Raw genomic sequence first — 72,089 nt, forward strand, 5'->3', positions numbered from 1 at the left:
ATGTTTTGTTAGTTTTTGAGGTGATTACTGACACCTTTGTGCTTTATAAAGAATATTTCCATAAAAAAGTGGATGTGAGATACCTGAACGTATAAGAAGTATGTTATGTATGATAAAATACAAGTATTGACACTACTTGTAGCTTATCTATGTATTATAAAGTCCAATGCACAGTGCGAATGACTTACTGAACATATAGAACGGTGTTTTATATATTCATATCACATCAGGATGAGGAGCATACTGTATACAGTAATTTCTATTATCTTCTACTGTAATGCTTCCGTTTAGGCATTAGATTGTGATATCAAATATAATTTTAAACAGAAGGAGGACGTAAATAGCAGATTGTAAAAACAAAGAACTGACTTTTATACCTCAAGATTTACCGGGAGATATTAAAGTTTTAGACATGCGTTCTAATCGGTGGAAAATGATTGGTGACAGTTACTTTATTAATTATTAATACCTACACAAAAATTTTCTGAGACAAAACAAACTTCATTATCTATCTAACAAATCATTTCAAGGATTACACTAACTAACAATACAGGACATGTCTGGAAATATCCTTAATTTATTTAATGTATATTCAGCAGAATTAATTCATCCAATTACAAACTTAACAACATTGGATATCAGGAGATATATGCCTCAACCGATAGACTTTGTTGCTGATAATGATTATCCCGATAATGCATTCGGTATTTTGATTGAGTTGTCGTTCTTGGGAATCGATATGATGCCTTTGCCACACTTTGGAAGTGGATTCGGTCAAATGACCACTCGTAAAGAATTACACCTTGAATCATGTTATTTAGTTCGCTTGTCGAATGAAACTTTTCAGAGATTTTCATCCTCTGTAGAACAGCTGTCTATCAGAAATTGTCGGTAACACTTTGTTGTCACAGAATATAACGCATCGTTACAAAAACTCCATTTGATAGATTTTTCCGGAACGTTCATGCACTTGAAGCATGCATTGCAGCTGTTACAACCATACCGTAATAAAAATATTACGACACTAAACTTTGGTCATGTGAGTGACTTAAGTATAGATAGCAAAGAAATACCGTATGTTCTGCTAATAACAGAAGACATAGTGGAGTATTTGAAAACAATTTGCGTAGAAAATCTGGATTTATCAGAGAATGGAATAGTAGATTACGAGCCTGGATCCTTATTATCATTTGATCACCCGGAATGTTTGCGACATATTTCTTTTAAAGGAAACAGGTTTTTACTTCTAACTGAGAAAAATCTGAATGATCTTAATCTTTTTTTCAATGGAGCCATTAGATTGAAATCATTGGACTCTTCATATAATACTGTCAACTATGTTATAAAAAATTATGTAACCGCCTATTCTGATTATAATTGCTCATTTCACAGTTGCGTGGTTTTACCGAAGTCACTCGAGAAAATAGATATCAGTTACACAATAGCAAATAGTGGCCCCGTAATATTTTTAGTAGTTCCTAGAAACAACAGCTTTATATACCTAGATGCATCTTATACAAAGGTAACGACGTTCCTACTTTTTCTTGAATTTCGACTGGAAACGTTTAGCTGTACTGGTGGCGGTTCTGAAAATAGTTTTAATCTATTGAAATATTTTCCTCATAACACCCTGAAAACGATTGTATGGAAAAACGGCAACATAGGTGGCGGAAACCGACTACACGGAAATCGCTTATTTATATATTTATCATCTATCGAATCAATGGATATATCTGAAAATGATATTTGGTATTTTCCGGAAGGCATATTTAAGCCAATGCCCAACTTGACATATCTTTCTTTGAGACGAAATTTACTTCAGTCTATTCCGCTACAACTCACCAATCAAACCAAGATAAAGATGCTTGATATTAGTAAGAATCTTCTAACAAGTGTTAGTTCAACCATCAGAGTTTGGGCAGATAAAATGCAATACTTGCATGGAATGACATTAATTCTCACTGATAATGCATTTGAATGCACTTGTGACAATATAGACTTTATAAGATGGATTCAGACTACAAAGGTAAATCTGGACAGCCGATCGTATAAATGTAAATTGTCCAACGGAACAGTTATCGATACACTCATTGCTTACAACTCTCTTTATGAATTGTTTGCGGACTGTAAGAATAAAATGTGGTTAACGTTTGCATCAACATTGTTATCTACCTGTGTCACATTCTTATTACTTCTTATAGCCTATAGTAAAAGATGGAAAATCATATTCTCTATTTATGGAGTAATTCGCCGTGTTGTTGAACGTAAAGTCCGGAAGTACTACCAATACGACGTGTATATATCATATGAAGGGGATATTGTCATTTGGATAAAAGATGTATTAATACCAAAACTTGAGACGGAGTGGGGACTGACGATGTGTATAAAAGATCGAGATTTTTTAGTTGGAACGAGTCTTGCGGATACCGAAGTAGAGAGCATACAAAACAGCAGGTCCATTATATTTCTGATCACGCCCGAATTCTTATCGTCACGTGACTGCTTGTTTGAACTCGATAGAGCAAAATATGAGAAAAGAAATCTAGAGCGTATCATTGTAATTACGAAAGATATTACAATAACGGATATTCCAATCGAGTTTTCCTACATTTGGAATTATGCTTATCTCGTACAATGGCCAGAGGATCAAGATGATTTAAATGATATTTGGAAAAAGCTGAAGATGCTACTCACGGATGGCTTCGTTGTTAAAAAATGAACAGCTGATAGAGATTATTAAAACCGTTCGAACTGTGTTTAACTTTTGAATAAACTCATTTTGGATACAATTATCCGTTATTAACGGGACTTGCGCATTAAACCCACTATATCCTTGAACAGAGAATTTGGAACCGGTTCTTTCTTAAGGACGACGAAAGGTTTACGAAAATGTTTTGAGTACAATTAAACCGGATGAAGGATAAAGGTGAACCCAATAAATTGACACTTTAAAAACTTCATGAAACCCAACAAACCGTGGACAATCTAAATGACGATAGTGACTGACTCATTCATTTCCAAAAAGCTAACAAATCTCAGCCTCAAAATTGTGTAAATTGAGTATTAAATCACTTATCGTGTAATTTAATTTTCCTATTTTATAAACTCTGCGATTATGACACAGAAATGTAAACGGGGCATAACGGTCCTATGGTCCGAGTGTACATATTAAATAGTTTTGTACATATTTGTATAATTATGTAATGGTACACATATCACTGTTGTATATAATTAATTACTTACCATTAAGGCATTGCACCTTGAAAAGTTCATTGAGATACAATGGTATTATGACACGACATAACTAATTAAACAACCATATTACAAATTTGAGAGATATTGGTCAACATCTTACATTTCTTCATCACGTTAGTTATACAGTTATACAGTAGTACCTAATCCTGAAGCCTATTTCTCTTCAGATTGTTAATTATTGTTTCTGCTCGATCCTGTTTCATTACCTAAAGTAACCAATTATTTAATGTCGTAACTACAATCCCTTACACTTTTCCCGAGTGTGACCTATCGAATTTAAATAACATGATAAATTCTATGTGTGCCACATGTTGAGCAGGATCTACTAATCTTTGTACTTGTTTGGCTTTATAACTATTTTCATTTGAGCGTCACGGATGAGTCTGGTATAGATGAAACGCGCGTCTGGCGTAAAAATTGCAATGTTGGTACCATTGATAACTGTTTAACTAACTGCATCGGGCCGATTCCACTGTTAATGGACGTTTTGTTCCCGAGGTTATCACCAGCTCAGCAGTTAGCACTTCGGTGTCGACATGCATATAAATGAAATTGTCTTTTTTATAAATTTCCCAGTCATATTTTACCGTAGCCGTATTTGAGTCCTCGTAATGCTCTTTAGTTTTGTACTTTATGGGCTTTATAACTATTTTGATCTGCGCGTCACTAATGAATCTTATAGAGACGCAACGTACGTCTGGCATATATAAATTAAAATCCTGTTACCTTTGATAACTGTTTATCATTATGCGTTATTGAAAACGTAAACTTGCTGCATTATTTCAACACTTATACGTAGTGCGTAGATGTATAATGTTTAAAAAGTTATCAAAGGTACCAGGATTATAATTTTGTACGCCAAGATTTTAAGATATGATATGTTTAAATTTTCAAGTTTATGCGACAGATTTATGAAGCAGGTACAATTGCACATCCTGATCTTGTCATACAATATGATATATTAGCGCTTTAAAACCAGGTTTAATGCACCATTTTCTACATTTTACAATGCCTGTACCAAGTCAGAAATATAGCAGTTCTTGTCCATTCGTTTTTGATGTGTATTGTCATTTGGTATTGCCATGGGATTATGAACTTTCCGTTAGATTTTCCTCTGAGTTCAGTATTTTTGTGATTTTACTTTTTACTACTTGCATGATAAGGACAAATATTATAGTTTTGATGCGTGTCCGATTTTTTCCTTTAATTATTATCATTTTGTGGTACCAGATTCTTACAACTATATCTTGATAAGTTATATTGATATTGCTAGTTTCCATTGTGAACTTTGAAAGGTCTTCTTTATCAACTGCTTGAATATAAAACAAACAAAAAACCATGAAGATAGAGTTCCTGTTATCATATTTTTGTGTTTCTCTATCTTATGTTTTTTTGTGTGCTAGTGGTAATAGTACCACAGGGAATGGATATGCGTCTAGTGTATTGTAGTCTTAGCCTACCTGTAGGTGAAACAGAAAGCCGAGCGCGTCAATCTGTTTTGCCAACACAAAGCCTCTACCAGTCTAAAACCTCTACAGTGCCTCCCAGCGACAGCTCACGGTAACTAGGGTCTTGTATCCTAGGCTAAACTGTAGAGGATCTTGGAGTAGCAAGGACCCCAGAGATGCAGTATGCCCTAGTACTCATCAACCTTGTCCCAGCTATTGGTAAATAGTCAGCAGGTTGGAGTTGTAAGCCAGGTTATGCAACCTATCTAGGAGAGGGTACTCTAAACAAACTGAGTAGATTACCACTCTTCAGCCCAGCAAGGCAACGGATCTAGATGACGGGAACCTCAATGACAAAACCCCTGGTCCTCCAAGTTGGGGGTTAAGCCTGAGGCTAATAACTTCATTTTATAAAACAAAAACGTATTATAGAAATCAACAAACAGAAAGGTTCCGATGACATGACGGGCTGCACAGGCAGCAATATGATTGTACAAGGAGAAAGCCTACATCGGGAGGACTGGGACAGGAACTGAAAACTCATGGATCCAAAAAAATACAATTAAGATCGGCGCATAGAATGTGAGAACTATGTTCCAGGTCTCAAAAACTGCGCAAGTCATAAGAGAGATGGAAAGGTATCAACTAGGAAAGTTAGCCATCAGTGAATGCAGATGGACAGAGTCAGGAAAGATTACTACTCAGGGTCATACAAAAATGACAACCAACATACAGAAGGAGTAGCAATCATTATGGATAAGGAATGTACAAAGAGCTTGATAGAATGGGAACCTATAAATAAGCGATTGATCAGAGCTCGCTTTAATTCCAGCTATGCCAAGACAACAATTATACAGTGCTACTCGCCTACAAATGATGCGGCGTATTATGAAGCTCTGCATGCTAAGATTAGCAAAACACCACAGCATGATCTTCTTCTCATTATAGCACGCCAAAATGCTAAGGTTGGAAATGTAAATACAGAACATGAAAGAGCTACGGGAAAAGTAGGTCATGGCGTCATGAATGAGAACGGAGAGAGACTGGCACATATGTGTTCAACAAATGGACTAGTTATTGGAGGAACCCTATTTAAACATAAAGACATATACACAAAATTACGAGGACTTTTCCAAACAATAGGGACAAAAATCAGATTGACCATATCATCATAAATGGCAAATATAGACGATCATTACTTGATACACTAACATTTAGAGGAGCAAATGTGAACAGCGAACATCATTAAGTTATAGCTAAACTCCAACTAAATTTGAAAAGGGTACCAGACAATAACAAACCTGGGAGAAAGATCCTTAATGTCAACCGTCTGAAAGAACATGAAAAAGTTTGTCATTAAACACATAAACAGATTTCGAGTACTAGAGGAAATTCATCCAACTGAAGAAAATTCCATAGAAAAGAAACACAATTTAAAAAACCACTGGTTTTCGTAAGAGCAGTAATAAACAGTGGTTAACATCAGACACACGGAAAGCAATCGATGAAAGAGCAAAACTCAAAGACAAGGTCTCAACACTAAGTCATCAAGGTTGAAAGAACAAACGCAGAAAGAATATGCAGAGAACGATAAGGAGGTAAAGAAAAGAGCTAGAAAAGATAAAAAGGAGTTGGGTAGAACACTTCCAGGCTGTTTTGAATAGACCAGAGCCAATAAATGAATTTCAGGGAGCACCATAATTTGAAGATTTAGATATGAGCACTGATCTACATAAGAAGAAATAACAACGGCAATTAAATCCATGAAATCAGGAAAGGCAGCAGGCATAGATGGAATTCAAGCTGAACTACTGAAAGCTGACACCAACACAGCAACAGTCATACTTCATTATATCTTTAAAGACATATGGGAAGAAAATAAAATACCTGATGACTGGACAAAAGGTCTTATTTTTAAGTTAACAAAGAAAGGTGATATTGGGAATTGTGACAACTGGACAGGTATAACATTACTCTCGATCTCAAGTAAAGTGTTTTGTAGAGTACTGTTAAACAGGATATACTTTGAACTGGATGACAGGTTAAGACAGGAACAAGCTGGGTTAAGAAAAGGGAAAGGATGCATTGATCAGATCTTTGCTGTTAGAAACATCATTGAGCAGTGTATATAATGGAAGCCACCTCTATATATCAACTTTATTTACTTCACGAAAGCATTCGACAGTCTACACAGAGAGACTCTTTAGACAATTGTTTAATCATATGGAGTACCACACAATGTTGTAACACTGATATGATGCTTTTATGCCAATTTTGAATGTGCTGTGATACTCAACAACAAGGAAACTGACTAGTTTGAAGTAAAGTCTGTAGTAAAGACAGATCGACTCAGCAATTTTTCAAGCCAAATTGGACTAGAATTGAACGCAAAAAAGATCAAAGAAATGCGACTTCACACAACATCCAACTTAAGACTAAAAGCTGAGGGCACATACATCCAACAGGTAGATAGATTTACTTATCTAGGAACTGTGGTTAGCACAGAACATCCGAAACAAAAAGATATTAAAAGTAGGCTACCCAAGGCAAGATCTGCATTTCAAAGACTACGACCCATTTGGAAGTCCAAACAATACAACAGGAAAACAAAGATCAGGCTATATAACAGTAATGTTAAATCTGTCCATCTGTATGGAAGTGAATAATGGAGAGTAACTAAAACAGACATGAGATTGCTCTGAAGTTTTCACCACAATTGTCTGAGGTGAACCTGCAAAATCTTCTGGCCAAACCGGATTTCAAATGAACAGCTCCTTGAAATGACCAAATCCATGTGTATTCTGATAGAAATTCCCAATGATCAATTTCCCATTTCTCAGCAGTATACTACTGTTGCCTTTATTTATAAATAATATTATGAATTACATGATTAAAGGAGCAATAGCTACTAATGAGCAAAACTATGATTTTTTTAACGATGATAACAGTGGAGTATCATAGAAATAATACATTGAAACGAGCCCAGAAATTGATCATAGATTCTTTTGGACTTTTTAACTATTTGGATAAACGTTTTTAAATATTAGGTTTTATATCAAATCTGTGAATTTAGGTCAACTCAATGTGCATGAATTTGATAGCTAATGCCACTTAAAGGTTTACATATGCAGTAAGCAATTCAAAAGTAATTGTTTGACTGAATATGAACCAGATACAGATGAATTTCCTTTTAAACTGTTAAGGAGTTCAATTTGTAAGTTTAACTTTTCTATTTCTATGTCTTGTTTTATAAGTTCTTTCATGTACACTTTATGCTGTATTTTATAGATTTCATCAACAGTTTTCTTTCTTTTCACTGGTTTGCTGTTTATTTTACTACTACAACAAGACAAGAAATAAAATGATGATTAATCTCTTCTGTCACTATAATTATATTTTTCTTTATTTTTTTTCTATATGCTCTAATATCGAGTTGCATGTCCATTTTCTCATTCTTAATATTTGTTGACTTTATTATATACACCTGGAAAAAAGTATTGCAACACCAAATTGAAATTGAAATTAAAAAGACATTTTTAATTTTTTTGTGGTATAATTTGGTAAAATAGAACTATTTAAACATTATTCAAGTATCACCTGAGTTTAATTAATAAATAAGTTTTTATTCGCACATGCAGCTACTGTACCCGTAAACAGCAATACAGATGTTTTCATCCTAATTGTTTTCAACACTTTAAATAACCAAGTTGTTAAAGTTATGTGATTGACACCTTTTAATGGGTCCTCGGCAACTCTAAACTGCAGCAAGATGACAGATTATCAGCATGAGAGAAGCAAGGATGTATCTGTAACAAATGCACGCATTGTTGGTCTTCGCCATTCCACTATAAGTCGTTGTAAGAATAAAAAATGGCACTAAACGATGTTAAAGACCCTCCGAGATAAAGAAGACCCCCTATACCATTTGCTATGGAAAATCAAGCATAATAAAGGTTGGTCAGAAGGAAACCCATTGAGTACAATACAATCCCAAAAAGAGAGTGGTATCAGGAGCCTTTTAACAAGAACTGTTCGAGATAAACTCATCGCTACTGGTTATCGAGCGATGAGACCATTTCGGAGACCTTTGCTAACGAACCGGCACACAGTTCCCCGTATCCAATATAGTGCAGAGCTCGCTAAAGTTGAAAATTAGCATCGTGGAGGACGATCCATTGTTCCAATGGAATTCGGGTCATCTTCCTCGGACGGATCGTAGCCCAGATTTGAACCATATCGAGCATATATGGGACACTACCGGGCGGAAAGTGCGCGAAATGACATCCCAGTTCAAACAAATCATGAAATAAACAATGCCCTTCATCAGAAATTGTTGCTGTTACCTTAGCAATAAATTAGTCGAATTTTGACAGGAATCAAAAGACGTTAAGATGCACTTATCGGTTTGAATGGAGGATGCGCACAAAGTACTAATTCTTTGGCGTATAACGACCAACCATGATGTGAACAGTCATCTGAAGATTAATTTTGAAATGTCTGACATTGAAAAATTCGACTACAGCCATAGTTGTAAAATGCATTTTTTGTACAAAAAACACTTCATTTTGTTATTAAAATTGTGGTTATATAAATCATTTTTTTTCAAACATTTTTTGTTCGTTTCAATGCCAATGTTATCATAAACTATGTTTCAATAATATTATACAAATATCTTATTACTAGTATATATCATCCAAAATAAGAGGCTGATTTTTCAAGTTTTGAAAAATCAAGGTGTTGCAATACTTTTTTCCATGTGTATAGTTGAAAAACTTGATAATGTTACATGTATGTGTGTTGCTGACAGGGACTGCTGTAATATGAAATTATAACGATTCGACTATGAATTAAAGGTAAATAGTCGTACAATTGTGCTTAATCCTTTAAACGTGTTGATTTGTTTCATAGTTAATGTAAACACGATTTCTACGTTATAGTGAAATGTTTGCAGCGCGTTGCAATTGAAGAGTAAAAATGTTAAATTGTACAGAAAGAACAATGATAGCATGATAAAGTGTACATGTCGGGTGTGTATTAGTTACAATGAAAACAATGTCACCTACATGACGGGTACCACGTTCTGAGCATGATGTTTTGACGCTTCATGAACACCGGAGCTGAACTACAGTAATGTTTAGGGTATGTTTTCTATATAGTGTTTCGTTGAAATTATTTGTTTTTACCTTTTGTTATTTTCATTTTTTGCCATTATCTTGTCTGGTGTTATTGAACTTTTGATTGCCTCTTTAGTTTCTCTTCTCTCTTGATTATATAACAGTCTATTTTATATTAAACAATATGCTTGTGTTTGTGTGTGAACTGATCTTTTGTAAAGGATTGTTGCTGTAATTTCTGTCATCCCAGTGAATGTAACCTTTCATATTATAAGTAATTATTTCATATATGTTTATAAATAATAATGTTTATGTTTAAATTATTAATAAACCGTCCCGTACCTTGAGTTGTTTATACTAGATGGTACCGGTGTTACAGGTGTCTTGAATAAAGAGTCTTCAGCTGTAAAGAAAAAGCATTGACTGTTATCATTTCAACTGCTTTCTGTTTTGTTCCTTATTTTGTTATTACATTTTAAAATTAGAAGATGTGGTATGAATGCCAATGTGACAACCATCTTTTTCTCGTTTGAATTGTTTTGAATATGTCATATTATGGCATTTTACAGCTTTCTATGTGGTATCGTTGTTGCTCAAAGTTGAAAACCGTGAAATGACCAATAAAATCCAATTCTCTCATTCTATAGAAAACATTGTGGTAGAGTCAAAAGTAAAAAGCGTTCAAATTATAATATGAAAAAACAACATGAGATATGATTGACATTGAGACAACTCTCTAAAAGAGACCATAATGACAAAAACATTAACAGCTAAAGTCACCGTACGGCCTTTAATAATACAAAAATATAAAAAAGAGGATGTGGTATGATCGACAATGAGACAACTCTCTACAAGAGACCAACATAAACAGAAATTAACAACTATAGGTCACCGTAGTGCTATCAACACTTACAAAGCCCATACCGCATAGATAGTTATAAACGACCACAAAATATAAGCCTGATAAAAATAATGCATCACATATATGGAATTTCAAATACTAAAAAAAATGATTTTATGACAAAATGCAGATATCGGACTTTCAGTTATATCGTTCCTCATCTGAGATATCTATAGTTGTGTTGATATAAACATTTCAAATGAGACAAGCATGTCAACATGCTCTGGACTTAGGACGGTTGCATACATGCATGTCAATGCGATAACTGCATGTTGTATATTAGAACTGCATGCGCTATAATACAAAAACAGGTTTTATTTACGACAGTTTATACTTTTTTGGAAATTAAAATTCTTTAAATATATTTTAAAAATATTAAAGTTCTTAAAAAGTCAGAAGATTGAAAAGAACGTCAATTTAAAAGACAAATAATGTTGACTTTAAACTTGCTGTCTACAATTCTGTTTATTTGACATACTATATCTGAAACAGAGGCCAATCTAACAATGTATACCTCCAGACTTGGTCATCACTTGTTCAAGGTCAGATATTGGTCCTTCTCCTAACTTGGAGTAGGCCAGTACACAGAGGTTTTTAATTCCGTGATTGTAGCCTGACGTTCATTGGCTTGAGGTATAGGTATATCTAGAGTGGTCCATAGAACTACTGGTATGTCTGGTTCTATAGTATAAAATATTTTGTAACCCTGCAAATAAATTGTTCAAAATATGTTTCTGTTGACTTTAGTGGTGTTGCTGGCAGACCCTTAACAGCTGTGTCTGTTTAATATATTCACGGCTCTATCTGACCTAGGTCAAATTTGGAGCTTTAATACACATTTCTGTCGTTAAATAACATTGAGAATGGAAATGAAGAATGTGTCAAAGAGACAACATCCCTACCAAAGAGCAAAACATAAGAGATTGCCACCAATGAGCCTAAATACAGCAAAAACATCCCGCACTCGAATGCGTGCTTCAGCTGGTCTTTCAACAAACTTGTCGCCACCTTAGTCTATGTGCATATAAAACAAAGGAAACAGATGGATTCATGACAAAATTGTGTTTTGGTGATAGTGATGTGTTTGTAGGTCATACTTTATGGATCATTCTTGCTACTTATAATTTTCTCTATCTGTAATGAACTTGGCCCTTTAATTATAGAGAAAAATATTTTGTAAAAACTTACCAAAATTTACCAAATAAATGAATACTGTTAAAAAGTTACAATAAAGGGTAAAAACTCCTTAAGGAGGCTCACGGGTATAAGATTTTCAGAAAAAATTAAACATTATGTTTTCATGACAAATTTTATTTATTACCTTTAGTAGTTATTATTTTATCATATGTTACGAAAATCATTCAAAAAAATAGTTCGTGTTGGCCCCAGCGGACTTTTAAAATGTAGATATCATTGAAAAGCTTCACATTATCTCCCTTTGGTGCAAAAATGCCATTTCTTGCTTTAAAATTGAAATATTCTTTTTAACTCATCTCTGACCTATATTTTTTATTGTTGATTTCGAATATGCTGTACATGAACTAAATAATTGTAACATTTAAGCGATTTCTTAATTCTTTTTTTTTATTTCGATATTATCGCTATTTCTCCTATTAGTTCAACAGAGAAAAAAGGAAATTAACAAAAATGTATGCGTCTTTCGAAGGCAGATTGTGAGCGTAAATGAACGGTGACCCCTTTTTTTATTTCATTTTTCTATTTAGTATAAGATAAACTTAATTTATAGAAAAATAAAGAGAAATTCTATATTAAATAAAAAAAATAAAATGATTTAGACCCGCGAGCCCCCTTAAGGGATCAACTTACCATTTTGGTCATGTTGACGTATTTGTAGATCTTAATTTACTGACCATTATTGCTGTTTACAGTTTATCTCTATATATAATAGTATTCAAGATAATAATCAAAAACTGCTAAATTTCTTAGAAAATCATCACTTTTGAAAAAATCTGCGTCATATCATACACAGGTAAATGAAAATAATTTTGTTGTTAAGTATACTTCTTCGTCTGTGCGTATAAAATCTCCCGTTTAGGAATACCAAGAAATTCTCTTTATTTTTTTATCAATAAAACTAATTTAATACTTGATACATATAGGGTAAATATCAACAATAAGAATATACTATTAGAGCTAGCTAATAGAGGGACGATAGATACCAAAGGGACAGTCAAACTCATAAATCTAAAACAAACTAAAACTGTAATAATAATAATGAAAATTAAAATACTTATTAAAATAAAATTAAAATAATTGTATTATCAAGCCATGTCGGTATATCCTCAAAATCAAACTGTAAACCATAAAAAACGTATACATTTAGTTGACCCAAACTAAAGTCTTATAAATGAAATGGGTAATTTATAGAACAGAAAAAAACATAAGATATACAACCACAAACTATAAGATATTAAGCAAATCCGATGAGAATAACAAATATAACATTAAAACTAAATACATATATTTTTGATAGAAAACTATCGTGACACGTCTTATAGCAATGCGAATTCACACTCAACAAAACAGTCACAAAGGGAAATAAATCACGTTCGGTACTTAAATATCTAACGACGTAATGGCAAACCACAATCGAATACGTGGTAAAAATGTCCTTACTTAGTTTGGACAAAGACTCATCGTATGGATCAACCAATTCGTGATGGTGTCCATAACATTTACGGAGTGTCATTTTTAATCTGCCCTCCTCCTCATATTTTAAATTAAAGAATATATCTCCCTCATGCAAAGCTCTGATTATTTGGCCAACTTTGGCGATACTTGTTTGATATTTTTTTTATAACTCTTCATTGTTTTTCTTATAATTCCAATTATTTTGGCCTCAAACATCACTAAAGAGACAAAGATTGTAGAAATACTCATCTAGTGCTGAAAAAATATACCGTTAATGTGATTATTTGGATTTTGTTTTGTTTTATACTGCTGTCTTTATGTAAAGTTTCAATATGTCCCTTTCGTGTTTACTACAGATTTATCTATGGAAGTAATCGTAACGCTTGATGACGACTATATCAAACCTTGATGATGCCATTTGGTCTAGCTGGTTCATCCCACTTGACCAGTGCTGTACTGGGACTTAGGGATATAGCCCTCCCATTCTTTGGTGGTGTTCCAGGTGCTAAAATGATACATTATTTAGATTTAAAAGACCAGACGTTACAAATTAAAACCAAAATCTTAGTCATTAGACACCTTGATTGATCTGATGTCTGCTTGCCCTTTTTCTGACTTGCTAGGGGTTTTTGAACTTATTCTGAATTATACTCTATGCCAACAACACTTCTAGCTACAACCTAATACCCTAAAAAGTCTGTTTCACATCACACAGTTCAAATTCAAATTAACAATATTCCAGAAAGTGAATTAGAGGCTCATTTCTTGAAGATTCAATTCAACACAACAGTTACGTTTTTGCTGGATTATTAAATTAAGGGTTTTTTTGTGTTCGCCCCAAAAAATTGATACATCATATTTTGTTTGCAATGGCCAGTTTGATTGTATGATGGCCATCTTTTAAAAAGCAAAAAAATCGTTGGTTAGCCTTCAAGAATGCTATGCATAATCACAAATGATAGGTTTGTTTATCTTAAAGTTGATTGAACAGGCACGATTTAACAAGTGTATTTAATTAGAAATTACCAGATATATATTTATACATGAAGACATAAATCGTACTTTGTAAACCCGTAATTGTTTTCTCTCAATCGATTTATGACTTTCGAACAGCGATATACTACTGTTGCCTTTCTTTATTTTCATTTACAAATAATCGTTTTCAACTCAATTTTCATATTAGAAATAACAATTGCCTTTTTCAGTATCATCATGCATTATTTTTTTTTCTAAATATGATGCAAATAAAAAAGTGTGTAGAACAACATATCTGCATGGAAATGTAAAGTATTTAAGATTTTTACATTTTGTTTATTTAATAAAGATAAAGAAACTTAGAAGCAATTATTTACTTCAAACAAAATTAGGAAAATAAATTGCAATTAAATAAACTAGTGCTAGAAACAAGTAGTCAATCATCAAATTCTTAGATATATCAGTAGTGAGCAAAGAATTTTATAAATTTAGGAGTTTTTGATTTATTTCTGGCATCCCAATAATTAATATCGCATTTCTGTCCAGTCTCCCATAGTCGCACTAATAAATGCACGCAATAATTTCTGGATTTACAGTACTACATTTCTTGAATTGTAGATGCTATTTTTACATTTAAAAAAACGTTCATTACATCATTTCGTACAATAAATAAAACACAAAACTTACTGAACAGAAACACATATCACGAACGTAATAAAACAATATCTACTTATTCTGAATTTTCGATTAGGCAATTGTTATCATAGTAATGTATTGTAAATCATTAACAGCAACACAATTCATGGACAAATAAAATAATATTTTTTCAACGACAAGTTAGTCCTGAAATCAATGATAATTATCCCAAAAAATTGGAACATTCAAAAATTAATTCTGTGTATATATATGTTCCTCAGATATTGTTCTATTTTATACTCAACTGGAAATTCAATGTCGAAAAGTGAAGATATTATGAAGTGGATGCCTTTAATTGGCAAGTAATGGATTTAGGCTCTCGGACAATATAATTTAAACTTTAGTTGCTGGCTTTGATTGAATTAGAACATTGATGTTATCTTTTTTAAACAAATTAATACATTCTACCTATTCGCATAATGGAGTTAGTATTCAAATATACATCAGCAGTTCTACTAAAGTAAAGTAATTATATGACCCTTCAAAAGAGATAGGAAACCAAAGAAAGGGCTAAAAAGGTTGATAGTTTACACTTATAAGTATTTACACTCATGATGTCATTAAATGTAAATGGATATCTTAAATTTTATAATTCCTAAAAGAACCCATCTTTTTCAATGGTCGAAAGCTAGCATTTTACCATACATTATGGCATAATATAATGGTGTTCTATTTTTTTATTACCTGACTTACAACCTTAGAAGTGTTTTAATCAGTATCATCAAAGAAAAAAGTAGTGAACTTTGAACAGTATTCGTACTTTATGAAACCGTAAGAAGAGTGACACAATAGGAAGAGTTATCCTTTATATCTTTATTAGATACAGGATGTTTAAATGTTGTAAATAAACTCATCATAGATACCAGGACTAAATTTAGTATATGCCAGACGCGCGTTTTGTGTACAAAAGACTCATCAGTGACGCTCGAATCCAAAAATGTTTAAAAGACCAAATAAAGTACGAAGTTGAAGAGCATTGAGGACCAAAAAATCCTAAAAGTGTTGCATAATACAGATAAGGTAATCTATGCCTGAGGTAGAAGAGCCTTAGTATTTCAAAAAAATCAAAACTTTTGTAAACAGTAAATTTATAAATATAACAATATTAATGACAATTCATGTCAGCACAAAAAGTGCTGACTACTGGACTTGTGATACCCTCGGGAAAATAAATCTCCACCAGCAGTGGTATCGGCCCAGTGGTTGTAAATAAAATCATCATAGATACCAGGCAGTATAATTACGTGGGCATCTAATGGTTTTTAACATTGACTGTAAATCTATATAATAGCCTTTGTTTTCATAAAACACATAGTTACATATTACATATGATACATATTAGAGTACAACCTACTTGATATATACATATAATTAAGAGTACAACCAACTTGATGTATATATATATACATATCTACTTCTATACTGACTCACAAGATATAATATATTGTTAATAATAATGTTTCTCGATTCGATTAAAATTTTTTGAATACAAAGAAATGCCATTCAACTCATAAATGCACATATCTTTAGTAAACATGAGAAAGTAACAGTCAGTAATACACAGGTAATAATAAACATGAGAAAGTAACGGGTAGTGCATAAAATAAAATATATATATATGCATATCAAAATAATAACTATGATAAAATTTGATGCAGATGAATTTTAAAACAATGCAGTTGTGATAAATCTTCTACGTAGTGCTTAAAATATGACAATAAGCATTTAGTTATTATTGTTTATTTCAACATGTTCAAGATATGGTGTATGAAGTTACAGATCCTTATTTAAGCGTATCTTATATTCCAATTTCGTGTAATCAAATAACTTAATGCCACATGTTGAGCAGGATCTGCTTACCCATTCGGTGCACCTGTGATAACCTCTAGATTTTGGTGCGGTTTTGGTGTTGTTTATTCTTTAGTTTTCTATGTTGTGTCATGTGTACTATTGTTTGTCTGTTTATCTTTTTCATTTTTAGCCATGGCGTTGTCAGTTTATTTTAGATTTATGAGTTTGACTGTCCCTTTGGTATATTTCGTCCCTCTTTTAAATGAGTACGTAATGATTGAATATGATGCAGATGAATATTAAAACAATGCAGTTGTGTACGTAGGGCTCACAATATGACAATAAGCATTTAATTATTATTCTTTATTTCAACATGTCCAAGATCTGGTGTGTGTGTGTATATCTTTATCAACTTTAAGTTAAAGACCCTGATTTAAGTGTATCTTAAATTTCAAATGCATGGTATGAAATAACTTAAAGAATAAAACTTACCTGATGCCTTTGAAAAATTATCGTAATTTTTGAATGCACTACTTTCACCTTTCCATTTTCCAATAAATTTCGCCATGTTGATGTTTAAAAAACCCGATGTCAATACAAAATACAATAATATGACCTTAACCTGTCTACGTGGTGCTTGTTTTGTTTATGATTACAAGTTATACACATACTTGAGATTCATGTTAAACTATAAATTGTGTGCAAATTTATGAATTGACACACTAATTGTAAAAATAGATATGATCGCGGATTAAAACTACATGTCGTGTAAAATATAAAACTAAAAATATAAAATGTTCTGTAACATGTGTAATGTAAGCAGGTAAGGTCGGAGATATTGTAACGCGTTTTTTGAGTTGTTTATTATGATTTTAGTTTCATTTTGTATACCCTTGTATTTTTATTTTTTAATTAATGTGTACCTTATTTGGAAAGTATTTGAATGTATCATGTTACTTTACTGTACTATCATCTATTGTTTTGTTGGCGTCTTTGATAGATTTAATTGACGTATAATTGTTTTGGTCTGTTGTGTTGTACATCAGTGACATATGTTAATAAATACATTTTTAGCGTCTAAATTAATTTTGCTAACATAACTTGAATATCAACAACCATCATACTAGTGGCAGGTTTTGCTAGCTAGAAAAGCAGGTTTCAACTGCATGTTTCATTTTTGTCGTATTGAGTCAGGGATATGACAGTTATTTCTTAGACGTTTCGTTGGGTAAGGAAACGTCAATAGTTTGATGTTTTCATGTGTATGGACTTTTTATACGCTAAATGTAATTGATGCTGGATTGATATACAATTTTCAAATATCGTAAATAGAAGCAAAAATACAAATCAAGGAGATTGAAACAAAACTGTTGTAACAGCATGGTCTTTGAAAGAATGGAAACCGGGAGACCACAGGTAAATGAACTCATTATAGGTACCAGGATTGCATTTAGCTCGAATAGAAAAAAGTATAAAGTCCAAATAAAGTAAGAAGGTGAAGACCATATATGCGTATTCTGCTAGGAAATGTATTACATATTCATATTTACAATACACCTTGCAATTTTTTTTAATGTTATGTCCTATCACTAAATAACCCGTATTTCAGTCGGAATCTCATTTGACTTAATGAATGTGTAACTAAGGATACTACTGATACTAAAGACGAACTAGAAGAGAGCCGTGATATAGTGGTTAGTGCATCGGACTACTAACACAAAGGTTCCTGGTTCGATTCCCGTCTTGAGATGAGAATTTCAGCAACTCAATTTTCGGCTCTCCCTTGACACCATTTGCGAGTAAGGTCTTGAGGAAACGATGATAGTCCGTCGGAAGGGGACTATAAATGGCTGACCTGTGTTACCTTCGTAAATTTTACGGACGCCATCACGAGTTGGTTGACCGTTATGGAATAACCGTTTCACAAATGATATCGGATATGTTCCTTACGTCGTAACTACAATCCCCTCCCTTTCATGAATATGACCTACCGAATTAGACAATTTACCGGATTTGTAATCACATAAGCAACACGACGGGTGCCACATGTGGAGCAGGATCTGCTTACCCTTCCGGAGCACCTGAGATCACCCCTAGTTTTTGGTGGGGTTCGTGTTGTTTATTCTTTAGTTTTCTATGTTGTGTCGTGTGTACTATTGTTTTTCTGTTTGTCTTTTTCATTTTTAGCCATGGCGTTGTCAGTTTGTTTTGGATTTATGAGTTTGACTGTCCCTTTGGTATCTTTCGTCCCTCTTTTAAGAGAGAGCCATATCTCTTGCACGTTAAAGTCACCCTTGTAGATTTCGAAAAAGAGAAGGCTGATGCCGCTACAAGGCAGCACTCGCACCCGCAAAGTGGAAAGGGATTAATATAAGTTGTTAAACTTGTTTCCCAATCCACTATAAATAAATATGTTTAAACTAAAGATCTTTTCATCAATATTAACACAGAAAGACGACTTCACACTATGTATGTTGGCGTTTGTTGAAATTCAGATTTCGATTGTGCCGTTTGTTTCCTCATATAGTTCATGTGTTTCCTTCGGTTTTAGTTTGGTGCCCAGCAATATTTTCTCTCAATCGATTTTTCGACTTTTGAATAGCGGTATACTACTGTTACTTTAAGCTATCAGGAAAATAACACGATCACTTAAATATACAAATCAGACAACTACTTACTCAAAAGAAATACTACGATAACGTGTCGCCAGAGATTTGAGACCACTGACACATCGTACAGATTAACCTTCACCAGTTATTTATGTCCTATCCTCTGATCGTTTATGGAATGAAGTCATTTAAATACGTCAAGTGTCATCGGAAGTTATATTTCCAGTAAAGATGAGCACGATATAAACTTAAAAGGAATACATATACCAAAGAATCAATAAAATTTGTGTTACCATATCAGCATTAAAAATTAAGAATGAAAAAAAAAAATTGACAGAAACGTTTGATATGATAGCTTGCAGTTTGAAAAATACTAGTATAGCAATTGATTTCTTCTTTGTCCGTCAATCAATCTGTGTATCAACATAAACTTCCTCCCTAAAACTTTACAACAATCAAGTCTCTGAATCTTAGGTTTGTTCTTTGTATATAAATGCTAGCATCGTGTGAATTCTTGTGACATCTTTACTCCGTTTTCCAGTTCTACATCCTGCAATTAAAAAAGGCACCTTTGTGATATATTTCTCATTCAATTTAATGCATTTATTCTTCTGAATTTTAATTTACTGGTCAAGGTAAATGCTAGAATTATAATGTGTATGTCATGTTCTGCAAAGATTAAGCCTGTTAGCAGAATAACATCAATGATACCATTAGAAAAAATGTACAAGTATTAATAAAATAACCCTCCATTCCAAATCCAAACAACCCATTACAAAATTAAAATAGCACTTTATAGATTATATGTGTCCGAATCAGTTTGTAATTCGACTATTATTGACGAACCATCAGCATCACATCCTCTTTTATCTCCCTGGTTACTGTAATGTTCTGCCAGTCCATCATCTCAGCCTGTTCTTGCAAGGTCATTTTACTGTCTGAGTCAAACACAGCAATGAACTAGAAAATGTAAAGATTACAAACTAATCATTTAATCGAACATGTGGCTGATATACTAAATACATGAAAACTTACAATATACATGTACATGATCAGCTTCACGAAGAGTTTTACTGGCAATAGATCGACATAAAAATTTGGACTGACACTTAAATTTATATACCACAGATTTTTGATACAATTTATCTCAAATGAGTAAAAAATAATATACATATATGCATTCGAAATTTATCACAATAGAGGCGATTTAAAAGGGGCATTTAAATTCATAAGTCGAAAATAAACTAACAACTCAATAGCAAAATAGAAAACGATCCAAAATACAAAATACAAACAACCATACACAAAACAGAAAATAAAGACGTACATATGAGCTGCACGAACCCTACACATGTTCTTATGTTGTACTGTTATACCATTGTTCCAGGTTAGGGGAGGGTTGGGTCCCCGCTAACATGTTTAACTCCGCCACATTATTTATGTATCTATAAATAAGGCCGTTAGTATTCTCGTTTGAATTGTTTTACATTGTCTTATCGGGGCCTTTTATAGCTGACTATATGTCGTATGGGCGTTGCTCATTGTTGAAGGCCGTACGGTGACCTATAATTGTTAATGTTTGTGTCATTTTGGTTTTTTGTGGATAGTTGTCTCATTGGCAATCATACCAGTTCTTCTTCTTTATATAAAACCAAATAAGATACTTCGAAATGGTATTCAGATCCATCTCCAAGTGTGGAACCCGTCATATCATATAGCATGTTTCACGTTATTTATTTCCGAAATACGTTTTCTTAGTTATATTCATTAACATTACCAGGTCAATTCTTCTTACAGAAAGAAGTATAAAACTTAATTAGTTTGCTGCCAAATATGTTCCCCCTCCCCCTTTTCTATATTATTGGAAAATATGCTGTGTAGGGTGATTATGTCATCTCTCGGCAAATTAATTTATGAACTTATATGTTTAGCCCAGCCATACAGGGTGGCGGTCAGGTTCATAGTGGAGTTCATATTTTTATTAAATTATATATATATATATATATATATATATATACAACTCGTCTAAACATCAACCCAACAATGTTAGATCTGTAAATTTGCTTTCGCAAATTTTTGGTTCTTCCCTCGCCGGGATTCGAACCCATGCTACTGTGATATCGTGACACCAAATCGCCTGCACTGCAGCCGTCCCGCTAGACCACACGACCACCTGGGCTCTCAAAAAAAGAGCTTTCGGTGGGCATGTGTTACCTTTCCACGTCAGTTTTAATCTAGCGGCGTACTACAGTACATGATATATAAGGCATGAAGATGTTATTGTTACAGATCAGCTAAATTATCTATACTAAAGGATCCTACAAATTAATGTAAGATACAGTCACAGAAAATAATTATATTCATAAGTATATTTAACTGGATGTTAAACACCAATATACCTCATCATTAAAACCATTATCGTCAAAGTTACCAAAAGACTCACCAGTGACGCTCGAATCCAAAAAAAATAAAAGGCCAAATAAAGTACGAAGTTGAAGAGCTTTGAGGACCAAAATTCCTAAAAGTGTTGCCAAATACAGCTAAGGTAATCTATGCCTGAGGTAGAAAGAGTTAGCATTTAAAATAATTCAAAATTTTGTAAACAGTAAATTTATAAACATAACCATATCAATGACAATTCATGTTAGCACACAAAGTAGTCTTTTTTGATTTGTTAAAGGACACATATTGAAGTTTTTCGATTTTGTTGGAAGACGTATATTTTAACTGACCTTTGAGGCTTTTCCAAACAGATCTGTAGTGTAAACTTCTATTCCAGGCTGAAACGTGTATGTCTTTGTTGGTAAAATAGATGATACAACTTCATACGACCAGGTATCACCATTCCTACTAAATTCTAAAGAATACGTGCCTTGTTTTAGTTTTTCGTATACTTCGTCAGGTAGACCTGTAAATGGAAAAAGAACTGATGACAAAAATAAAAGTAAATAGTTGATGACGGTATTCTATTATTGAAGATCTTTTATTTATTTTGAAGATCTTGTAAACATTGCAGAAAAGATAAGTCATTGTTACATTTTCAACATACAATGCACTTTCACGTTTTTTTTCTCTTCGATACAAATGTAAAACAAATCAAACAAATTTTTCTTTACAAAATTTCAGTATACTTTTCACCTTTTTTGGTTTTGAATATTTCGTGCAGCATGGGGTATAATTTTCCTAATAAATCCCTTCATCTACAATACTTCTTCATTCATATTATTCGTCATATCTATTCCTAAGATTATGCAACACACCATTAACTTACATATTTATTTTTCCCCGATATCTCCGATTTCGGTTTAAAGGTATGGTTCAAGGCAGATCTCTTTTAAGTAAGAAATTACAATGTTACTTTTCTTATTACTTTTTCGACAAATTGATTTGTTTCGCATATTATTCAGCAAAGTCCATAAAGTAGTCTGACATTCCCTTCTAGTATTCCTATATCATAATGATTTAAATCTTACAGCGTATTTTTAAGTATGTATTCGTTCTAAAATTAAAGCTTACCCTCGTCTATTCATGTGCATGATTTCAATGAAATATCGTGTTATTTATCTATAATTATGCAAAAAGCTGCCGACCTCCTCTCAGGTATTTGTAACTGTTCTTGGTTTTAAGAGGAACTTGAATGATTTCATGACGTGCTCTACTATCTACTAGTGATATCAAATTAACTCAAGGCATCATGAACATAAAACGCTCCCCGACAACAGCTTGATCAGACCGCTGAGATCAAACCATGTCATATTTGCCCCAATCATTCATAACCCAAAATCAATCAAAAATAAATCTTAATTTTTATTTGATTTGATTAGTTTTTACGCCACTTTTAAACAACCCTTTTTTGACTATTTCGCGGCGGCCAGTTTCTATTTTTGGTGGTTGAAGCCGAAATGACGGGAGGATACAACCTTCGATATATATAGGGAAACCGACAATCCTAATCTATTAAGATTGGAATCAAGTGTACCAGCACGAGCAGGGTTCGAACTCACAACCTCAGAGTTGACTGGCTAGTAATAACAGTAGTTACATCAAAACATGTCAAACCCAATTGGTCGACCTTTCTGTAATCACCTTTTTGTTGGTTACAGTCAATCAGTGTATTCGACGGTGAAGGGGGATAACAGAATATCAGTGCATACTGCATTATTTGAACGTAAAATATGACGTATTTACTTAAACTTTCAAACTGTAAACATTTTTAAGACACTGAAGAAAGGAAAGAAATTCATTTTCATACATTTCTTTAACAAAAATTGCATAATATTTAAAAATAAGAATTTAAAATAATAATCTAGCACGTGTTACGAACGTTTCTAAAGTCTGTTAATATATGAACAATACTTTTTAAATTACATACTATATAACAGCCTAGCAGAAAATGCAATAGTTTTAAGTAATCAGAAATAACATTTATCACAAAAAGTGATTTCGCTATGGCGGTTAGTTTTATAAGTTTACACATGTTATAATATACATCTTTATTTGAATAGTAATCAATGCATAAATGTGTGCTTACTTAAAATCGTTAAATAGTCAAGTGGTAGTTAAAATAAAATTTACCTGACGCCTTGGCGAATGCTTCAAAATTTACGAACGAACTTCCATCTCCTTTCCATTTTCCCAGAAAATTAGACATATTTGTTATTTCTTGAGAATATCTGCAGCAGATTTATGTGTAGTCAGTTTACCCTACATGATTTCATGGTAATTATTGATATATTTGCACATGTATGAATACATGAGTTCGGACACATATAATTATACATGATATACACGTATCTGAGTCACAATACTTGATGATTTTTAAGTATCCAACACATGATATTTTAAAAACTTGATTAATCGTTTGTGTATATTTTTTATCCATCTTTTTTGTATATGTCAGAACTTTTTTTTAGAACTGCTTGATTGCATGATCGTTCCATAGCCGACTGTTTGGTGTTTAGTCTTAAAGGCATGATATTTTTATTAGTTGTTAGTGGCTTTGAATTAGCTGTCAGATAACTGCGAGTACTCTCAGATCTGTTCATTGTGTCTTTTTGTGTCGGGATGAATAAATACCCGGCCACGTCCACTTGTTTTTTTTTTCTTTCAATCTGATGAGTTAAGCCTTTTTCAACTGATTGTTATAGTTCGTTCTTATGTTGTACTGTTATACCACTGTCCAAGGTTAGGGGAGGGTTGGGATCCCGCTAACATGTTTAACCCCGCCACATTATTTATGTATGTGCCTGTCCCAAGTCAGGAGCCTGTAATTCAGTAGTTGTCGTTTGTTTATGTGTTACACATTTGTTTTTCGTTCATTTTTAGTTCACCTGGCCCGAAGGGCCAAGTGAGCTTTTCTCACCACTTGGCGTCCGTCGTCCGTCGTCGTCGTCGTCCGTCGTCGTCGTCGTCGTTAACATTTTACATTTTGAACTTCTACTAGAGAACCACTGAATAGAAAGAAACCAAACTTGGTATGAATGTTCCTTATGAGGTGTTGACCAAGTGTTGTTACTTTGGAGCCGATCCATCATCCAAAAAAAGAGCTTTCGGTGGGCATGTGTTACCTTTCCACGTCAGTTTTAATCTAGCGGCGTACTACAGTACATGATATATAAGGCATGAAGATGTTATTGTTACAGATCAGCTAAATTATCTATAGTAAAGGATCCTACAAATTAATGTAAGATACAGTCACAGAAAATAATTATATTCATAAGTATATTTAACTGGATGTTAAACACCAATATACCTCATCATTAAAACCATTATCGTCAAAGTTACCAAAAGACTCACCAGTGACGCTCGAATCCAAAAAAAATAAAAGGCCAAATAAAGTACGAAGTTGAAGAGCTTTGAGGACCAAAATTCCTAAAAGTGTTGCCAAATACAGCTAAGGTAATCTATGCCTGAGGTAGAAAGAGTTAGCATTTAAAATAATTCAAAATTTTGTAAACAGTAAATTTATAAACATAACCATATCAATGACAATTCATGTTAGCACACAAAGTAGTCTTTTTTGATTTGTTAAAGGACACATATTGAAGTTTTTCGATTTTGTTGGAAGACGTATATTTTAACTGACCTTTGAGGCTTTTCCAAACAGATCTGTAGTGGAAACTTCTATTCCAGGCTGAAACGTGTATGTCTTTGTTGGTAAAATAGATGATACAACTTCATACGACCAGGTATCACCATTCCTACTAAATTCTAAAGAATACGTGCCTTGTTTTAGTTTTTCGTATACTTCGTCAGGTAGACCTGTAAATGGAAAAAGAACTGATGACAAAAATAAAAGTAAATAGTTGATGACGGTATTCTATTATTGAAGATCTTTTATTTATTTTGAAGATCTTGTAAACATTGCAGAAAAGATAAGTCATTGTTACATTTTCAACATACAATGCTCTTTCACGTTTTTTTTCTCTTCGATACAAATGTAAAACAAATCAAACAAATTTTTCTTTACAAAATTTCAGTATACTTTTCACCTTTTTTGCTTTTGAATATTTCGTGCAGCATGGGGTATAATTTTCCTAATAAATCCCTTCATCTACAATACTTCTTCATTCATATTATTCGTCATATCTATTCCTAAGATTATGCAACACACCATTAACTTACATATTTATTTTTCCCCGATATCTCCGATTTCGGTTTAAAGGTATGGTTCAAGGCAGATCTCTTTTAAGTAAGAAATTACAATGTTACTTTTCTTATTACTTTTTCGACAAATTGATTTGTTTCGCATATTATTCAGCAAAGTCCATAAAGTAGTCTGACATTCCCTTCTAGTATTCCTATATCATAATGATTTAAATCTTACAGCGTATTTTTAAGTATGTATTCGTTCTAAAATTAAAGCTTACCCTCGTCTATTCATGTGCATGATTTCAATGAAATATCGTGTTATTTATCTATAATTATGCAAAAAGCTGCCGACCTCCTCTCAGGTATTTGTAACTGTTCTTGGTTTTAAGAGGAACTTGAATGATTTCATGATGTGCTCTACTATCTACTAGTGATATCAAATTAACTCAAGGCATCATGAACATAAAACGCTCCCCGACAACAGCTTGATCAGACCGCTGAGATCAAACCATGTCATATTTGCCCCAATCATTCATAACCCAAAATCAATCAAAAATAAATCTTAATTTTTATTTGATTTGATTAGTTTTTACGCCACTTTTAAACAACCCTTTTTTGACTATTTCGCGGCGGCCAGTTTCTATTTTTGGTGGTTGAAGCCGAAATGACGGGAGGATACAACCTTCGATATATATAGGGAAACCGACAATCCTAATCTATTAAGATTGGAATCAAGTGTACCAGCACGAGCAGGGTTCGAACTCACAACCTCAGAGTTGACTGGCTAGTAATAACAGTAGTTACATCAAAACATGTCAAACCCAATTGGTCGACCTTTCTGTAATCACCTTTTTGTTGGTTACAGTCAATCAGTGTATTCGACGGTGAAGGGGGATAACAGAATATCAGTGCATACTGCATTATTTGAACGTAAAATATGACGTATTTACTTAAACTTTCAAACTGTAAACATTTTTAAGACACTGAAGAAAGGAAAGAAATTCATTTTCATACATTTCTTTAACAAAAATTGCATAATATTTAAAAATAAGAATTTAAAATAATAATCTAGCACGTGTTACGAACGTTTCTAAAGTCTGTTAATATATGAACAATACTTTTTAAATTACATACTATATAACAGCCTAGCAGAAAATGCAATAGTTTTAAGTAATCAGAAATAACATTTATCACAAAAAGTGATTTCGCTATGGCGGTTAGTTTTATAAGTTTACACATGTTATAATATACATCTTTATTTGAATAGTAATCAATGCATAAATGTGTGCTTACTTAAAATCGTTAAATAGTCAAGTGGTAGTTAAAATAAAATTTACCTGACGCCTTGGCGAATGCTTCAAAATTTACGAACGAACTTCCATCTCCTTTCCATTTTCCCAGAAAATTAGACATATTTGTTATTTCTTGAGAATATCTGCAGCAGATTTATGTGTAGTCAGTTTACCCTACATGATTTCATGGTAATTATTGATATATTTGCACATGTATGAATACATGAGTTCGGACACATATAATTATACATGATATACACGTATCTGAGTCACAATACTTGATGATTTTTAAGTATCCAACACATGATATTTTAAAAACTTGATTAATCGTTTGTGTATATTTTTTATCCATCTTTTTTGTATATGTCAGAACTTTTTTTTAGAACTGCTTGATTGCATGATCGTTCCATAGCCGACTGTTTGGTGTTTAGTCTTAAAGGCATGATATTTTTATTAGTTGTTAGTGGCTTTGAATTAGCTGTCAGATAACTGCGAGTACTCTCAGATCTGTTCATTGTGTCTTTTTGTGTCGGGATGAATAAATACCCGGCCACGTCCACTTGTTTTTTTTTCTTTCAATCTGATGAGTTAAGCCTTTTTCAACTGATTGTTATAGTTCGTTCTTATGTTGTACTGTTATACCACTGTCCAAGGTTAGGGGAGGGTTGGGATCCCGCTAACATGTTTAACCCCGCCACATTATTTATGTATGTGCCTGTCCCAAGTCAGGAGCCTGTAATTCAGTAGTTGTCGTTTGTTTATGTGTTACACATTTGTTTTTCGTTCATTTTTAGTTCACCTGGCCCGAAGGGCCAAGTGAGCTTTTCTCACCACTTGGCGTCCGTCGTCCGTCGTCGTCGTCGTCCGTCGTCGTCGTCGTCGTTAACATTTTACATTTTGAACTTCTACTAGAGAACCACTGAATAGAAAGAAACCAAACTTGGTATGAATGTTCCTTATGAGGTGTTGACCAAGTGTTGTTACTTTGGAGCCGATCCATCATCCAAGATGGCCGCAAGCGGGGGACTTAGTTTAACATAGGACCCTATGGGAAATGCATACAAAAGACTTCTTTAAGGGAACCACTGAATGGAAAGAAACCAAACATAGCATGAATGTTCCTTATGAGGTGCTGACCAAGTGTTGTTACTTTGTTGCCGATCCATTATCCAAGATGGCCGCCAGTGGGGGGCTTAGTTTAACATAGGACCCTATAGGAAATGCATACAAATGACTTCTTTTAGAGAACCACTGAATGGAATGAAACCGAACATGGCATGAATGTTCCTTATGAGGTGCTGACCAAGTGTTGTTACTTTGTAGCCGATCCATTATCCAAGATGGCCCCCAGCATTGGACTAAGTTTGAAATAGGACCCTTAGGGAAATGCATACAAATGACTTCTTTTAGAGAACCACTGAATGGAATGACACTAAACATGGCATGAATGTTTTTTATGAGGTGCTGACCAAGTGTTGTTACTTTGTAGCCGATCCATCATCCAAGATGGCCGCCAGCAGGTGACTTAGTTTAACATAGGACCCTATGGGAAATGCATACAAATGACTTCTTTTAGAGAACCACTGAATGAAATGAAACCAAACATGGCATGAATGTTCCTTATGAGGTGCTGACCAAGTGTTGTTACTTTGTAGCCAATCCATCATCCATGATGGCCGCCAGCGGGGTACTTCGTTTAACTTAGAACCCTATGGGAAATAAATATGAATGTCTTCTTTAAGAGAACCATATGGAATGGAATGAAACCAAACATTGCATGAATGTTCCTTATGAGGTGCTGATCATGACCAAGTGTTGTTACTGTGTAGCCAATCCATCATACAAGATGTCCGCCAGTGGGGGCCTTTTGAATGAAATCCAACATAGCCTGAATTTCCCTCTGTATGAGGTTGTATTATTACTTTTAGCCAAGTCTTATATGTTATTATATGATTTCAAAAACCCGAGTAGAATCAGGTGAGCGATACAGGCTCTTAAGAGCCTCTAGTTTTTTTTAACATAAATAAGACGTTAGTTTTCTCGTTTGAATTGTTTTACATTGTCTAATCGGGGCCTTTTATAGCTGACTATGCGGTATGGGCTTTGCTCATTGTTGAATGCCGTACGGTGACCTATAGTTGTTAATGTTTGTGTTATTTTGGCCTTTTGTGGATAGTTGTCTCATTGGCAATCATACCACATCTTCTTTTTTATATGTTGATGTTTAGCGTACATGTACTATTTATTCAATAACGATTCTAATCTTAAAGTAAAATTGCTCTCCTGATATCACTGGCACTCCGACGACATAATCCGCACAATAATAAGTTATTTGCTTGCATAACGTAAAACTCGATCATAGAAGGGGTATGCAAACACATATATAGGGTGAAAAGGGGAATATTCAGAATTTATTTCAAAGATTTTAAAGAAATTAACTCAAATATGAAGTTTTATAAATATTTAATAAAGATTGATAGAATCCTGGGCCTTAAATATGATGACTCAGCATAAATTCACACTTTACAGTATGCATAGTTTAATTAAAGTCCTGGATACAAAATTAATTCATAATATTTGCATATTTGTCAGTTAAATTGTTAAGAAGTGCTTATATGTACTCTTCACAGTCAATACAACTCATTGATTCTTCCTGAATATTATCTATAGGTATATTTGTGTCCTTTCGATAACCCAAAAGTAAGCCCCAACACATAAATCTGTTTTTTTGTCACCACGGCATAATAAATACAAGCTAGAAAAACCAAAATATCTCAAGAAAAGTTACAATAGTGTGTTGTATCCTGAATATGTACTAAATATTCCAAATTGCTAGAAACAGCAGAATGATTTAGGAAATGTGAGGCCCCAGGGGCAAAAACCATAGAAAATTGCCTACCCCCTGGGTCATAAAACAAATAATTTAACTTATTAATGCTATGATTTTATGATTTTAAAGTTCTTGATATAGAAAACAATAACTTTGCTTGGAAGTTATGCAAAAATCAGATGTTAGCAGTCATCTCTACAACATTTTAAGTGAATTTATATCTCAGACTGGTATCTGCATGCATACAACTATAATTGCAAATATGGCTTTGTTTTAACACTTCTAGTATATATAGTACATGTAGCTAAATTGTGTCAGATAAATGGTTACAGATGATACTGTTGTGACAAGAATTCTAAATTGACCATTTGAGGCAGAACATGTTTTCTTTAATTGACAAATATGCATACAGTAAGATGTGGTCTGGAAACAGAGGCTGGATTTGATACTATATATAATCTTGAATGTTGTAATGATTGACTGCTTAACATTACATTTATAGTATTCTGATATGCTTTCAATATGTTAACAAATCAAAACAGTTTTTAACAGGTTCTAGGCATTTTTTATCAGAAAATATGCAATTAGGGTAAGCTGGCAATAGTTAAAGTCTTGTTTTCAAATTCTTTAAAAAAATGAAACAGGGGAGGGGGTTTAAAATGTATAGTAAAGAAAAACTTAGAGTATAGGCAGTGATTTTTTTAAGACTATAATTCTGATAAATGGGTATTAATGTGTGAAAAACTGATTTTAGAGAGTTTTTCTATTTGAATAAATGTCTGTATCGGTTGCACTTTGTAAATATAGCTGTTTCTCAAAACACGCCTCTTTTGGGGAGATCTTGAATATTCATAGAAAATTAATTTTGTTTACATACTGGTTCCCAGTTATGCTCTCTGTGTTCCATATCACAGAGACAGAACTTGGGAATGTTACCAGTAAATAAACACGTGCATATTGTTTACATTGATATCTGCAGTATTGAAGCCCTATATATAATTGTTACAATAGAGATCACGTATCCTGTTGATAGTAAAGAAGTATATAAGATTGGTGACCATGAAAGCTGACTAGCGAACCCTGGGAGCCGTTTAAACAAAAGTATATGTTTTACATTCTTTTTGCACGATCTTATATTGGTTACATATTGATATGTTGTATCGCTTTAACGTTATACTACCGTCTCATATTTTGTGAGGAATATGTTATAATAAATATTAGTATAATTTTGTATTATAGAGTCTAAAAAAGAGGACAAATGATATTCCTTATTGTTTTACTGATCAAAAATGATTCAGTTCTTACAAAAAGTGGAATCTACTACAATGGTTCATTTGTTTTTACCATTAAAAAAAATACAAGAACATAGTTAGTATGCTTTATATACAATTACACCATTGTCCCAGATCACGAGAAAAAGGATCGTTCACAAACTTGTTTAACTCCGATATACTCTTTATATGCATGTCCCAAGTCGATAGCCTGTAATTCAGTGCACATTGTCCTAGAGATATCTAGGCAACGATACATTTAATCAAAGATCTCCTGCATTGTTTATTGGCATTTATTAAATTAAAATCAAGGATTATGACTTCAAAAAGATATACATGGATTAATGTGTACTAGTACATGTATACTGTACCTTAGCAATGATAGATATGAAATATATGTAATATGTAGCTACACGACACTCTTCCAAAGCCCTTGAATAAAAAAGCAGAAAATGGCTTTCAACATTACCAAATAGTCTTAATCAATAGATACTTTTTGGCCCCGTACGGATAAAATCACACCCAGAGGCAACATTTAATTATCAATTGCAAATAATCGGCGTTTTGCATTTGCGCCGGTTATTTCTTTCACTTGCGCCGATTTTTTTTTCATCTGCGCCGATTTATTTACAGGTAAATAACAGGTGAAATGGTATAAGATGCGACCTCTTCCGTTAGCCAGTTATACATATGTTATAAATTGTCAATTATAGCATGTGTATAACTGTTGTCTCCTGCTTAAAATCAAGACGTAAAGCCTAAGATAAAAGCACTTTGTTTATACTAAAATGACGAATAAAAAAAATATGTACAGCATTCAAATCCATAAAAAAGGAATACTTTCAATTCATAAATCTGTTTTTGCCGAGTATGTTTAGGCAACACATCTAATATATTCCTTTCTTATGATTTCGTCTCTTCTATATTTGGCGTAATTGGCGATAACGAAGGCCATATTTTCTTTGTCTGGCATACGTACTGGTGGGGGCATTTCTAGAGTTCGAATTTTCTCACAAGGAAGCTTTTAAACCAAGAGTTCCAAATGGTGAAGTTGAATTCATCCCTTCGTTAGTTTTATGGACGCCATCACGAATTGGTTGACCGTTATGGAATGTGTACTTGTACGTTGTCTAAGAATGTATGACATTTGTCATCAGAAGGAGCGGAGCGTCAGACAATGTCAAACGTGAAGCAGTCATTGATCTCATTAAGGGAAAGGAATGGTAACCCGAAACATTGGGATAGCCATTTACCAATTGCAATGTCACTTGATTTGCCTTATACTCTGTGCACAGCCAATATAAAAGTATGAACTTACCTAAAACTTACCAGTAAATCCAATTAGGAAAAAATATAAAATCGGCGCAAATGAAAAAATGAAATCGGCGCAAATGAAAGAATGAACAATTTCAAAATCGGCGCAAATGTCATACGCCCCAAATAATGTTGCTGATTATTGTCATTTTGCGTCTTTACATGTTCATATTTTATCGGGCAAAAACACGAAGACGAAAATGCAAAAAAAAACGAAATGGTTTCACTTCATGCTATCACATTTTATACTTTCCATTTTTGTGTTTTTGCCCGATAGAATATATATAGGAAAGGCTCAAATGAGGGAAATGGCCTTTTTTTGCCCTTATATTTTTACAGTTTTTTAAAACTAACTGTCAGTAACTGCAGCTAGAGTTTTTGGCTCGTGTTGTGTGGATGCAATAATGTATCGCCTTGACTGTAGTGTATGCTCTTATATTTTTACAGTTAGGATTTTTTTAACTAACTGTCAGCAACCTCGAGTAATCTCAGATCTATATTAACCGGCCACCATATTTGTGGGATTAATTTTTTTTTATATGCATTGCATTTCGTTTCGTCAGCATGTCGCGTATTGGTTATTTTTTTCTAACACTTTCGAAAGTTGTTTTTTAATGAACATTTCTGAAACTTCTTCCTCACTTTGTTCATTGTTTAAAATATCATGTTCATGTCAATTTTACATTGAAGTCGTCATGCCTTTTTTTTAATCTCTCTGTTAAGTCATGCGTCCATTAAGTTGGAATCTTCCCTTCGTAAATTTTACAGACGCCATCACGAATAGATTGACCGTTATGGAATATACGTTTTACAGGTGATATCGGATATGTTACTTATGTAGCAACTTCAATCCCGTTCATTTTTCTTTTTTGACCTGCATAATTAGACTTATTATCGGGTTGGTACAGACATGAGATACTCAACGGGTGCCGCATGTGGAGCAGTATTTACTTACACTTCCGGAGCACCTGAGATCTACTCAAGTTTTTGGTGGGGTTCGTGTTGCTTAGTTTCGTGTGAACTAATGTTTGTCTGTTTTTTTATCCATGGCGTTGTCAGTTTATTTTTGATTTATGCGTTTAAATGTCCCACTGGTATCTTTCGCTCCTCTTTTAGATATTGCATGGACATTACCTATAAATGCGGAGATTTTTAATTTCAAAATGTTGAGTTTCGTGGCTTTTAAAACTTTTTTTGCATTGAAATTACTAAGTTAAACTCGTATTATTAAATTTTGGATGTAACGCGTCTTTTGATTGACTGACGTATTTTGTTTATCAGCTCATAGACATAATTTAGTCATGCGACCATGACGTCATCAACGTTTTTTCATGAATTACTATGGTTTAAAATGGAATTTAGAATTCAATTATATAAGAAATAACTGTACACGGGTTGGTGGTATTTCTTTATGCATGTATTTAGACAGACAAAATACAGTCATTCGATAAAATAACCTTTTAGCTGACTTTGATATGTCACTTAATCTGGAAAAAAATATATTAGTTGCATTTCACATGTTTAAATTTACGAAAAACTTAGCGAATACACACAATATAACTTCAAAGTTTTCTGTTAAGTTGTAATCTTTCTATTTAGTGAAAAATGTACGTGTTTTCTTCAACACTAAATCGACCAAAATCGCTTTGTTTGAAGTATTTAATATACAATCGATGACATGGCATATTATAAAATTGGATTACCGACAATTTATTAAGCATTGTTTTATTTAGCAGACAGTATCGTACTTATTGACTGTCTGGGTCAATAGTTACTATACTGTAAATGTTATATATCCTGGTAACGTTAACTATTTATAGAATGGTGTGGAGTACAGCATTGACTATTCGAAAACAGTAGCCAAGTTTGATTGATAGATTGATTAAATAATTGTGTTTAATTAACGGTGTGTCAGCCAAAAGGAAAGCTAAATAGTAGTGGTCCAATGTCAAAGACATGGTGCTAGACCTTGAAGGTACTACATGTATGTCTCCAAACATATTAACATTTCTCCTAATGCAATATTGAATGTCGTGTTTAAACAAGCCAGTACAAAAATAATTCAATATATCCACTATTTTAACGATATAATAAATATGGAAGAATTTGTTGTAAATGTGTAAAATTAGACAAAACATATTAACCAATCCACTTCAGTACATGTAATGATGTGTGACACTTTTTTTAATGACGTTGAGTTATCAGATTTTAACACGAGTAGTAAATCACGTTTTATAAATCTCTGACGTACCAAAATGCAACCGTTACATTTCTTTCTTTACTGTTAAACAAATGACCCTTCATGCACGTATTTAAACACTTAACTGGTGAAGTCAATAGGTTTTATACAATTTTAGTTTCAGTAATGCAGTTGTTTTTCTTCTGATTAATAAACTATCGCTTTCGTCAATCTTTGCAATATAATAAGATATTATATTAAATTAATGTAAACATTCTTCATGGTGGTTCATGAGTCATTATGCATGTAGAGCCTTTATGATGATCAATAAATCAATTCACCATTGAAACGAATTTCATTATGACAGAGCAACGTATACCATTAAAAAAAAGTTCCAAAGTTGTGACGGAATGAATATTTCGCAGTTGATTTGAGAAAGCCCGTGTTTGAAGCGAGACCGATTTCAATGCGCATGATATTTTCATTACTTCAAAAATAAACTGCTGCGCCATGAGCGCATGATACGCCCGACGTCTTATGTGGAAGTTATATGCAATAATCATAAATAGTTTCTGAGAAAGTTTTAAGCAATAACCATATATAGTTTTTGAGACACGGCGGGAAACCCCCCACCCTGTTTTTTTTTTTTTTTACAAAAAACTAAATATCACAAAAATAAACTTTTGAATCAGAACCAAAAAGTATACAGAACTTTAGATTAATATAACAAAGAAGTGTGTAAAGTTTTAAGCAAAAATCATAAATTATTTTTGAGATACGGCGCGACATGCAAAAAAACCTCCCCTGTTTAACAAAATACTCAATAACTCAAAAATAAAATTTTGAATCATCACCAAAAAGTATACAGATCTTAAGATTAATATAACAAAGACATGTGTAAAGTTTGTAGCAATAATCATAAATCGATTTTGAGATATGGCGCGACATGTAAAAAAGACCTCCCCCTTTTTTTACAAAATACTCAATAACTCAAAAATGAAATTTTGAATCATCACCAAAAAGTATACAGATATTAAGATTAATATAACTAAGAAGTGTTTAAAGTTTTAAGCCATAATCAAGAATCGTTTTTGAGATACAGTGCGACATGTGAAAAAAACACGACCCTGTTTTAGTTACAAAGTGCCGTAAATCAAAAAGTTTAAATATAATTTTCACCAAAAAGTATACAGATCATTTGACCATCATAAGAAACAACTATATCAAGTTTCATGAAATTTGGATAAGTCGTTCTCAAGTTACGGTGCGACATGTTTAAGCCGGACAGACGGGCAGACAGACGGACGGACAGACGGACACCGGACATGTGTATACCATAATACTTAACATTACGTCAACATTACGGGCGTATAAAAAATTATAGTAGGAATATAAATAAACTAAAGTAACATATTTTTTTAGCGTATTTGTTTTTTGTTTTTACATAAATTATGCCGTTAGTTTCTCGTTTGAATTGTTTTACATTTGCTCTTTGTTGAAAGCCGTACGTTGACCTACGTTAATTTCTGTGTCATTTGGTGTCTTGTGGATAGTTGTCTCATTTGCAATCATACAACACCGTCTTATTTGTACAATTATAGGTATGGTTCCATGTGTATACAGTGAACATAGGGTTGGCAGAATAGACTTATTGATGAAGGTTATAACCATACATATATTGTTCAGTCACTGTGACTGGCATTTGGGGGGATACAAATCATTCGTTCATGGATAGTATAAAGCAATATTAAAGTGATTCTTTTCTGTATAATGTATTCTGGTGTTGCGTGAAGGTCTTGCCTTCCTCTACTGTTATGCTCAAGAGTGACTAGGGACTAGAAATATGGTCAACACTGGTCTCACTCCAACCAGCTTGAAAACCCTCGAAAAAGTAGGTTATCCGTTTGACTGTGAGGGATGTATAAGTATGCAGCCACGTGCGGAGAGAATAGGGACGTAAAATCCGAGTGTAAAAAGAGTGCCACAATATTTGAACTTTGCACGTTAAGAACCCTTACAACAACTCTCTGAAGGGTTCGTAAGTGGCCTGCTGTAATTCTTAACGTTCCTATTCTGAAAACAACATTTAAAATCCAGAGATGTATAAATACGAAGAAAAGTGAAAAGCTTTAATGACAAAAAATACATATCTAATTTTGTTTACATAAATAGAATAGTTTAATTCATAATATAGTAACCGTAGACCAAATTTGTAAGCCGTTCTTTTATTCTATCTATCCAACAACAGCTTATTAACGGCGGTCTTATAACATTTCCTGGTCTATCATACTTTAGGATACTTTTATTAATGTCATTGTCATTGATGTACCATCTTCCAGTTTGATTGTCTGGAAAGCAATAATAAACATATTTATTGATTGTGTAAAAAATGATAATTGTTTGCTTAAAAAAACAATCAAATGAAAACGATGACGAGTTTAGAATTATATATTTCTACGAAAAACCAGTAGGGACATTCTGTTGTTAAAATTTCTAATTTCAAAATTGACATTTCTCAGTTCCAACTTGCAATTTCTCTGTTTAAAAATAAAATATGTCCGTTCCATGTTTACATTCATCTCAACTTAGAATTGAGAAATATCAAATGGAAACGAGGAATTAAGATTTAAGTTTGTCCCTACCAGTCTTGATAATTGTAATTATGATAATTCTGTTTTATCATTCGCAAATCACTAGGTTATGGAATAAAATTGATCAGGTACGACCGAGAACAAAACCGATGGAGAGCATATAAACCAAAAAGAACCTAAAGAGTAGACAATACATCTATGGAAAAAAATGCCTTATAAATTTGCGACATTAATTTAGGCAAAATGATATGATCATTTTATGAACTAGTAATTTACAGGTAAAATACATGTATATATGAATTATTCATTATGACATATAAAATGATTGTTATCCCTCAGGTCTGATACACTCCAAACAATGGTACCGAAACAGTGTTAGAAACAAATTAGGAAAATATACACTCCAAACAACGGTACCGAAACAGTGTTAGAAACAAATTAGGAAAATATACACTCCAAACAACGGTACCGAAACAGTGTTAGAAACAAATTAGGAAAATATACACTCCAAACATCGGTACCGAAACAGTGTTAGTAACAAATTAGGAAAATATACACTCCAAACAACGGCACCGAAACAGTGTTAGAAACAAATTAGGAAAATATACACTCCAAACAACGGTACCGAAACAGTGGTAGAAACAAATTAGGAAAAAATACACTCCAAACAACGGTACCGAAACAGTGGTAGAAACAAATTAGGAAAATATACACTCCAAACAACGGTACCGAAACAGTGTTAGAAACAAATTAGGAAAATATACACTCCAAACAACGGTACCGAAACAGTGTTAGAAACAAATTAGGAAAATATACACTCCAAACAACGGTACCGAAACAGTGTTAGAAACAAATTAGGAAAATATACACTCCAAACATCGGTACCGAAACAGTGTTAGTAACAAATTAGGAAAATATACACTCCAAACAACGGCACCGAAACAGTGTTAGAAACAAATTAGGAAAATATACACTCCAAACAACGGTACCGAAACAGTGGTAGAAACAAATTAGGAAAAAATACACTCCAAACAACGGTACCGAAACAGTGGTAGAAACAAATTAGGAAAATATACACTCCAAACAACGGTACCGAAACAGTGTTAGAAACAAATTAGGAAAATATACACTCCAAACAACGGTACCGAAACAGTGTAAGAAACAAATTAGGAAAATATAACCTCCAAACAACGGTACCGAAACAGTGTTAGAAACAAATTAGGAAAATATACACTCCAAACATCGGTACCGAAACAGTGTTAGTAACAAATTAGGAAAATATACACTCCAAACAACGGCACCGAAACAGTGTTAGAAACAAATTAGGAAAATATACACTCCAAACAACGGTACCGAAACAGTGGTAGAAACAAATTAGGAAAAAATACACTCCAAACAACGGTACCGAAACAGTGGTAGAAACAAATTAGGAAAATATACACTCCAAACAACGGTACCGAAACAGTGTTAGAAACAAATTAGGAAAATATACACTCTAAACAACGGTACCGAAACAGTGGTAGAAACAAATTAGGAAAATCAATAAAATCTCCTTGTATTATTATTTAATCCTTCCTTTACTAATTTATTTTTGTTTTAGCGATATTTGTGACTAATCATATGTAATGAAACCAAAATACTATACCTCTAGCATTTTCTTGCCGGTAACAACCCGTGTTATTGTCAATGTCTCCCAACCAGTGGCTTCACCCGATTCCACTTCTGTCATTTTGGTATCAGAATCGAAGGTGATAGTATACTTATAATCAATAAAAAGACAAAAACAGTTTTTGTTTACTCCTAAAACCGAACAAAACTTATTTTAAGAGCATTTTAAGATACGATAAATTTAAATTTTGAAGACCGTACGGTGACCTATAGTTGTTAATGTTTGTGTCATTTTGGTCTTTTGTGGATAGTTGTCTCATTGGTAATCATTCTACATCTTCTTTTTTATATATGTACTCCGTTTTAAGTCTATATGATAAACTATCTAAATTCAAAAGTTTAAAAAAAGACAAACAGACCGGAAATAAAATTCCGTCCAATCATGCTATGGTAGACTAGAAATGAAATGACTGCAACATGTATATAAGAACTGGTCTTTTACCACGACATTCATGTGTTTGCATTAAATTGGTTTCATGAATAATCATAGGGGAAATCAATATGGTGCCAAATACAGCAAAAATGAAAATAATATGTAAGTTTTAAAGAAAAAGTTATTCTCATTGCAAAACATACAGATGGGTGCGGTCCTAACCTTGACAAAAGTTAACTTAGAGTTAACTTGTTGACTGCTTTCTAAGTTAACTTGAGAATTTTTAAGCAGTCAAGCAAGTTAACTTCGTCGTTGGTGGACCAGACCTACGGTCTGCTTTTTTAGGACTGCTGCAGACCTATCGACAAGTCTATTCCAGACCAGACCTGTGGACAAGTCTGCTTTTGACCAGTCCTGAGGACAGGTCTGTCCCAGACCAGACCTGTGGACAAGTCTGCTTTTGACCAGTCCTGAGAACAGGTCTGCCTCAGACCAGACCTGTGGACAGGTCTGCTCCTGACCAGACCTGAGGACAGGTCTGCTTTTGACCAGACCTGTGGACAAGTCTGCTATTGACCAGACCTGAGGACAGGTCTGCTTATGACAGATTATCGTTATAAGAGTTTTCATATCAGCCTTGAGCTTTCCGCATGATTAAAATATGTAAACAACATTCGCATTGTTTTTCCACAGATATCATTTATTATTTACTCGCTAGACTCTACTAGATATTATACAAATGCTCTCTTTTATTTGATATACATGTATTCTTATATAAATAAAAAATGGCTATACGATCACACAGAGTTTTTTGTATTAGAAGGCGGATAGAAAGGTTATCCAACGCATCGGAACAATATTCTTATATCACGGGATATCGGCAACATTGTCTACGTTACTTCGTTCCCCGTTGTTTACCTGTCCCTTCCTAAATTTTACTTTATGCATAAATTAATACTTGCATGGATATTTCATTGATATTCAACTTGTTTGCATTGGATTTACTATTCTATTTCCCGCAGAATATTCTAACAGAAATTGTACAGTGTCCGTAAGCATACGGTGTGGTAAAACTATCAACAATCTCGTCAAATTCGTCAGATTTATCGAGAGATTTGTCATTGCCGATATTTATATGGGACGTCCTATAATTATACTCAATGCGCACTCTAATGAAATAATTGCCACTTGACGTTTAACTATTAACAAAATCAATCAACCGACATAATATATTCCAAGAAGAGAACCTCGTATACTTTTTTTATTAAATCATTGTAAATAGTACCAGAGACATATAATACAATTATATATTATATGTCTCTGATAGTACAAATGAATTCAGATATGTCAGTGTTGGTACTTTGATGATGTGGCATAATAGTTTTGTTTTACACGTACACTATCATGAACTCCTATATGATCTGACTGTTATTATGAATAAAGAAATGAAATTCTGACATTCTCAATTTAATCAAAATATTTTTTGGATTAATAGTTTTCCAATATTATTGATTACGTGTACATTTACGGTCCTACTAAAATGTGAACAGGAGCGCCAGGAGAAGACATTAAGGCGCTCGGTACAATGGTATGCAGGTATATAGATTTGCAAATAAAAGTGCACATATGATCAGTTTTGGTCAACTAATTTTGTTTTCCAAGTCAGCATGAGGTATTAAAACTACTGAAATTTTGTAACGTATCAATATTTTGAATAAAAGGAGGACACGCTGGTATCCCAAATTTATGCGAACAAAAATTTGTTGTTATTAAATTGCAATATTGCTGTCCATTGTCATGATTATATTATACATTGATTCCTGACATAAAAAATATGGCTGATTAATACTATGCGGGTACGTCATGGTGTATATAGATTTACAAATTAAAGTGCACATATGGTCAGTTTTGGTAATGCGCTCAAATAATTTTGTTGTACATGTCAGCTGGAGGTATCAAAACTACTGAAATTTTGTTACGTATCAATATTTTGAATGAAATGAGGACATGCTGGTATCCTAAATTTATGCGAACAAAAATTTGTTGTTATTTTATTGCAATATTGCTGTCCATTGTCATGATTGTATTATACATTGAATCCTGACATTAAAAATAAGGCTGATTTACTATGCGGGTATATAGATTTACAATTTAAAGTTCACATATGGTCAGTTTTGGTAATGCGGTCAAATTATGTTGTACAAATCAGCTGGAGGTATCAAAACTACTGAAATTTTGTTACGTATCAATATTTTGAATAAAATGAGGACATGCTAGTATCCTAAATTTATGCGAACCAAAATTTGTTGTTATTATATTGCAATATTGCTGTCCATTGTCATGATTGTATTATACATTGAATCCTGACATTAAAAATATAAGGCTGATTTACTGTGCTGGTATATAGATTTATAATTTAAAGTTCACGTATGGCATTGTATGGTCAGTTTTGGTAATACGGTCAAATAATTTTGTTGTACAAGTCAGCTGGAGGTATCAAAACTACTGAAATTTTGTTACGTATCAATATTTTGAATAAAATGAGGACATGCTGGTATCCTAAATTTATGCGAACCAAAATTCGTTGTTATTATATTGCAATATTGCTGTCCATTGTCATGATTGTATTATACATTGAATCCTGACATAAAAAATATTGCTGATTTACTATGCGGGTATATAGATTTACAAATTAAAGTGCATATATGGTCAGTTTTGGTGGATGCGGTCAAATAATTTTGTTGTACAAGTCCACTGGAGGCATCAAAACTACTGAAATTTTGTTACGTATCAGTATTTTAAGTAAAAAGAGGACATGCTGGCACCCTTAATTTAGGCAAACAAAAATTTGTTGTTATTATATTGCAATATTGCTGTCCATTGTCATGATTGTATTATACATTGAATCCTGACATTAAAAATAAGGCTGATTTACTATGCTGGTATATAGATTTACAATTTAAAGTTCACATATGGTCAGTTTTGGTAATGTGGTCAAATAATTTTGTTGTACAAGTCAGCTGGAGGTATCAAAACAGCTGAAATTTTGTTACGTATCAATATTTTGAATAAAATGAGGACATGCTGGTATCCTAAATTTATGCGAACCAAATTTTTTTGTTATTATATTGCAATTTTGATGTCCATTGTCATGATTGTAATATACATTGAATCCTGACATAAAAAATATGGCTGATTTACTATGCGGGTATATAGATTTACAAATTAAAGTGCACATATGGTCAGTTTTGGTGAATTCAGTCAAATAATTTAGTTGTACAAGTCAGCTGGAGGTATCAAAACTACTGAAATTTTGTTACATATCAATATTTTGAATAAAATGAGGACATGCTGGTATCCCAAATTGATGTGAACAAAAATTTGTTGTTATTATATTGCAGTATTGCTGTCCATTGTCATGATTGTATTATACATTGATTCTGGCATAAAAAATATGGCTGATTAACTATGCAGGTATATAGATTTACAAATTAAAGTGCACATATGGTCAGTTTTGGTGGATGCGGTCAAATAATTTTGTTGTACAAGTCAACTGGAGGTATCAAAACTACTGAAATTTTGTTACGTATCAATATTTTGAATAAAATGAGGACATGCTGGTATCCTAAATTTATGCGAAAAACAATTTGTTGTTATTATATTGCAATATTACTGTCTATTGTCATGACTGTATTATACATTGAATCCTGACATAAAAAATATGGCTGATTTACTCTATGGGTATATAGATTTACAAATTAAAGTGCATATATCATGTATATGGTCAGTTTTGGTGGATGCGGCCAAATAATTTTGTTGTACAAGTCAACAGGAGGCATCAAAACTACTGAAATTTTGTTACGTATCAGTATCATAAGTAAAAAGGGGACATGCTGGCACCCTTAATTAAGGCGAACAAAAATTTGTTGTTATTATATTGCAATTTTGCTGTTATTATATTTTGGTCAAATAATTTTGTTGTACAAGTCAGCTGGAGGTATCAAAACTACTGAAATTTTGTTACGTATCAATATTTTGAATAAAATGAGGACATGCTGGTATCTTAAATTTATGCGAACCAAAATTTTTTGTTATTATATTGCAATTTTGCTGTCCATTGTCATGATTGTATTATACATTGAATCCTGACATAAAAAAATATGGCTGATTTACTATGCGGGTATATCGATTTACAAATTAAAGTGCATATATGGTCAGTTTTGGTGGATGCGGTCAAATAATTTTGTTGTACAAGTCAACTGGAGGCATCAAAACTACTGAAACTTTGTTACGTATCAGTATTTTGAGTAAAATTATTATTAATTGAGGCGAACAAAAATTTGAATTAAACTATTGCTGATTGTGGCTGCATAGTTCAAGGATGTATACCTAACAAGGACGTATACACCTAACATCAAATATACTTCTTTTCAAAAATATACATAATATGATTGAATTTGATCTCGGAATATATATATATTTATATTCAGTTCCTGTTATCATTGTAACCGAGATCGTTTTTATAATAGATAGATTGTCAGATCACAGATAAATTTGTGTTACGTTCTGTGCGTACTTATTTTCAAATATTTGTGTTTAATCCTGTTCATAAAACGGAAGTATTAATTTTCAAATTACTTTATTTTCGATGTTTATACTACGAAACAAAGATACTAAAATATTTTTTTTTAAATCAACGAAGAGCGGTCCTGGTTACAAGTTAACTTAGTGTTGAGCAGACCAGTCAAAAGTTAACTTGGGAACAGGTCTGGTTTTGATCGGATTTGTCCAAGCAGAAGTTAACTTTGTGGCAGGACCGGTTTCCAAGTTAACTTATGTTAACTTTATGACAGGACTGGTTCCGTAGTTAACTTATGTTAACTTTATGACAGGACTGGTTCGAAGTTAACTTATATCAATAGCGGACCTGTTTCCAAGTTAACTTTTTGGCAGACATAAAAACAGTCCTAGGAACAAGTCCGCTTTTCAAGTTAACTAGATTTTGGTCCTAGGACTGGTCAGAGCAGTCCTATATTCGGTCACAGGTTAACTTTGAATGACCAGTCCAAATGACTGGTTATCAAGTTACTTGCTGTACAGGTTAGGAGTGCACCCATCTGTAGGACTTGTTACAAAATAAGAGACATGCCATTACCTTAACTCCCTTTCCAAACATATCAGTTTCTGTCACTTCCTCTCCAGACTTGAATTTGTATGTTTTATCTGGACCAGCTGTGCTTTTAATATCACAAATCCACATGTCGCCATCTTTTTTGAAATCTACCTCAAATTTAGCATTTCTGAACTCCTCAACATATTCACTAGGTATTTCTTAAATAGATTAAGAAAAATATCGAATTCATATCAAAATGCCTTGAACAAGAGAATTACTATGATGATAATCTAATTAAATCATAAATATGCTGCATATCAAGATGAGTAAGTACCCTAGCAAAGTTAAATAGGACATGTGTATAGAAATTGAAGGGCAAGTCTATACTTTATAAGTCTTGTATGTGTTCTTTTAATTTTGGTTCATTCTTATTTTTGGGATCATAGTCCATTTTCGCTGAACCATTAGTATTTGTTCTGAAGTCCGCACAGGTTGTAATCAAACATTAAACGTATAATACATGTACATTCACTATTCGGGGAAAAAAAACTAATTCAAAATTAGAATACCACTAATATTAACGTGACATACAAGAATGACACGTATATGAACGTGTAGCGCATGAAAGAACTTCCTCTGACAAAGTTGAACTTAGTTTTCTGCTTTAATTTCTTTTTAATTTCTAAAGCAATTTTTCATATATTTTTGAATACTTTTGCATTGAACCATGATATCCTGATGAAGTTAAATCAATGAATGCGTTTCAGACGCCTCAAAATTATATATATGTCCTGAGATTTGTATGTTCACGAATTGAAAACTTTTTGATCTTTAAATTTTTGGATATTTTTTCTTCAAATTCAATTTATGTTTTTGGTAAATTGAACAGAAAATGTTAGGAATTATGTCATTTCCCGAGAAACAGTTACCTTTTACATTGCATTTAAATATTTAAAGGATTTTTTTTTTATTTAATCTAGCTGTACAGTGATATTTATTAGTATAAATTTTCAATAGATATTTTAATCCCGTCTCTCATAATTCTTTTTAGAATGGCATTAATATTTTATATTATTGTATGTGTTCATGTAATATGTTATGTATTGTAATATTAATGGTGAGACGTAAATAAACTATTTGTATTGTATTGTATTTAAAACCGGTTTTTAATTGTGTCAAATAAACACAATTGCACACCCATCAATAATTTTCATATTTGATTAGACCTGTGCGATCTCATATTTCACAAATGAATGTGTATATATATATTTATTTTTTGATAAAATATGTTTCTCTAATGATTATCAAATATATTTTTGTATTTTAACAAACGAAGTTACACCGCAACACCCCCACCCACCCCACCATTTCGAGTGTCTGTTAAATTCCCTATAAAGTTGATATTTTTTTTTACATCTGTAAGCACATTTCCATTTATTCAGTGAGCAGATAAAAGTTATGATCCTCAAACTCAGCCAATCATCTTCTGAGATAATCGGCAACCGCATAGAATAGAAACTATAAAAAAAAGCTTAAAATAATATACAGTACAACTAAACTTACTAGATGCCTTTGCAAATTCATCATAATTTGTGTATGAGCTTCCGTCACCTTCCCATTTTCCAATAAATTGTGCCATTTTGATGTCAATTAATAACTGAAATCCCTGAGATATACTTCCAGAGCGAATCTTATAACTGTATTTAAAACTTAAAGTAGCTTAACTGTTTAAACAAAGTTTTAAACCTAAAATGAGTGACCTACATCTTGACCTGTTAAATAACTATATAGACGATCGTAAATGAGGGCCCTCATGGGGTTTTTGATTATGTGATTACTTGGCCGTTTTTTTAATGATTATTTGATTATTAAGCCAAATATTTCATGATTATTTGATTACCTAGGACTGTATTTTTAGTTTATGATTATTTGATTACTAAAGATAAGCAAATATTTAATGATTATGTGATTATATTGGCAAAAAAATGGTGATTATGTGATTACTAGGACCCCCCCCCCATGAGGGGCCTCGTAAATCATAATGCTTTACCTTTGTTATAGAGTTGACCTTCTATTTAAATTAAGTTGAAATGCACAATTGACATATTTATAGACGCATAAAATTGGTATTGAACCTTTTCAATCGTAAAAATTTTAAACAATTTATTTTATTTTCATTATTTACGTTTTGTCAAATTCTTGATTTATGCTGAAACCTTTATGTTCACAGTTTAATTTTATTCCATATATATACTGTTATTTAAACTTTCAAAACTTTCAAGTCTGGACAACAACAAGATCACATAAGTCGAAAAAGGACACGGCAAATCATACCAAACAATTGTTAAGATCTATAAAATCGACAATCATTCTACCACCAATAAAACAGTGGTAGATTAGAATACCACGAATATTTGAAGGATGCAAACGAAATGAAATACGAGTAGAGCTACATGTACATGTATATGACCAAAAAGGACATACATAATAGTAACTTAGGTAAATGTGCCTGAGGTAGTTGGAACCTACGATGCTTAATAATTCTATAAACTGACAATTTACGACAGATATTAAAAAAAAAAAAATCAAACCGAAGCAACCGACAATATGAGTTGAACACGTAACACGTTTCGTGAGAAAACAAATTACTAAAACTAATTAAACAAGGCTTATGAAGGTTTATCATAAAATCGTACAGAATTAATGAATTGTTTTTGTTATCTTACAACCTATGTTTAATCCTGAAACCAGACATATCCGGTTTTTGTCAAAAGTGATTATTTTCTAAAGATTTAAATATTTCGCGGTGACTTTGTTTGGACTTGTTTTTTTGCTTTTTGGCCTTGAATGTTTGTCCCTAATAACACATATTATAAAATTGGATTACCGAAAATTTATTCAGCATTGTTTTCTGTTCAGTTGTAATTTTTCTATTTAGTGAAAAATGTACGTGTTTTCTTCAACAATAAATCGACCACAATCGCTTTGTTTGAAGTATTTAATATACAATCGATGACATGGCATATTATCGACAATTTATTAAGCATTGTTTTATTTTGCAGACAGTATCGTACTTATTGACTGTCTGGGTCAATAGTTACTGTACTGTAAATGTTATATATCCTGGTAACGTTAACTATTGATAGAATGGTGTGGAGTACAGCATTGACTATTCGAAAACAGTAGCCAAGGTTGATTGATAGATTGATTAAATAATTGTGTTTAATTAACGATGTGTCAGCCAAAAAGAAAGCTAAATCGTAGTGGTCCAATGTCAAAGACATGGTGCTAGACCTCGAAAGAACTACATGTATGTCTCCAACAAGGCAACTATAACGAATGGTCAAATTTTTAACATATATGTATTAACATTTCTCCTTAAGCAATATTGATTGACTGTCGTGTTTAAACAAACCAGTACAAACATAATTCAATATATCCATTATGTTAACGATAGAATAAATATCAAAGAATTTGTTGGTAATGTGTAAAATTATACAAAACATATTTACCAATCCACTTTAGTACATGTAATGATGTGTGACACTTTTTTTAATGACATTGAGTTATCAGATTTTAACGCGAGTAGTAAATCACGTGTTATAAATCTCTGACGTACAAAAATCATGCAACCGTTACATTTCTTTCTTTACTGTTTTTGTTAAACAAATGACCCTTCATGCTCGTATTTAAACACTTAACTGGTGAAGTCTATAGGTTTTATACAATTTTAGTTTCAGTAATGCAGTTGTTTTTCTTCTGATGAATAAGACTATCGGTTTCGTGAATCTTTGCTATATAATAAGATATTATATCAAATTAATGTTAACATTCTTCATGGTGGTTCATGAGTCATTATACATGTAGAGCCTTTATGATGATCAATAAACTAATTTACCATTGAAACGAATTTCATTATGACAGAGTAATGTATAACATTAAAAAAAAAGTTCCAAAGTTGTGACGGAATATTTCTCCTTGGGTTTGATAAGCACGTGTTTGGAGCGAGACCGATTTCAATGCGCATGATATTTTCATTACTTCAAAAAAATTATAGTAGGAATATAAATAACCTAGTAACATATTGTTTTGCGTATTTGTTTTTTGTTCTTTTTTTTTTACATATATAGATTATGCCGTTAGTTTCTCGTTTGAATTATTTTACATTTGTCATTTCATTTCCTTCTATAGATGATTATGCGGTATGGACTTTGCTCTTTGTTGAAAGCCATACGTTGCTACGTTAATTTCTGTGTCATTTGGTCTCTTCGGGAGAGTTGTCTCATTTGCAATCATACCACACCTTCTTATTTGTATAATTATAGGTATGGTTCCATGAGTATACAATGTACATACATGTAGGGTTGGCAGAATAGACTTATTGATGAAGATTATAACCATAGAGATATTGTTCAGTCACTGTGTCTGGCATTTTGGGGGATACAAATCATTCGTTCATGGATAGTTTAAAGCAATATTAAAATGATTCTTTTCTGTATAATGTATTCTGGTAATGCGTGAATGTCTTGGCTTCCTCTACTGTCATGCTCAAGAGTGACTAGGGACTAGAAATATGGTCACCAATGGTCTCACTCTGACCAGCTTGAAAACCCTCGACAAAGTAGGTTATCCGTTAGACTGTGAGGGATGTATAAGTATGCAGCCACGTGTGGTCAAAATAGGGACGTAAAATCCGATGCCTTGTGTAAAAATAGTGCCAAAATCTTTGAACTTTGCACGTTAAGAACCCTTGCAACAACTCTCTGAAGGGTTCGTAGGTGGCCTGCTGTAATTCTTAACGTTCCTATTCTGAAAACAACATTTAAAATCCAGAGATGTATCAATACGAAGAAAAGTGAAAAGCTATAATGACAAAAAATACATATCTAATTTTGTTTACATAAATAGAATAGTTTAATTCATAAAACATTGTTATATATAGTAACCGTAGATTAATTTGTTAGCCGTTCTTTTATTCTTTCTATCCAACAACAGCTTATTAACGGCGGTCTTATAACATTTCCTGGTCTATCATACTTTAGGATACTTTTATTAATGTCATTGTCATTGATGTACCATCTTCCAGTTTGATTGTCTGGAAAGCAATAATAAACATATTTATTGATTGTGTAAAAAATGATAATTGTTTGCTTAAAAAAACAATCAAATGAAAACGATGACGAGTTTAGAATTATATATTTCTACGAAAAACCAGTAGGGACATTCTATTGTTACAATTTCTAATTTCAAAATTGACATTTCTCAGTTCCAACTTGACATTTCTCTGTTTAAAAATAAAACATGTCCGTTCCATGTTTACATTCATCTCAACTAAGAATTCAGAAATATCAAATGGAAACACGGAATTAAGATTTAAGTTTGTCCCTACCAGTCTTTCGTTGATATTGTAATTATGATAATTCTGTTGTATCATTCGCAAATCACTAGGTTATGGAATAAAATTGATCAGGTACGACCGAGAACAAATCCGAGGGAGAGCATATAAACCAACAAGGACATAAAGAGTAGACAATACATCTATGGAAAAAAATGCCTCATTAATTTGCGACATTAATTTAAGTAAAATGACATGATAATTTTATGAACTAGTAATTTACAGGCAATCTATATACATGTATATATAAATTACTCATTGCACTGTCGAAGCAATGACATATACAATGATTTTTATCCCTCAGGTCTGATACACTCAAAACAACGGTACCGAAACAGTGTTAGAAACAAAGTAGGAAAACCAATAAAATCTCCTTGTATCATTATTTAAATCCTGCCTTTACTCATTTATTTTTGTTTTAGCGATATTTGTGACAAATCATATGTTATGAAACCAAAATACTATACCTCTAGCATTTTCTTGCCGGTAACTACTCGTGTTATTGTCAATGTCTCCCAACCAGTGGCTTCACCCGATTCCACTTCTGTCATTTTGGTATCGGAATCGACCGTGATAGTATACTTGAAATCACAAAAAAGTTACGATAAGTTTTTAAAAAATCAATGTTGACTTTTTCATTAAAATTAGTACAAACATATAAGTAAACAAGCCTTAAGTTCACACTGTACATTAAACTGTTTTAGTGAACCATTATACTCAAAACTGTAATTTGCATGGCATAACATATAAAGAATTCATATCATAATGGACATATGTAGTCCGTTTTTTAAAGTCTACATGATAAAATATCTAAATTCAAAAGTTTGAAAAAAAAACCGAACAGACCGGAAATAAAATCACGTCCAATCATGCTATGGTAGGCTAGAAATGAAATGACTGCAATATTTACATGTATATAAGGACTGGTCTTTTACCACGACATTTTATATTCCTGTGTTTGCATTAAATTGGTCTTATGAATAATCATAGGGGAAATCAATATTGTGCCAAATACAGCAAAAATGTAAGTTTAACAAAAAAAGCTATTCTCATTGCAAAACCTAGGACTTGTTACAAAATGAGAGACATGCCTTTACCTTTACTCCCTTTCCAAACATATCAGTTTCTGTCACTTCCTCTCCAGACTTGAATTTGTATGTTTTATCTGGACCAGCTGTGCTTTTAATATCACAAATCCACATGTCGCCATCTTTTTTGAAATCTACCTCAAATTTAGCATTTCTGAACTCCTCAACATATTCAGTAGGTATTTCTTAAATAGATTAAGAAAAATATCAAATTCATATCAAAATGTCTTGAGCATGAGAATAACTATAATCTAATAAAATCATAAATATGCTGCATATCAACATGAGTAATTACCCTAGCAAAGTTAAATTGGACATGTGTATAGAAGTTGAAGGGGAAGTCTATACTTTATAAGTTTTATATGTTTTCTTTTAATTTTAGTTCATTCTTAAGTTTGGGATCATAGTGTCACGTCCATTTTCGCTGAACCATTAGTTTTTGTTCTGAAGTCCGCACAGGTTGTAATCTAACATTAAACGTTTTATCCATGTACATTCACTATTCGGGAAAAAAAAACTAATTCAAAATTCGAATACCACTAATATTAACGTGACAGACAAGAATGACACGTGTAGCGCATGACAGAACTTCCTCTGACAAAGTTGAACTTAGTTTTCTGCTTTGATTTCTTTTAATTTCTAAAGCAATTATTCATATATTTTTGAATACTTTTGCATTGAACCATGATATCATGATGAAGTTAAATCAAGGAATGCGTATCAGACGCCTCAAAATGAAAAATACAACAGCCCCTTTAATAGCAGACTTGTTTTTGTACTGTTACGAATCACAGTTTATGTGTAAAAATTAAACAATACTTACCGTTATCGTGAAGATATTTTTTCGTTAAATAATCAAGAATTTTCTCAATATACTGCTGAAATTTACCCCAAGGAAATTACTTTAAATAAATCCAATGTATTCTGTAATAACTGTCCTTTCCTGGATTTAGATATTTCGGTTTTAAACGGGAAACTACACACTAAAATTTACGACAAAAGAGACGATTTTTCATTCCCTATTGTTAATTTTCCATTTTTAGATTGTGATGTTCCTTTGGCACCATTCTACGGTGTTCATATTTCAAAACTTGTTCGCTATGCCCATGTCTGTTGTGACTTTTTTTCATTTTAACGAACGCAACCTATGCATTACTGGAAAATTATTAAACCAGGGATATCGTTATCATAAATTACTTAAAACCTTTACTAAATTTTTCCATAGATATAAATATTTGGTTTTGAAGTTTGGTTGTACCTGTAGAAAACTTTTTTCAAACGGGAAAGCATATCCTCATTTTTACGGAAATGTTGTTAATTATAACCGTGCCAGGAAATTTAGAAATGATCCATGTAAACTTGTTGTTCCTTTAAATAAACTTATTGGTCCGAAAACACAATTATTTCGTAGTGCATTTCTTTTAGAATATAAATGAAAATAAATAAAAATCCCACCTACGCTTTCTCAAAGAAACCTTTACAGTGTGTTGTACTACTTTTGGGACACATTATATCAAAATTATAGAAAATTTCATTGGCTCTAACTCAAAATATGGACAATTGTATGTTTAGGGCGTCTTGAAATCTTTTGACAGCTTCCGAAGTGCTAATTTTCAACCTTTTTCAGCTGGACCAAATCACTGCTTTCCTTTAAATTCTGGACCCACATTTTTTTTAAAGTGTAATTTCATCCACCTACTTGCAATTTAAGGCATTAAACATGGAGGAATAAATTTGGAAGGGGTATAAAAATTAATAGCAAGTAACCCACTGTCAACACTAGGGACTATATCAAGGGACGACAATGGTGGTTTCGGACCTATTCTAAAAGGTTACCTATTCAACACTGTAATAAGATCATTGAATATTGTTTTTATTGGTATAAATATTGATTTTGTTATCAGTAGATTTAAAGCTAACTAAATATTACTAGTATGTTATATACATATACATTTTCATGATCTACATTCTGTCGATACCCGTAAATTGGCATTACACAAGGTAATGTTTTTCCGTATGTTGGATGTGTACGGATTGAGTGTTTAGTCTGAGAGGCATGATTTTTTTATTAGTTGTTAGTAGCTTTGAACTAGCTGTCAGATAACTGCGAGTACCCTCAGATCTGTTCATTGTGTCTTTTTGTGTCGGGATGTATAAGTACCCGGCCACGTACACTTGTATTTTATTTTTATCTGATGAGTTAAGCCTTTTTCAACTGATTTTTATAGTTCGTTCTTATGTTGTACTGTTATACCACTGTCCAAGGTTAGGGGGATGGTTGGGATCCCGCTAACATGTTTAACCCCGCCACATTATTAATGTATGTACCTGTCCCAAGTCAGGAGCCTGTAATTCAGTGGTTGTCGTTTGTTTAAGTGTAACATATTTGATTTTCGTTCATTTTTTTTACATAAATAAGGCCGTTAGTTTTCTCGTTTGAATTGTTTTACATTGCAATTGTCTTATCAGGGCCTATTATAGCTGACTATGCGGTATGGGCTTTGTTCATTGTTGAAGGCCGTACGGTGACCTATAGTTGGTAATGTTTGTTTCATTTTTGGTCTTTCATGGATAGCTGTCTCATTGGCAATCATACCACATCTTCTTTTTTATATGTCCTGAGATTTGTATGTTCACGAATTGAAAAGTTTATGATCTTTAAATTCTTGGATATTTTTTCTCCAAAATTCAATTTACCTTTTTGGTTCATGTCAAATCAACAAAATTACTTAGAAATTAAATTCATATTTGATTAGACCTGTACAATCTCATATTTCACAAATGAATATGTATATATTTATGTTTTATAAAATATGTTTCTCTAATGATTATCAAATTTATTTTTATTTTTTAACAAACGAACAGTTACACCGCAACACCCCACCCCACCCCACCATTTCGAGAGTCTGTTTAATTCCCTATAAAGTTGATAATTATTTTACATCTGTAAGCACATTTCCATTTATTCAGTAAGCAGTAAGCAGATAAAAGTTAGGATCCTCAAACTCAGCCAATCATCTTCTGAGATCATCGGCAACCGCACGTTGATTATTTTTCTTTTTATATAATTTTATTATAAATACTTCACTGACAAAAATATAAATTCAAAAAGAAAACATATCTTTTTTCAAACGTTTTCAGGTAGCCGAGAGACGTATTGTCGCAAAGTCGCGGTCACGAAAACAAGGATGAAAAGTCAGTTTTTACCTTGGGCTAAATATAGTTCACACGAATTCAGGTCACTGTCACTGATTGGTTGTCTATTTCAAGTCGGAATGCATCGTTTCTTTTCAAAGATAAGAAGACAAAAGTTCCGATGGTCATTGAACGATAACAATAGAGACGTTCCGATGGCCATTAACTTGTTGGCTTTTTTTGGCTTTTAAAACGTGAAGACAATCAGGTAGGATGACAATCTTATGTTATGGAATAATATCAGTCAAAATTGAAATTAAAAAAAGTGTAGTTGATCATATTGTTCAGAATCTACAGTTTATTTTGAAGTTCATTTTTCAAAGCCCACGTTCCGAGAAACAAGGTCAAAAACGAAAGTAGAATAGTGTTAAAACTGGGAGTCAAAGGATTTTTTCCCAATTACTTCACCATATGTATAATAATGCAAAATTTGTTGTAAAAAAAGAGAACACTTTTTTACTGAGCCATCTAAATTAGGAAAAGGTGTGCGACAAGGCGATAGCTTAAGCCCTCTCTTATTTCATATATATGTCAATGACCTTGATTCAATTCCCCCCCCCCCCCCCCCTGCTGATGATTTAATATTACTATCTGAAAAACAAAGAAGGTCTTCAATCCTATTTATATTCTCGAAAAACATACCGTGATAGATGGAAGCTGAATGTCAATTGAAATAAAACAAAAATTATGATCTTCAGTAAAGGTAAAAAAAAAAATCATTTTTTTTTATAATAACAAAGAAATTGAAATTGTTGAGAAATATAAATATTTAGGTATTATCGTTTACTTTAATGGAAATCTTAAACATGCTGCAGAACACTTATACAAACAAAGCCCAAAGGCACTTTTTTCTCTGCATTCTAAGACATATGGATTCAATATTATAGATCATAAACTAAAATTAAAACTATTTGATACTCTTTTAAAACCCATAAGAACTTATGGATCTGAAATATGGATTAGTGACTGCAATATAAAAGACTAAAATATTGATAAATTACCTTTTGAAAAAAGTTCATTAGAAATTCTGTGAAAATATTTTCGGAGTTCACAAGAGAAGTTCAAATATGGCAGTGAAGTGTGAATTAGGCAGCAACCATTTGATTTTCTGGGGGGGGGGGGGGGGGGGGGGGGCTATGGGTTTTTTTTCTGTACAAAGTGGAAAACAATTTTTTTCTTTCAATTTTAGCATTACAGATAGTGGCAGCTGAGGGGGTAACAAACAATTTTTTTCAGAATTCAAAACGAATTATTTTTTTCTCCAAAAACTGGAAACAAACTTTTTTTCCTAAAAAATACATAGCCCCCCCGAAAATCAAATGGTTGCTGCCTTAGGAAGACAACCTTCTTTGAATCATATACTAATACTAGCATTAAAATATTATGATCGACTTAAACAGCTTCCGTCTGACAGATTGCTTAGTTAAATATATAAATTAGATCATTCATTATATACTGATGGACACAGATCTTGGCACAAATTTATCTCGAACTCTATTTAATAATATATTTTAACAGACAATAATCTCAATTTAAAGAACTTAAAGGAAAATATTAATAACCAACATTCAAATAACACTTTCCATAATCTAGAAAAAAATACGTTCTATTGAACAAGACAATAAATTATATTTCTATGCCAATATTTATTCAGAAGAAATTAAATTTAGGAGATAACTGTAATTTAAGCTTGTCCTTCGTACAAAAATGTTAAACGTAGATTTTATTGTCGCAGAGATTGGTAAACGAATATTTGCAACAGTAAAATCAAGTATTAAATTAATTCACAAGATCTGTGCCCTGAAAAAGTTATGAAAAACATTATTAGTTTACTTAACCCACAAAATAATTGATGATACAAAAAATATATGATTTTCCTGATTTAATAAAAACTTAAAAATTGAAACTATTGTCGACTCGACCTAAAATAAATAACATTTCCAAATGATTTATATATCCGACTTATTGAACAGTTTACCCAAAAACAAAATCAGAGGATATATCAATTTTCTGTCAATGCTTGAGAAATACTTGTATGATTTAAATACGCGTAACAGTCTACCGAGAAAAGGGGGGTCATTTGTTTACAAATGCACGGAGTTATGCAAAATGAATCGATCAAAATTTCTAACAAACCGGATTATTATATAGATAAAACTCCTTTTCAAGTAAATGAATTGTAAGCATAAGGGAATGTATACTATTTGTAATTTAAACATAAAAAAATTTGAAATTTCTTTGAGATTATTTTTCTTTCCTTAATTTCATACATAAAAAAATTGTATTTTGAAAGATGAAATTAGGTGCCAGGAGATTGCGAGAATGCAGGATATCCGATTTTGCCAGACACCGAAAAATCATCTTTCCTGAAGGGGGTTGGTAGCTGGATTAATTTTTGGATTCCTGTTTTTTTTTAAATAAAACATCTTAGAAGGGATGAGAATAAAACATGTTGGAACCAATGGAGAATGGCGCTCGAAATAGAAACTATAAAAAGCTTAATAATATACAGTACAACTAAACTTACTAGATGCCTTTGCAAATCCATCATAATTTGTGTATGAGCTTCCGTCACCTTCCCATTTTCCAATAAATTGTGCCTTTTTGATGTCAATTAATTACTGAAATCCATATACTTCCAGAGCGAATCTTATAACTGTATTTAACATTTAAAGTAGCTTAACTGTTTAAACAAAGTTTTTAACCTAAAATGAGTGACCTACATTTTGACCTGTTAAATAACTATAGACGATCGTAAATCATAATACTTTACCTTTGTTATATTAAGTTGGTCTTAATTCTATATAAATTAAAACAACTATAGACGATCGTAAATCATAATACTTTACCTTTGTTATAAGTTGGTCTTAATTCTATATAAATTAAGTTGAAGTGCACAATTGACATATTTATAGATGCATGAAGTTGGTATTGAACCTTTTTAATCGTAAAAATAAAAAAATAAAAATATTTTCATTATTTACGTTTTGTCAAATTCTTGATATATGCTGAAACCTTTATGTTCACAGTTTTATTCCATATATACTGTTATTTAAACTTTCAAAACCGTAAGATTTGTATGGGTTTTTTTTTCTTCTGTACAAACTTTTTTTTTCGCCTTCGGCGAAGAACAATCTATTTTTTTAGCGACAAACCGAAAACATATTTTTTTCTTTCAATTTCAGCAGTACATGGGTGAATAAAAAAAAAAATTTCTCAGGGTCCAAAACAAATTATTTTTTCACCAAAAACTGGAAACAAACTTTTTTTACGCTCCTTAACAAAAATTAATCTATAAACTGACAATTTACGACATATTAAACAAGAACTATCTTTAAAAAAGATATCCGACGTATTTAAATTTCAGTATATGTTTAAAACTATAATTTCGATAACCTTCAGAAGCACATATGATACAGTTACAGGGGAGGTAATGACGTCGCTAACGTAAAATGTTATTTTTGCGACGTCAAACTGTGACATCGGGAAAAGATGCATTTTTTGACTGATTTTTATCATTCAAACTGATTTAATTTGAAAGCGAGTTCATGGACCCCTATTTTTTAAAACAGCAATTTGTTTCATTTTGCAGGGAGATTATGTGACCCAAATTTTTTAAAACTGTAAACAGAGGATGTTTTTTAATTTTGATAAGCATGCAGCAAAAAATGACGTGTTTTCCTCCATTCATGAACATTTGATAAAATATGAGTTATTTCTGAATAAAACATGCATAATTTTTTAGAATACTTATAAAATACAGAAATTACCGATTATTTAACAAAAAACAATTTCTGTTTATCTTTTATAACAAAAAAGTTATGTCTTTCTTTCGAAAAAGAAATTACGGCCACAAATCTGAATTTTGAGCAAATATACAAAATTTCGACCTCATTTTACTCAAAAAGTAGCACATGAAGGTATATTTTTATTACATATTTGATTCAATCAGATAAAAAATAGCCTATATGCAAATTTTCACGAACTTGTAAATACAGGATCAAAACTGTATCGTATGCCCTTAAGGCAATAATATATAAAAATATTGTGATGACACCTAAAAATTTTATTTGTCAAAAAATCCAGTGCAAATAACAAGAAACAAATATACATTTACTACTGTTTACATTGAACTTAATTCATGGTTAACAAATTAACTAGAAACTATTGGTAGTATAATATAAGAAGTATCTTTCTGTTTACTTTCACCAAAACCCCGCGGAAATCTCACATGCTTAGGTGCGTTCTAAAAGTCATGTACGTTCGTACAACAAAGTTTACATTAAAAACTATATAATTGTCCCGAATAAACAGCTGTCATGGATGCAAAGAGCTATTGGAGAAATTTGAATTGTTTTTGTTATCTTACAAGAGGGACGAAAGATACCAAAGGGACAGTCAAACTCATAAATCTAAAACAAACTGACAACGCCAAGGCTAAAAATGAAAAACAACCTATGTTTATTCCTGAAACCAGACATATCCGTTTTTTGTCAAAAATGATTATTTTCTAAAGGTTTAAATATTTCGCGGTAACTTTGTTTGAACTTGTTTGTTTGCTTTTTGGCCTTGAATGTTTGTCCTTAATAATTTAATTAACTATGTAATTGCATTCAGGTATCGCAGATCAAATTTGTTCGTTCATAGTGTGTTAACTTACGCTTTTTGATTTAGTTAAGCCTTCCAATTGATATTTTATTGTGTGTATTTTTATGTTTTGATGTTATACTATTGTTTCAGAAAAGGGAGAAGGATTGGTACCATTTTAATGGTTTAATCCCGTTGCAAGTGTTTGCACCTGTCCTAAGTCAGGAATCTGATGTACAGTAGTTGTCGTGTTTTTATGTAATTTATACGTGTTTCTCGTTTCTCGTTTTTTATAATACTAGTAGATTAGACCGTTGTTTTTCCCGTTTGAATGGTTTAACACTAGTAATTTTGGGGGCCCTTTATAGCTTGTTGTTCCTAGGCTCCGTTTTGAGGGCCGTACATTGACCTATAATGGTTTACTTTTATAAATTGTTATTTGGATGGAGAGTTGTCTCATTGGCACTCATACCACATCTTCCTATATCTATATCCTTTGCATGTATGTACAGTACATTAATCATTGAATAAGATGATCAATTCAAACATGCCAAAATTACAAACAATCCATCAACACCCTACATTTAATAATTTGCGACAATGGTAAAGCTGGTGACGACGGTCAATTAACATGAAAGCACAATTTGCTGTGGAGAAAACACTCAGCTTTTTTTAATCGGTTTGTATTTTTTGCATTTTTTGCTGCAAATGTATTTTCATTGTCTGACATACTATTTTAAATAGACTTAGACAGTTACTGGGATTTGTATAACAGGAACCTCCAATGAAAGACATTTCTGAATTACTTCACAATAAACCATTTTAACATTTCTTAAGGGGTTGCACTCACTTAAGTTGAAATTGGTTTGTTGTTGATATTGCAGTTTTTAACGACATTGACTGGCTACACACCCTCGCACGGTCGGCTAAAAGGTTTGTTGATGATGATGTTGATAATGATAGCAGTTTCTACCGACCTTGACCGGCTACACACTCTCGCACGGTTTGCCAAAAGGTTTGTTGATGATGATGTTGATAATGGCAGTTTTTAACGACCTTGACTGGCTACACACCCTCGCACGGTCGGTCAAAATGTTTGTTGATGATGATATTGATGATGATAGCAGTTTTAAACGACCTTGACTGGCTACACTGCTCTCGCACGGTCGGCCAAAATGTTTGTTGATGATGATGTTGATGATGATAGCAGTTTTTACCGATCTTGAAGGGCTACACAGCCTCACACGGTCGGCCAAAATGTTAGTTGATGATGACGGCAGTTTTCACCGATCTTGACTGGCTACACAGCCCTCGCAGGGTCGGCCAAAATGTTAGTTGATGATGACGGCAGTTTTTACCGATCTCGACTGGCTACACAGCCCTCGCACGGTCGGCCAAAAGATTTGTTGATGATGACGGCAGTTTTTACCGATCTTGACTGGCTACACAGCCCTCGCACGGTCGGCCAAAAGATTTGTTGATGATGACGGCAGTTTTTACCGATCTTGACTGGCTACACAGCCCTCGCACGGTCGGCCAAAAGGTTTCTTTATCTAAAACTAAGACTAGTTTTGATTCTAACAATATCATAGACAAATTTATTTATTAATCATATCCATCGCATATTTTCATGTAACCTTTTAATTATGAGTTTCAAACAAAAAGATGTAGACATGAGTTCAACGTTATGCTATTTTATTTACCGTTTATCTTTAATTCTAAGAGTCACAACCCTTTACAGCCAGAATTCTATTTCGTCAAATATATCTCCCCATTCCGACGTTCGTAAAGAAAATGAAAGCGAATTGTAGGAATGACGGATGCGCTGCCAAAGTTATCAAATGTACCAGGATTATAATTTAGTAAGCCAGACGCGCGTTTCGTCTACATTAGACTTATCAGTGACGCTCATATAAAAATATTTATAAAGCCAAACAAGTAAAAAGTTAAAGAGCATTGAGGATCCAACATTCAAAAAAGTTGTGCCAAATACGGCTAAGGTAATCTATGCCTGGGATAAGAAAATCCTTAGTGTTTCGAAAAATTAAAAGTTTTGTAAACAGGAAATTAAGAAAAATAACCACATTATTGATGTTCATGTCAACACCGGAACGTCTACCAGCAGTGGTATCGACCCAGTGTTGTAAAAGTTATCAAAGGTACCAGGATTATAATTTAGTACGCCAGACGATTGTTTCGTCTACACAAGACTCATCAGTGACACTCATATCAAAATATTTATAAAGCCAAACAAATAAAAAGTTGAAGAGCATTGAGGATTCAATATTCCAAAAAGTGGTTCCAAATACTGCTAGGTAATTTATGCCTGCAGGGTCGGCCAAAATGTTAGTTGATGATGACGGCAGTTTTTACCGATCTCGACTGGCTACACAGCCCTCGCACGGTCGGCCAAAAGATTTGTTGATGATGACGGCAGTTTTTACCGATCTTGACTGGCTACACAGCCCTCGCACGGTCGGCCAAAAGATTTGTTGATGATGACGGCAGTTTTTACCGATCTTGACTGGCTACACAGCCCTCGCACGGTCGGCCAAAAGGTTTCTTTATCTAAAACTAAGACTAGTTTTGATTCTAACAATATCATAGACAAATTTATTTATTAATCATATCCATCGCATATTTTCATGTAACCTTTTAATTATGAGTTTCAAACAAAAAGATGTAGACATGAGTTCAACGTTATGCTATTTTATTTACCGTTTATCTTTAATTCTAAGAGTCACAACCCTTTACAGCCAGAATTCTATTTCGTCAAATATATCTCCCCATTCCGACGTTCGTAAAGAAAATGAAAGCGAATTGTAGGAATGACGGATGCGCTGCCAAAGTTATCAAATGTACCAGGATTATAATTTAGTAAGCCAGACGCGCGTTTCGTCTACATTAGACTTATCAGTGACGCTCATATAAAAATATTTATAAAGCCAAACAAGTAAAAAGTTAAAGAGCATTGAGGATCCAACATTCAAAAAAGTTGTGCCAAATACGGCTAAGGTAATCTATGCCTGGGATAAGAAAATCCTTAGTGTTTCGAAAAATTAAAAGTTTTGTAAACAGGAAATTAAGAAAAATAACCACATTATTGATGTTCATGTCAACACCGGAACGTCTACCAGCAGTGGTATCGACCCAGTGTTGTAAAAGTTATCAAAGGTACCAGGATTATAATTTAGTACGCCAGACGATTGTTTCGTCTACACAAGACTCATCAGTGACACTCATATCAAAATATTTATAAAGCCAAACAAGTAAAAAGTTGAAGAGCATTGAGGATTCAATATTCCAAAAAGTGGTTCCAAATACTGCTAGGTAATTTATGCCTGGGATAAGAAAATCCTTAGTGTTTCGAAAAATTAAAACAGGAAATTTAGAAAAAAAATACCACAGTATTGATATTCATGTCTGCACCGGATTGTTGACTACTGGGTTGGTGATACCCTCGTGGACGAAACGTCCACCAGCAGTGGCATCGACCCAGTGGTGTAAAAATTATGACAGGTACCAGGATTATGATTTAGTACGCCAGACGCCAATTCAGCCAATTTAGCTCTTGAAAACCAATTAATTTATCAAAATAGCACAATTACGAACCTTATACAAGAGGGTCGAAATATACCAAAGGGACAGTCAAACTCATAAATCTAAAGCAAACTGACAAAACAAACTGACAACGCCATGGGTGAAAATGAAAAAGACAAACAGACAAACAATAGTACACATGACTCAACATAGAAAACCATAGAATAAACAACACGAACCCCAGCAAAACCTAGGGGTGATCTCAGGTGCTCCGGAAGGGTAAGCAGATCCTGCCCCACATGTGACACCCGTGGTGTTGCTTATGTGATATCAAATCCGGTAAATAGTCTTATTCGGTAGGTCACATTCATAAAAGGAAAGGGGGTTGTAGTTATCGTATTGGCTGAATATCGTATCAATTGGGAGATATATACCCTGTATGCAGGTGCTACTAGAATGTTGCTACTTAGAAATGGAAAGTTCTTAATTGGAAAGCTGAAATCATCTCTTTTGTCGTAAAGTTTTGTTTTCAACCAATCCTCATTGTCAATTTCTAGATATTAGTCAAGATATGAAGCCGACTTAACTGTATCTGTAGTATCCTTTATCTCTTGTTCAATGGGAAAGATGCGTTCCACATAGTCACCAAATTTTGAATTATTTAGTGAAAGAACATCATCTATATAGCGGAAAGTAGAGTTAAAATATATTGCTAACTTCTTATCTTTCTTCCTTAGAAGTTACTGCATGAAGTCAGCTTCATAATAAAAAAGAAATAAGTCGGCAAGTAGAGGGCACAGTTTGTTCCCATTGGAATGCCGACAGTCTGTTGAAAAACACGTCCTCCGAACGAATATGTTGTCAATAAAAAAATCAAGCATCTTGATTATATCAGTTTCCGAGAACTTTTTGTTTGAATCAGAGTGGACCTTTACAAAGTAGGATTTATTCCTTTCTAAGACAAGATGCTTGTATCTACGTTTTCCATTATTTTTTATGAAGCAAAGCAATACCACCTTTTTTAATTTGTCTTTTAGTTTGGAATGTGGAATACTTGTGTAAAGAGTAGAAAAGTCAAATGTGTTAATACTGTTACAAGATGAAAGAGAGTAAGATTGTATGTAATCTAAAATATCTTTGGAATTTTTAAGTATCCACATCTGATTTACGCCACCTCTAGAATAGGCAGTTTCACAATAACTTTGAAGCCCGTCTTTGATTGCTGATAAAATAGATGTTAATAATTTAGAAAGAGGTTTCGTGGAGCACTTGGAAGACCCAGCAATACACCGTTGTTTGTAAGGAAACTTATGTAGTTTAGGTATCCAATACAGTGGTGGAAGATCTAGTTCTTCGTCTTTGATTGAAATTCCAAAGGAGCAAAGAACAGACCTATGATTATCCAGGATTTCCTCTTTGGTAAGTGTCGTGAGGGTATATGTTGGGTTTCCAAGTGAATTGTCAATACCTAATTTGTTTATCAAGCAGTTAATGTAATGACTTTTACACACAAAAACGATGTTATTTGGGGCTTTGTCTGCGGGGACAAGAACATATTTATCATAGAGGTCGGATAGGTGTTGAGCAACATTTGGGTCTTTAAAGATTGACGTAGCATGGGCATTGATGGACCAATTCAGTTTCTTAATTCTGATTTGTATCAACGACCTCACTGCCCTTATCCATTCGAAAAGAGAGTCTACGTCTTCCTTCTTGCGCTTAGTCCATTGCCATGGCATAATCCTCGACTGTATCCATCACAATTTTAAAGTTGTATTTGCAATTGATGGATTTAGGCTCACGATATTTTGGACCTTTCGATAACAAATTTCGTAGATAGAGAAGTGTTATTAACAATGTTAAGGTCACCGGTAATAACGTGGCCAGCAGGATTATATGTGAATTGGAAACTAGCACAAGTGCAACCAGGAGGTTTAGACTTAATGTCGTCAATATCGAGATCCTGCAAAATGTGTTTGTAATTGAAAATTTTAGTTGCAATAGATTGGTATAGGTATCGGAAATGATTGGTACAGACTGGTCTATGAAATAAAGAGGTATTTTCTATTCGACTAATTTATGATGAAGGATATTGCCTACGTTGTCGCCATCGAAACCTTTGTTGGCAGAGGAAAGAGTAAGGAAAGATCTTTTCTCTTTTTCATCTTTTCCAATGCGGACTGGCTTGAAAAGTCTGTGACTTACAATATCCGAAATTATAGCTTCAAGTTTGTATTAGTTTGAATGAGGGTTTGTAACAGTGGATTCCAAACATAATTTGAACAGAGAATGCAGTTTTGTAAGGGGTAATGAATAAAGTTTCGTGCGAATGTGATGAATACCTAACGGCTGTTGTATAAATGACAGCAGGTCATTAATGGAGACATCATGCAGAAAAGGTGATGTATAATGACGATGACCATGACTGTGTCTACCTCGAGGAGTCGAGTTGAAAATATTCATCACATTCACCGAGTTACACGAAGGACTAGACAGAATACCTATACCATCAATTTGGTCATTGCAACCATAAGGTGTCACAGTTTCCAATTGTCTAATCAAGTAGTCTTTTTGTCTACGGAGAGTCGTTGAAAGATTAGAATTGTTAGAGCTATGGTATAGCTTTTCGATAGTGCGAACTGTCATATAAACGATGGAATAATCGGGCCAATAGACATGTATATGCCGTTTGTATTTTAATAGACCAACATTTATCTGCTAGTTACATGTATATATTGGGCATCAGTTATTATGCTTATGTACTTTTGAAAAATTCCACCTGTAAACCGATGAGACAATTATTATGACTTGACTGAAGGTGGGGAGAGATGCAAAATAAGGCTTTACAACTATCAATCTATTATCATTTTTGTTTTTCGTCGGAATTTATGCTATGTATAAAACAGACCCACTATGATTTGAACCTGGCAATGCCACAATCAACTGTTTTATGAAAAATGGTCTCTTATATAATTATTTCAAAAGTTTGCAATAATAACATTAATGGTACCAATTTTTCTGCACCAGATGCGCATTTCGACAATACATGTCTCTTAAGTGATGCTCGTGGCCAAAATATGTAAAATCCAAAGCTTAATATATAAAAGATGAAGAGTCTCAAAGTATGTACAAGTTTCTCAATGCTCCATAACATAATTCAAGTACAACACGTACATGTATATAAGATGCATAAAATAAAAACAAACCCATCTTTATTACTCTTTCAAAGCCCATAGAAACAGATGTACAAAGTCCAAGTTTACCAATTTTGCTTTTAACCTTTTCTTAAAAAGAGTTCCATTTCTTTTGTAATTTCAATAGGGTTTCCGCCTGTTTCAATAAAACGTCTCTCTAAGTACTTATTAAGATGGGAGATAACTGGTGTGTGTCAAACCTTTGTATTAATTAAATTGATTAATGTCAATTACATGTAAATGTTATTTTAAGAACTCTCAATAGTCATTATTTGTAGTCACTGGACCATATGGAGGGAAATAAACTTATATTTTTTACATGCAACTACATTATGTACCTTTCAAAAGTACAGTGGAGATCACTTCTATGCTCTTCAACTTTTTACTTGTTTGGCTTTATAAAAATTTTTTGAGCGTCACTGATGAGTCTTATGTAGACGAAACGCGCGTCTGGCGTACTAAATTATAATCCTGGTACCTTTGATAACTAACCTCTCATTAAATATGCCAGGAGAACTGTTCTAGAACAGTACGTAGAACTGTCAGCCTGACACCTTTTAGTCAGTTCTAGGGTAGAATTGTTCTAGGTAGAACTGTTCTAGGACAGGTTAGAACAGTTCTATGACAGATATTCTGACATTCTGACAATTCTAATGAGAGGTTAGAAGTGATCTCCACTGTATGTACTTGTTATAAAGTAGATAGGACTAGAAAATTACTGGAGTAAACAAGGACTTTGTCCATAGTTCTGTAGATAGTATATTCATATGCAACCAACCTGGGACATCACATATAAAATCAGTTGCAGCCTTTGAAAGAAAACACCAGCATGGGAGCAAAAGCCGTGTTTCCCTCCCCGTAACCCTGAATCTCAGGCTGTCAACCTTTTCATGCATTTATATTCTTGTAATAGAAGGGGTTTTAAGAATGTCATATACATGTAGAATCCAAAATGTGATAAAAAGAAAACTTTGCTCCATCAACTGATTTTATTAGTTCTTATGTTGTACTGTTACATCACTGTCCAAGGTTAGGGCCGAGTGTGATCCTGCTAACATGTTTAACTCCGCCAAATGCTGTATGTATGTGTCTACCCATGTCAGGATCCTCAGTGGTTGTCGGTTGTTGATGTGTTACATATTTTTATTTTGTTTATTTGCACATTAATTAGGCCGTTAGATTTCTCGTTTTAGCTGTTTTACATTTGTCATTTCGGGAACTTTTATAGTCGACTATGCGATACAGGCCTTTACTCATTGTTGAAGGCCGTAAAGTGGCCTATAGATGTTAATTTCTGTGTCATATGGTCTCTTGTGAAAAGTTGTCTAATTATCAATCATACCACATTTTCTTCTTTTATAACACATCAGTTATTTATCACACGTGACGCAAAAGCTTCTAATCCACCCAAAATACCTTATTGCATCCTTAGTTTCTGATTCATTTGTGCAAGGTCATAGCTAAGTATGTCTAGTGCATATTTTGGTGGTATGTTTTGTCTGTTTGTTTTGTTTTTTGTTCTCCTCTTTATATGGATTTTGACTTTTCAATTGCCTGATTTTGCTTTTTTTCTCTCTTTGTATTTTCTCCCTTTTTAAACACAGTGTTAAACCTTTTTTCTCTATACTGATATGTTCGTGCTGCAGAAATGTCTTTAAGATGTGGTTAAGAAAAAATAAATTAAGGGATAACTATCTTAGAAAAAAGTTTTATTGCATAGCTGCCAACAACTGTTTATTAACTTCAAAAAGTATAGTGGTTAAACAAAAAAAAAAAAACAAACGATTGTCTGATTTTCGCTGAAATTTTCTGTGCTCTTCTGTTCTTTAACAAAAAAAAAGTTTTTTTGTCGTTTTTTTATTACACACACATACACACATCTTTGTTTAAATTCATCGCAAGACGTTTTCATATATTCATACAACATTTATGCATGACGTTAACTACTACTCCGTTGGTTTGTTTGTTCCTCAGACTATGTGCATCTCTCGAAAGTTTGGGTCATCTTTGCGCCACTTTCCAGTACTTCCGCAACCTTAAATGACAATCAGTTGCTATGACATCATTGTCGATATCATTATGATTCATTCGTAATAGTTTATTAGTAAATGTTCATAATTTTTACGCAACATACGTCAGACACAATAAAAAGTAATTAGTATATTATTACAGCTACAAAATAAAACTGGTTTTGTGACAGATAGTTGGAAAAGTTCAATTTGTTTAAAAGTACACATACAGTTACATTGTAAGTAGTTTTTTCAAAATCGGCTATTATTTTTTATATTCGGGATGGGGTATGTTTGAGTGCAGTGGTAAACAAGATCCTGTAAACTAAACAAATTGATTTTGATCAGTTGAAATAAAATATTCTTAAGTTTAAAAACGACTGTGTTTCAATAAACCCTTATCAAGTTTATATTTCAGGTATGTTTAAAAACAGTTGCACTCAATATATAAAACGTTTAAGCATTCTATAAAGCTTTTTCATCGCTATTTTTCAAAATTTTCCTTTGTTCTTACGGATTGATAATTTCATTTCTCAGCGGTGTCGAGTGATTTGAAAACTATCGCTAGAAACTAAGGAGACACGTGGCGTTGCTAATGAAATTGATATGAAATTGATATGAAATTGATAACGTCTTCATAGGTAAAATAGCGATAAACAGATTATCTCTGGTCATCTCAACCGTACCGGCTCAAGCGACAAAATCAATCGCGTTAAGATGATCAACGATAATCTACAAGTAGCGATTCGCAATATCAGTCTCAGAAGTACGATGTGATTTATGTGGTTGGTTTATAAATAATTTAATTTTTAATGTAACGCGTCTTCTGATTGGTTGACGTTATTTTCTTATCAGCCCGTTGGCATAATTTGGTCATGTGTTTGTGTCGTCATCGCAACGGTTTTTAATGGTGTTCTACGGTTTAAAATAAAATTTAGAATTGAATTATAAGAAATGAATGTAACATTTATTCAGGCTTTCTATTCGAAATAGCATAAAAAATGTGGTGCACACTGTTAAATAACCCGCTACGCGAGTTATTCAGTGTGCCTCAATTTTTATGATATTTCTTCATAGACAGAAAAAATATTACAGTCATTCCTTAAATAAATAAGGTGATGTGTTATGATTTGCAATGAGATTTTTCCCATACAAATGGCATGGCTACAGTAGGGTCCATAAACATTATTAATTTAATGAATACTCACTGCTGTCATTTTATTTCCTTCAACTGTTCGTACAAGTTTTATATTTTTCCAACCACCTGGTAGTTCCATTTTTTCCAATACAGTCATTTTGGAATCCGAGTCAAATGTGATAGTAATCTAAAACACAAAGATAGTTATCAAAGATACCAGGATTATAATTTAATATGCCAGACGCGCGTTTCGACTATATTAGAATCATCAGTGACGCTCAGATCAAAATAGTTATAAAGCCAAGCAAGCACAAAGTTAAAGAGCATTAAGGACCCAAAATTCAAAAACGTTGTTCCAAATACGGCTGAGGTAATCTTTGCCTTGGATAAGAAAATCCTTAGTTTTTAAAAAATTTCAAAGTTTTTATCAAAATGACCATATTATTGATATTCATGTCTACACCGAAGTGCTGACTACTGGGCTGGTGATACTTTCGGGGACAAAACATCCAGCAGCAGTGGCATCGACCCAGTGATGTAAATAGTAACTGTTATCAAAGTTATCCGGACTATAATTTAATACGCCAGACGCGCGTTTCGTCTACATAAGACTCATTAGAGGACCGTAGTAAAAAAAAAAATTTTAAGCGAATAGCTAATTTACAAGATATCATTAATAGAAATGGGAGCGGGGCGAAAATTGGGATGATGTGTTTCATTTATATATTAATGAAACAGAAAGTAATGTTAACGTAAACAACATTTCGGACTGTTTTGTGCTGAACGTCCATTCTGGACAAAACATAATATTCAAAGTCGGCAAAATGGTTTTACGCCTTGTCTCCGTGGTGCATACCTGACATAAAACCAGTAGATTCCTGTTTTACAAGACCTGAAAGTAAGTATAAGCTTCCATACACCCACTCATGTGTTTGAACAACTGAAGATGGATCATACACATGTATAATAAATGTTCATATTTGTGAACAGTCTCCAATTCCTCAATCTTGCATAGGGAAAAGTAAAATCACAAAAATACTGAACTCCGAGGAAAATTCAAAGAGTCAAGTCAATACATGTAATCAAACGACAAAATCAAAAGTTCAAACACATAAAAAGAAAAAGTAAATTATAATGATACACTTCAATTTTGACTACCTTAAGACATTGTCCAAATGAGTTTTTCGTCACCAATTCCTTCCCCTCTTCGTATGTATTAGTTGATTTAGGTGTGTTATTTGATTCATTTGTAATTGAGAACGTATCTCCATCTTTGGTGAACTCAAATGTCCATTTAGATTCTTGGTACTTTTTAATCATTTCATCTGTGAAGCCTGCAAGTTAATTAATACATGTATAATCAATACGTTAAAAAAGCTGAGACTGAGACAAAAAACAAGCATAATTACATGGAAAACTTAAACTAGGATTTCATTAAATTCCGTTGTCATTCTGCTGATTGTATATTTTAATTTGTAACCGGCTATATATTTTTGCAATAAATACACAAATTCTTTGGTCGTCATCGTAAATTAATCCCTATATCAAACATTGACCAAGATTCTAAAATTACTAATAAACCTTAACTGTCTTATTTATACAACGTGTACCATGGTATCGGATTTGTTTCGTATCTCGATACTATAATCCGTTCCCTTTTCATAAATGTGACCTAGCTAATTAGACTATTTACCGATTTTGTAATTACATGAGCAACATGACAGGTACCACATGTCGAGCAGAATCTGCTTACCATTCCAGAGCACATGTGATCATCCCAGTTTTTGGGTGGGGTTCATGTTGCTTAGTCTTACAGTTTTCTTTGTTGTGTCTTGTGTACTTTTTCTTTGTCTACGTTTTATTTCATTTGTCCGTTTTTTTATCTATGAGTTTGAAAGTCTCTCTGATTACTTTCGACCCTCCTTTGGTAAATGATATCATTAGTGGGTTTTATTTCCTCCCTTATCGTGACTTATGGTGGACACAACTTTTGGGCATTTTTTCACAAGTTTTGAGTGCATGCTATTCCGACTACCTAGAATTTAGTATTGTATTTTGAACGATCATATTACTTTAGATAACACATTATTTAATTTGATATTCATTTTAGTAACACTATTTGCCTTTAATTATTAATCTGAACAGAATCACTGCTGTTACTTTGGGTCTTTGTGTTTTATAGTTGTATTTGATGCTTTGTTTTGTTCTGATGACTCAAGTCATTTTTAAATTATTGTGGCTTTATATTTGATTTTTGCTTATTGTTTAAGACACAATAAGATGAAAATACAATACTAGTATTATGATATATAAGACCGAAACGGGTTTTCGTTACTATTCAGTACATATGCAGGTTATAAAAAAGCATGCTCTCGTCTATCTGTGTATCGTCAAGTTAAACATTTAGTAGATAGGAATTCACTTATACGTATTTATTATGCTTTTATTAGACCTATATTAGAGTATGGTGATGTTGTATGGGGCAATTGCTCCCCAGTTCGAGTCTGAGCTTCTTGAAAGTATTCAGATAGAAGCCGCTAGAATTATTACAGGCTTACGACGTAATTCCTCCAGACAAAAACTTTATATTGAATTAGGTTTAGAAACTATGGAGAATAGACGTAATAAACATAAGCTTATTCTATTTTATAAAATATTAAATGGGATGACACCTGCATACGTATATGAGTTAGTCCAGCCATATCTTCCCAGACAAACCCCTTATACTTCGAGGAATGAAAATAACACTTTTCATCCGCCTCTTGCTAGAACTAGCTCTTATCTTAATAGTTTCATTCCTTCCACTGTAAAACTTTGGAAACGTCTTCCTTTGAGTTGCAAAAATCCCCAAGTTTGGGTATATTTAAAAGTTGACTGGAAAAATTTATAGGACTGAAGATATATTTAAACCTTTTAACTATGGTATAAGGAAACTTAATATAGCTCATTGTCAACTCAAAATAATGCTAGCAACCTAAAATTTCATCTGTTTAATCAGTTCTTATCAGAGAACACTTTTTGTGTAAACTGTAACCACCCTGTTGAAGATAACAAACATTTCTTTTTCAGTTGCCCTAAGTACAATGTTGTAAGACAGATCCTTCTTGATTCCATTTACTCCATTGCTGATTGGAAACAGATTCTTTTCATATGATACGAATATTGCTATTTTTAAATCTGTTCAAAAATATATCAGTGACACTCACGTTTTGTTTAAAACATACTTATTTTTTTTGTTTTATTTATTTTTATTTTTTTTTCTCTTCCACTTTAACATTAA

The 72,089-nt window shown here is 32.9% G+C and overlaps 5 protein-coding genes across 8 annotated transcripts in view; 1 reads left to right on the top strand and 4 right to left on the bottom strand.

The window, feature by feature from the left end:
• Window positions 1–4,381: 4,381 nt before the first annotated feature.
• LOC139529755 (receptor-type tyrosine-protein phosphatase F-like) lies at window positions 4,382–18,689 on the bottom strand. Of its 2 annotated transcripts, none has more exons than XM_071325633.1 (5): window positions 17,325–18,689; window positions 13,775–13,875; window positions 11,233–11,424; window positions 10,160–10,220; window positions 4,382–8,042 (listed from the first exon to the last, which is right to left on the bottom strand). In XM_071325633.1, the coding sequence occupies exons 1-3, from the start codon at window positions 17,398–17,400 to the stop codon at window positions 11,281–11,283; spliced, it is 321 nt and encodes a 106-aa protein (XP_071181734.1). In that variant the 5' UTR covers window positions 17,401–18,689; the 3' UTR covers window positions 4,382–8,042; window positions 10,160–10,220; window positions 11,233–11,280. The 2 variants fall into 2 exon arrangements, with proteins under 2 accessions (XP_071181734.1, XP_071181735.1); XM_071325634.1 differs by having other exon boundaries at window positions 11,224–11,424.
• Window positions 5,378–5,878, top strand: LOC139482590 (craniofacial development protein 2-like). Its single transcript, XM_071266503.1, has one exon. It carries the CDS (start codon window positions 5,378–5,380, stop codon window positions 5,876–5,878), a length of 501 nt encoding a protein of 166 aa, XP_071122604.1.
• Window positions 18,690–19,643: 954 nt separating the features above from the next.
• Window positions 19,644–27,570, bottom strand: LOC139529754 (fatty acid-binding protein 1, liver-like). Of its 3 annotated transcripts, none has more exons than XM_071325631.1 (4): window positions 27,370–27,570; window positions 25,527–25,702; window positions 20,288–20,401; window positions 19,644–19,991 (listed from the first exon to the last, which is right to left on the bottom strand). In XM_071325631.1, the coding sequence occupies exons 1-4, from the start codon at window positions 27,443–27,445 to the stop codon at window positions 19,938–19,940; spliced, it is 420 nt and encodes a 139-aa protein (XP_071181732.1). In that variant the 5' UTR covers window positions 27,446–27,570; the 3' UTR covers window positions 19,644–19,937. The 3 variants fall into 3 exon arrangements, with proteins under 3 accessions (XP_071181732.1, XP_071181733.1, XP_071181731.1); XM_071325632.1 differs by lacking the exon at window positions 27,370–27,570 and adding an exon at window positions 25,933–26,220; XM_071325630.1 differs by lacking the exons at window positions 25,527–25,702; window positions 27,370–27,570 and adding exons at window positions 22,174–22,349; window positions 24,017–24,217.
• Window positions 27,571–37,033: 9,463 nt separating this feature from the next.
• Window positions 37,034–46,427, bottom strand: LOC139529756 (fatty acid-binding protein type 2-like). Its single transcript, XM_071325635.1, has 4 exons — window positions 46,227–46,427; window positions 44,706–44,881; window positions 39,155–39,268; window positions 37,034–37,266 (listed from the first exon to the last, which is right to left on the bottom strand). Exons 1-4 carry the CDS (start codon window positions 46,300–46,302, stop codon window positions 37,210–37,212), a joined length of 423 nt encoding a protein of 140 aa, XP_071181736.1. The 5' UTR covers window positions 46,303–46,427; the 3' UTR covers window positions 37,034–37,209.
• A 20,927-nt stretch (window positions 46,428–67,354) lies between these two features.
• The window catches only part of LOC139529758 (fatty acid-binding protein 1-like), a 6,342-nt gene continuing 1,607 nt past the window's right edge, over window positions 67,355–72,089 (bottom strand). Inside the window, exons 2-4 of the mRNA XM_071325636.1 lie at window positions 69,968–70,143; window positions 68,880–68,996; window positions 67,355–67,697 (exon numbers count right to left, since the gene is read on the bottom strand). Coding sequence (XP_071181737.1) covers window positions 67,638–67,697; window positions 68,880–68,996; window positions 69,968–70,143 — 353 coding nt within the window. The 3' untranslated portion in view covers window positions 67,355–67,637. The remainder of the gene's footprint in view (window positions 67,698–68,879; window positions 68,997–69,967; window positions 70,144–72,089) is intronic.

Source organism: Mytilus edulis, chromosome 7 (genome assembly GCF_963676685.1).
Source record: "Mytilus edulis chromosome 7, xbMytEdul2.2, whole genome shotgun sequence".
Lineage (NCBI taxonomy): Eukaryota > Metazoa > Mollusca > Bivalvia > Mytilida > Mytilidae > Mytilus > Mytilus edulis.

What these genes read in the sequence shown, in the direction of transcription:
- LOC139482590 (XM_071266503.1), top strand. Translation starts at nt 5,378, where the DNA reads ATGGACAGAGTCAGGAAAGATTACTACTCAGGGTCATACAAAAATGAC.
- LOC139529755 (XM_071325633.1), bottom strand. Translation starts at nt 17,400, where the DNA reads ATGGCGAAATTTATTGGAAAATGGAAAGGTGAAAGTAGTGCATTCAAA. An exon ending in TAATTTTTCAAAGGCATCAG is followed by an intron (nt 13,876 to 17,324) that starts GTAAGTTTTATT and finishes GTATCATTTTAG; the next exon opens with CACCTGGAACACCACCAAAG. An exon ending in GACCAAATGGCATCATCAAG is followed by an intron (nt 11,425 to 13,774) that starts GTTTGATATAGT and finishes ATTTATTTGCAG; the next exon opens with GGTTACAAAATATTTTATAC.
- LOC139529754 (XM_071325631.1), bottom strand. Translation starts at nt 27,445, where the DNA reads ATGTCTAATTTTCTGGGAAAATGGAAAGGAGATGGAAGTTCGTTCGTA. An exon ending in AGCATTCGCCAAGGCGTCAG is followed by an intron (nt 25,703 to 27,369) that starts GTAAATTTTATT and finishes TTCCATTTACAG; the next exon opens with GTCTACCTGACGAAGTATAC. An exon ending in AAGAGGATGTGATGCTGATG is followed by an intron (nt 19,992 to 20,287) that starts GTTCGTCAATAA and finishes TTTTAATTGCAG; the next exon opens with GATGTAGAACTGGAAAACGG.
- LOC139529756 (XM_071325635.1), bottom strand. Translation starts at nt 46,302, where the DNA reads ATGGCACAATTTATTGGAAAATGGGAAGGTGACGGAAGCTCATACACA. An exon ending in TGAATTTGCAAAGGCATCTA is followed by an intron (nt 44,882 to 46,226) that starts GTAAGTTTAGTT and finishes AATCTATTTAAG; the next exon opens with AAATACCTAGTGAATATGTT. An exon ending in CCGGCAAGAAAATGCTAGAG is followed by an intron (nt 37,267 to 39,154) that starts GTATAGTATTTT and finishes ATTGCTTTCCAG; the next exon opens with ACAATCAAACTGGAAGATGG.